Source organism: Lactuca serriola, chromosome 2 (assembly GCF_051521515.1).
Source record: "Lactuca serriola cultivar US96UC23 chromosome 2, Lser_US96UC23_V15, whole genome shotgun sequence".
NCBI lineage: Eukaryota > Viridiplantae > Streptophyta > Magnoliopsida > Asterales > Asteraceae > Lactuca > Lactuca serriola.
This window is the reverse complement of record NC_136409.1, coordinates 187,904,063-187,976,151: the sequence shown is the minus strand read 5'-3', so window position 1 is coordinate 187,976,151 and position 72,089 is coordinate 187,904,063. Positions and strand designations below refer to the sequence as shown.

General features: G+C 37.2%; 3 protein-coding genes and 2 pseudogenes across 5 annotated transcripts in view; 3 read left to right on the top strand and 2 right to left on the bottom strand.

Annotated features, from left to right (window-relative positions):
- Positions 1-6,621: 6,621 nt before the first annotated feature.
- LOC145089867 (protein FAR1-RELATED SEQUENCE 5-like) lies at positions 6,622-8,829 on the bottom strand (annotated as a pseudogene).
- A 3,782-nt stretch (positions 8,830-12,611) lies between these two features.
- On the top strand, positions 12,612-13,814 carry LOC145089866 (uncharacterized). Its single transcript, XM_079028257.1, has one exon. It carries the CDS (start codon positions 12,612-12,614, stop codon positions 13,812-13,814), a length of 1,203 nt encoding a protein of 400 aa, XP_078884383.1.
- A 20,832-nt stretch (positions 13,815-34,646) lies between these two features.
- Positions 34,647-35,549, top strand: LOC145089865 (uncharacterized). The gene has a single exon (XM_079028256.1). The coding sequence runs from the start codon at positions 34,647-34,649 to the stop codon at positions 35,547-35,549; it is 903 nt and encodes a 300-aa protein (XP_078884382.1).
- A 3,758-nt stretch (positions 35,550-39,307) lies between these two features.
- On the bottom strand, positions 39,308-41,503 carry LOC145087791 (thymidylate kinase-like). Of its 2 annotated transcripts, XM_079025857.1 has the most exons (7): positions 41,296-41,503; positions 40,609-40,660; positions 40,162-40,491; positions 39,988-40,099; positions 39,844-39,903; positions 39,661-39,765; positions 39,308-39,571 (listed from the first exon to the last, which is right to left on the bottom strand). In XM_079025857.1, exons 2-7 carry the CDS (start codon positions 40,641-40,643, stop codon positions 39,455-39,457), a joined length of 759 nt encoding a protein of 252 aa, XP_078881983.1. In that variant the 5' UTR covers positions 40,644-40,660; positions 41,296-41,503; the 3' UTR covers positions 39,308-39,454. The 2 variants fall into 2 exon arrangements, with proteins under 2 accessions (XP_078881983.1, XP_078881984.1); XM_079025858.1 differs by lacking the exon at positions 40,609-40,660 and having other exon boundaries at positions 41,296-41,500.
- Positions 41,504-70,650: 29,147 nt separating this feature from the next.
- Positions 70,651-72,089, top strand: part of LOC145087790 (transcription factor GTE9 pseudogene) — a 2,062-nt pseudogene continuing 623 nt past the window's right edge. Inside the window, exons 1-2 of the transcript XR_013700880.1 lie at positions 70,651-70,842; positions 71,356-72,089. The exon at positions 71,356-72,089 is cut by the window's right edge and continues 623 nt beyond it. The product of XR_013700880.1 is annotated as a transcription factor GTE9 pseudogene (transcript). The remainder of the gene's footprint in view (positions 70,843-71,355) is intronic.

Genomic DNA, 72,089 nt, shown 5'->3' with positions numbered 1-72,089 from the left:
TACCAAATCTTATAAGTCCCTTCCACGGCGAGACTTTAAGCAAAACCAAATCTCCAACTTCAAAAGTCATCGGTCTTCGCTTTTTGTCAGCATAGCTCTTTTGACGATCCTGAGCCGCTAACATTCTTTCCCTAATTATTTTCAACTTTTCAGCAGTTTGATGAACCAACTCCGGTCCCATAAACTGCTTTTCCCCAGCCTCAAGCCAACAAGACGGCGTACGACACTTCTGTCCATACAAAGCTTGGTAAGGTGCCATCTTAATGCTCGAGTGAAAACTATTATTATAGGAAAACTCTACCAAAGGTAAATGTTCATCCCAATTACCTAGGAATTCCAAGGTACACGCTCTCAGCATATCTTCAAGTGTTTGTATCGTTCGTTCGCTCTGACCATCAGTCTGCGGATGGTAAGCTGTACTTAAACACAACTTGGTACCCAATTCCTCTTGTAGACTTTTCCAAAACCTCGATGTGAAACGGCTATCACGATCCGACACAATCGTTAACGGAACACCGTGAAGCCTCACAATTTCCTTCACGTAAGAATTCGCAAGCTTCTCCATAGACCATTTCTCCCTGGCCGCTATGAAATGCGCACTCTTAGTGAATCGATCAACGACCACCCAAATCATGTCGTGACCATTCTTTGTTCTGGGCAGTTTAGTGACAAAATCCATAGCAATGTCTTCCCACTTACCCATAGGCACAGACAAAGGTTCTAAACTCCCGTACGGTTTCTGATGTTGTGTCTTGACTCTCGCACAAGTCACACACTCGGCCACATACTTTGCAACATCAAGCTTCATCGTCGGCCACCAGTAGTAGGGTTTCAGGTCCCTATACATTTTAGTGCTACCCGGATGAATCGAGTACATGGTCTTGTGAGCTTCTTCCATCAGAAGATCTCTGACTCCTCCTGTCTTAGGTATCCAAATCCGATCTTGGAACACCTTCAGTCCATGACTGTTTACACCGAACACCAACGTTTTGCCCAAACGTTCCTCCTTTCTGTCATTCTTCTCAGAAGCTTCGCTCTGAGCTTTCTTTATACTTTCCAAAATAGTTGAGACAACTTCAATTCTCAACGCTCTTGGCCTTTTCCTTTCGGGATTGACTTTCCGACTGAGAGCATCAGCAACAACATTAGCTTTACCGGGGTGGTAAAGTATCTCGCAGTCATAGTCTTTAAGTAATTCTAGCCAGCGTCGTTGCCTCATATTCAATTCTTTCTGATTAAAGAGGTATTGGAGACTCTTATGATCAGTGAAAAGTTTGCACTTTGTGCCATAGAGGTAATGCCTCCATATTTTCAGAGCGAAAACTACCGCTGCCAACTCCAAATCATGAGTCGGGTAGTTCTTTTCATGCTCTTTCAGCTGTCGAGACGCATATGCTATCACCTTTTCTCTTTGGGTCAAAACACAACCCAATCCAACCCCAGACACATCGCTATAGACAGCGAAGTCTTCAACTCCATCGGGTAGAGAAAGTATCGGTGCCTCGCATAGCTTCTCCTTTAGCTTCTCAAATGCTTCCTTATGCTTCTCACCCCAAGCATAAGTAGCTCCTTTGTGGGTCAAAGCTGACAATGGACTAGCGATCGAAGAAAAGCCTTGGATAAACCTTCGGTAATATCCGGCTAATCCTAAAAAGCTTCGAATCTCCGTGGGACTTTTCGGTTGTTCCCACTTCGTCACAGCTTCGATCTTTGCTGGATCAACCATTATCCCTTCTTGGTTGACCACGTGACCCAAGAATTGGACTTCACGAATCCAAAAATCACATTTGGAGAACTTAGCATACAGCTTCTCCTTCTTCAGAACTTCCAACACTTCTCGCAAGTGTCTGCCATGCTCCTCCTGGCTTTTCGAGTAAATCAGAATGTCGTCTATGAACACTATCACGGATTTATCAAGGAACGGGTTACAAACCCTATTCATCAAATCCATGAACGCTGCTGGAGCATTGGTTAGTCCAAACGACATAACCAAGAACTCGTAGTGTCCATATCTTGTTCTGAATGCAGTCTTCTCGATATCTTGCTCTCTTACTTTTAGCTGATGATATCCTGACCTAAGATCGATCTTCGAGAAATAACTCGAACCTTGCAATTGATCAAACAGGTCATCAATCCTCGGCAACGGATATCTATTCTTTATTGTTGCCTTGTTCAGCTCTCTGTAATCAATGCACATTCTCATACTTCCATCTTTCTTCTTTACAAATAACACCGGAGCTCCCCAGGGCGATGAACTAGGTCTAATGAAACCGTTGTCCAATAACTCCTGAAGTTGCATCATTAGTTCCTTCATCTCCGTCGGTGCTAATCGATAAGGTGCTTTCGCAATTGGCGTTGTTCCTGGCAACAAGTCAATACGGAATTCCACTTGTCGATCAGGCGGTAATCCAGGAAGATCTTCGGGAAATACTTCCGGATAATCACACACAACTGGAATATTCTGCATCACCTTCTTTTCCTTCTTAGCATCAATCACGAATGCTAAATACGATGTACACCCCTTAGCATCAATCACGAATGCTAAATGCTATTGTACTGTAGTGATCTGTTAGATCGGTATTCTGGTATATAGGATGATGCTATTCTTAGTGATTTGTAGATCTGTTTGAAAGGCTGTAGACTACTATATGATTATCTGTTATATGTGGACATGTTTGGTCGGTAGCTGAGGCTTCACTCCTTTGTGCATAAGCCAACGGGTCGGGGCATACCAACCCAATGGTTGAACAGGACTGAGGGTATTCCATCCCGAGGATGATTGGACCCATAGTATGTTGGCATTCCAACCTGATGGTTGAGGGTCTGGGGTATTCCAACCTAATGGTTGATCGGACCCATAGTATGTCGGCAATCCAACCCGATGGTTGAGGGGCTTAGGGTATTCCAACCTGATGATTGATTGGATCTATAGTATGTTGTTATTGTATATGTGTTATTTGTTTGTTTGTTGGTACTTTGGGGGGAACTCACTAAGCTTTGGGCTTACAGTTTTGGATTATGTTTCAGGTACCTCAGATGATCATGGGAAGGCGAAGGCGTGATCGTGCACCTCATCGTGTTTTGTTTTATGATTTTTGGAAAAACTTTGATATTAAACATGTTTTGAAAACTATTTTGTAAACAATGATGATTTGTGGATTGGTTTTAAAAGTTTAAATTTTTCATAAACTTTATGGGTGTTACATGTTGGTATCAGAGCCTTGGTTTGAGTGAATTGGAGGAACACCCGTGTGAATCCAATATCAAACAAAGGAAAAAGATTTTTAAAACAATTTTCAAATGGTTTTCAAAATAATCAAAGAGGATGCGACGTGTACGATCATCTGGAGCCATTAAGTAAACCCCAAATTACCACATATAATTGAGATTATGTTATGATATGTTATAACAACATGCTAGTAATAGGATAAGGATCTTCAGGAACTGCATGATAGAATTTCCTGATATATGATGCCTTATCTCTTGTAGAGTACTTGATTGATTTTTGTTTGACTCTTTTACATGTGAACTAGCTATTGAGTGAATATGCTAAGTTACATGCTACATGGTTTAACTGATTTTACTATAAGTGATTTGGTCCTACTGCACAACTCTTGTCTGAGTCCAACTGTTGTAGGATTGAATCTTTTAGTCTAAGATTGTTTAAACTGTGCAGAATGTGATTGTATTCATGTGATAGTTATCTGGCACCAATAGAGGGTCGTCTAACAGTCAGTGGTAGAATGAGTTGTGTGGGGTTAGCCGGTCAGTCTTGAGATGTGTAGCCTTCCTCTAGGTTGTGAGGATTTCGTGTGTGCCCATGCTACTATGTATTGTTAGGATTTATGGACTCACAAGGGGCTATAAGGGAGGCTAATGACCCTTTAAATAGGGTGCAAAACCCCAGAAATTAGGGTATTCATCCTCCAGTTCCAACTCGTCGAGTCGTGTCCTCCAACTTGCCGAGTTGGTCACTTAAGTTCGCGGTCCAAACGCGTTCCTAGTCGACGAGTCAGGGCATCCAACTCGTCGAGTAGACTTTTCAGTATGAAAGATTAAAGCTGAAAATTAATACCTGAGAGTCGGGGTGTTACATCGAGGTTAATAGAGGTTAAAGATTCATCATCAGTTCATCACAAATCAGTTGATTAACAGCTTAAATCGACGTTAATAGATAAATTCGAAATTCGACAGCTTAAATCGAGTTTGAAAAGCTAACCAGTGTAGATGATAAAGACTGCTGTCAGAAAAGAAATGAGGCTCTAACATCGACGGAGACTGAGGAGAAACAGGAGGGTATGATCAGATTTCACAGATTCGGGCTGTAAGAGGTGATGGCGAGGGCTAGGGTGAGCTTCAAGTTCTCCGATTTCAGCTTTGAGGCGAGAGAGAAAGTAAGAAACCATAGAAAACCTTTTCACAGGGGATGCTGGAATGAGTGAAGTGAGAACAAACCCTAGAAAAAGTTTTCAGTTTTGACAATTTTGCCTCTAATCTTTTTTGAAAATCCATTGACCGAAGTTGACCAATGAAACCGCCTAGATCCGATTAGCACCGAATTATCTCCGAGTTTGACTGGCGTTGACCAGCCCCGATTACCTTGAGTGATTACACATAAACATGGTTGGTTGCAGTCCACCTAGCGTCTAGGCGCCGATTAATCGGCTGTCTAAGCCGATTTTTACAACACTTATATATATATATATAAGGAAAAGTGAGTATGAGGCCGTAATACATGCAACCTTAGGTGTGGAACCTTCATAACGCTGTCGTTTTGGTTTAAATTATTAACCCATCGCATGAATTCCTTGTTTTCTACTTGAGCCCCAATTTTTCATTAATTATCAATTTTTTTTATTACTGATTATCAATGTTTATGTCTTTTCTATCTATTTCGTCCTTGCTATCATCATATGGCTCTTAATCCTCCTATTCTTCCTTAAGAACCATATGGGTTGGGGACAAAATAATTACAGGTTTAGCTTCTCCCGTTTTCTTCGTATTGCTCCCCAATTGCTATCTTATATAAGCAAATTAAATCTTATATTCGATTCCTTCATTTTCAATTTGACTTCTATTTCCGCTTAGTCGGTCCCCCCTGAAGGTGAACATTTTCATCGTATCTTTCTTCCTTCCCTTGTTCCGATTCTAGGATTTTGGATGTTGAAAGATAAGACGCAGGTCCCCAATCCATTTCTTGATTTGAACTTTGTTTTTCATGTTCCAGTGGGTAATATACTAATATATTATAGTAGATTAACTTAGTTGTGGTTTGAATATGTTGCAAAAATTTGCAATAGCATGTCAAATTTTTATTTAAATTATATAAAAGTTGTATTAGATTAAATGACTTGTACACAGGAAGAAGTCAAGTGACAATATATGTCTCATAGTTCTTGCTTATCGAAATGCTCAATAGGTGTTTGATGTAATGTCTAAATGAATTAAGCCACTAAAAATACATAATATAAAAGTTTATTATTTATGTAAGGTGCATTTAGTTGAATTTATCCATCTCTTAAAAGAAATAAGCCACAAAAACATGAAGGTTAAAAGTTTGCAATGTATATTTCAATCTGTTAGCTGTGTGTATATGCTATTTAAAACTTTTCCAATTTCTATGACAGTTAAGGATGCTTCTGGACGGAAGATTATGCAAGAATTTAGGATGTTTGACAAATGGCCAGCTACAAGAAGAATGGACAAAGATTAGACTATGAAAGACCAACAACTGAAGCTAGCAACTGATCGTCAGAGTACCAACTCATAGCAACCCAATTTTGGCTACTTTGAATTTTTTAGTTGGTGGGTTATTATTTTTTAGCGTGGATTTTTAGAACTTTAAACCATTTGCTAAATTCTATCTTTTAGTTGGTCATTTCTAAGTTGAGTTCTTTTCGTTTGGGGGATTGTATAAACCAATTTTTAAGATGTTTCTTCTCTTGTTAATTTTCTTAGGTGTTTTAATTGTAAATCTATAAACTGAAAATATTTTATTTTTTGGGACAGTTAGCTCAGAATATTGTATTTAGTTCTGATAACAAAGACCACATTATTTGTTATGTAAATTGTTATAACATTCTTACTTGTATGAATTTTGATATATATTCAAATATTCCAGTTTCATAGTTTTGTCAATTTATTAAAGTATGATATTACTGTAGCAACATATGCCTGCAAATTTATTCTTTAAATATTATTAAAATTACTAATAAATACGTTCAAATGTCATAAGGTGACTTTGAAAGTAACTTTTGTAAGCATTTATAAAGTTAAAAAAACCATCATCTAAGAAACAATCACATACATTAACTCTAATAATTTAATCTATATTTACATCAAGAGATAAAAACCATTAAACGAAATCCCAGTTGCATTCATTCATTAATATTTCATGTTTCTAAAAGCTTTCAATGGATTAATATAGATATTAAAGTTGCATAAATTAACCAAAAAATTTTGTAAGCTCTCTCTAAGGAAAAAAAATAATGGTGTATGATGTAAACTGATGCATCTATAATGAGCAAAAACCAAACACAAGATGCACAACATCCTCCCAGCATCAACAAGCAACACATGAAGTCAACAAAAAGAACCCATCCACTTGATTACACAATTTCATCACTGTTTTTCTGCTACAGATTCATCCACCTGATAATAATTAATATAAGTAGGACGCAATGAAATCATGAATAATCAAATAAATATTACAATTACCTTTCTTTTTGGACAACCAGTGGCGTAATGACCTAGTCCTTGGCAGTAAGAACATGTTCTCTTTTTCTTCACGTTCTGTAAAGAAGACTTAATTCTAGTTGCATTTTTAGGACGCCCTTTCGTATTTGTCGGAGCAATAGGATCCCGGACAGATACAGATAATTGAGGCATTATATTTACTTGAGAAATTCCCATGTAACGATCTTGAGACACATTCTCAAATGCTTTAGGCTTTTTCCGAATCTTTTGATCTTCTAAAAACTTTATCACGAAACTATTGAATTTTTCTATCTCTGTAAGGGAGTCACTTGCTTGTTCGATTGCTTTATCACAATTTGAACGAACACACCATAAAGTTAAGGCACTAACTCCATTTTCACAATTCACATCTTCGAGTCCAATGCTGTCAGTACCCACCTTATACCTAGCACTAAGTTTCCACCTTGGTAAAATATAGTGATCAGGAAGATTTTCAACATGTCTTTTCTTCATCACGTAAAGGCTATGCTTACATAATATTCCATATGTTTCATACTTAGCACATGAACACGTGACATTCACATGATCCATAAAATGAAAGATAACAATTCTCCAATGTCTTTTATCAATATCCATTTGCCCAACCCTATATTTGATTTCTTTTGTGGTTTTACTTAAAGTCTCATGAGTTAAATTACAATTAGCTTCTATCCATTCTTTTTTGAATACCTCAAAAAAAATTCTCGTATAAAACTGGCCTGCTTTTGCTTCTATCGGATGAACAGAAGAAAGGATCGGACTGGAGTTCATGGTCTTAAAGTCTTCATCTTCTTCGGCGGCCCTTCGAGAGTCAACTGCTTTATCATATTGGAGTACAAATTCATTCAACATGGTCTTGGAATTAACAAATCCATCAAAAAATGAATGAATGCTATCGCTTCTTCCACTCGTAGTCATACCAGCAAAGAAAACATCTTTCAAGAAAGCTTTGGCCCAGTGTATTCGTTGGTTATACATATCGGTTATCCAACTGTTAGTTTCGATATTATACTTACCACGTAAAACTTCCCAATTGGTTTCAAATTCTTCGGTTGTATCACTCTTTACCCACTGTCTATAAGATTCTTTAAAATCACTATAACGGGCTATAAGTGGCCGAAGATGTTCTAATTCATGCTTCTTAATGTGCCATGCACAATAGCGATGACGGGTGTTTGGAAACACTTTCTTGATTGCATTACCCATAGCTTTATCCTGGTCTGTTATCATTGCCACCGGATACTTGCGAAACATGCAGTTTAAGAAATGCTCAAATAGCCATCGAAAAGTTTCTTCTTTTTCATTTTCTAACAATGTACCACCAAACAATATAAACTGACCATGATGGTTCACACCAATAAATGGAGAAAATGGCATCTTAAATTTGTTGGTCATGTATGTGACATCAAACACAACGACGTCCCCAAATTTAGTATATGCCTCTCGTGATCTTCCATCAGCCCAAAAAAACATTTTTTGGAGACCAGTCATCAAACAAATCCATAGCAAAATACTAGTTACTGTCTATTAATGCTTTATCTTGAAAATGTTTGATCAACCCATAGAACTCTTTACCTTTATATTGTTTTCGTTGCTCTGATAAAACATCAGCACATTGCTTTGAGGTAACATCGGCATCATATGGAGTTTTCATTGTATTTACAGCCTTTTGATTTGACAAGGCCTTAACCCTGATTGACCTAGTTCCACCATAAGAGACTTGCATGCCATTGAGCGGTGTATTTTCCCATGAGAACGATGTTTCATTACTTTGGTAGGAGTTGTACTCAAATTGTGATTGTGTGTGTCGTTAAGCACATCGACAAACCATTCACCATCTTTTCCTTTTGATATCCAGAGCATTGCTTTACATCCAGTCCTCAAATTTCTACGACGTTTCTTAGCAACTCCACATAAACTATTACCCTTCAAACTTTTAAAGCCTTGTTTATTACACACATAGCTCTTCCGATAAGGCTCATTTGTGGTTTTATTTTTAAAGCTCCAATGAACACGAATACCGAATCCATGTAAAAAGGCATATTGGTTATAAAATGTATATGCATCCTTAGGTGTACTGAAAACCTTCCCCATAATACTTAGATCCTTAGCTTCATCTTCATCACATGCAAGATTCACAATATCCTCATTTATTTTTTCATATTCAAATGTTGATTCCAAAGAAACATTTGCATCTATATCTTCGATTGTATGTGTTGCAAACAACTGATTAGCTATTGGGTTTTCAAAATCCATGATCTTAACTTTTTATAGGTGTCCAATGTTATTGAATCAAATTCAACCTAAAACAGAGAACTGAGTAAGTCAATATGAAAAACAATTAATAGCTTTTTTAACAGCATGTTGGTACCTGGTAACTTTGATAACCCACAAAATTAATGAGGATGAATGATAAAACAACGCTCTATGTAGGTTAATCTAGTAAAAAAAATATTAGTGGTCATAGAATTCAAAGTTGAGAAGGAAGGGTGGGTAAAATTGATAAGGAACCACAATAACAAAGAAAATTAAATTAATTCATACCTGGTCGCTTGGATTAAACGATGCAATTGAGGATCTAATAGCTTATTTTATTTCCTTATTTTTATTAGTTTATTTTAGATTTTTAGATCTTTTTATCATTAATGCATTGTATTTTATTTATTTTTCTTTAGTATGGATCGTACCGGGTGCTTGTTATGTTGCATGAGATATTTTGTAGTTTTTTTCGGTGCTTGTTGCGGTTGCGGGTTGATTGGAGACGGGCTTAGTGGGCTCCCGAGGCATTATTGGGCTTGGTGGAATCAAAGAAGAAGAATTGGGCTTTGAAAGTTATTGGCTTAGATTATTTGGGCTTGTGAAGATGGATCATAAAATTCAAATTTTGGGCTTGGAGCATCCATTTGGTGGCTAAATGATGATTGGTGCATTTCAAATTACATGGACAAGGAGGGGGACCAAAGGAATCTTTGGTAGTGGAAGGGTGGAGTGGCTTGGTGGACCAATAGCATTACTGCAACATTTGCGCGGGTGGAATTTTCGTCGCGCGGGTACCCGCGCAACTGCCCAGTTTGGGCATTTTGGTCATTTGGCTTGCCATAACCCTTGGGGATCAGATCTAGAAGCTCATTCACGTTTTTCCACCATTAGAGACCTGTAAGAGGCGATTTTGGGAGCTAGAAATCATTTCCTTTCATCTTTCCAAATCTTAGGTGGTTTCTTTATGCAATTAGATTATTATTCTTGTTACTTTGTTGCCATGAGTGGCTAATACTCTTATTTGGTTGACTTTGGCTGAAAACCAATGAATGTTTGTGGGTTTTGAAGGATTTATGTTGATTATTAATTTATTCCATGTTTATGATTCTAGTTTGCAATTCTTATGCTTATTTGATGCTTTGATCATGAGCTTAGTATTTGATTGAGCAATGGTTGATTTATTTCATTGATTTTGCATTGGATCATTGAATTTATCTAGAACAAAGGCTTTATGATGGTAGAAATCATCTCTAGCTTATGAATCATATCTCCTTTATGGATGTGTAAGCATTTGACATCCTCTAGGAATTGGGGATTCCTTCATTCTTAAGGCTAATTGATTTCTTGGGATTAATTGCTTCAATTGAACCTTGATCTTAATTAAGAAGGTGTGTTGTGGGATTCCCCAACCTCCATACTACCTATGAGGAATCTTGGCATATCATGCTTCATGATTGCTATAACCAATTTGGGATGAAGGATAAGCTTTGTATTAAATCCTAATGATAAACACACAAATGTTCATTGTGTTGAATTGCGTTAGTTAACCAATTATTCCCAACCTTTGAGCATCTCATCAACTTGCTTAATTGCAAGGTTTTTAGTTATTCAAGTATTTTAGTTTTCAAGTAATCAAAAAAACCCTCTTTTAGTTTAATTGTAGTTAGTTGGTTTTATTTCACTAGTTCTATTGAATTGCATTAGTGATTGAATACAACCATTTCCCCGAGGATCGATACCCCTTTTTACCATTATATTACGTTTATTTAGCAATCAAAGGGTGTAATTTGCTTGTTGGGCTTGACATCCCATCAAGTTTTGGCGCCGTTGCCGGGGAAATTGGTTATTGTTATTTGATTGTTTATGCCTAGGTCTACAAGAACTGGTGAACTACTCTACAATCCGGAAATTGAAAGAGAAGCAAAAAGGTTGAAAAAGTTAGCCAAACAAGCAAAGCAACAACAACTAATTCAAGCTTCTTCCTCTTCTCCACTAATCAACATAGAAGATCAAGTTCATACTTCAAGTGATACCGACACCGAACCGAGTTCTCCAATTGTTGGTCATTCCTTTGAAGACATTCCGTTTGAAAACCACATAGCCATGAATCACACTCCACCTCATAATCCCAACCCAAACCCAATCAATCAAGATGCCAATACCCCACCCCATCAACCAAGACAACAACCACAAGAACCTCTCATTGATATGCCACCTTGGAATCAAGCCCCTCCTCAAAACCAACCTAATTATCAACCACCACAAATACAAAACCAACACTTCCACCAAAACAACCAACCTCAAAAAAATGCTTTTCAAGTTCAACAACAAGTACATTACCCAAATCAACCCAATTACCAACACCCTCCAATGTACCAAAACCCAATGTACCCACAATAACAACCTCCTTACAACCAATACCCTAACTACCAACCTTATCCACCACCAATCTACAATCCCCTACAATACTCTTACCCACCTTATCATCAACCACCCAATTACTTGCAACAATATCCCAACAACCCCAATCCACCCAATCCCCCTCAAGAGTTGACACTTAGACAAATGATGGAAACGGATGTTACTTATACACCTCTTGCTATTGTTTATCCCGCAAACCGCCGAGGGATTGAATTGAATTCAAGTTTCATCCATCAACTTACCAAGTTCCATGGTTTGGATAGAGAAGACCCTCAAAAGCATTTGAAGTCCTTTCATATGATATGTGTTAGCATGTTGCCCGACAATGTGACATTGGATGATTTCAAGTTAACCGCATTCCCGCTCACCTTGGAAAACAAAGCTAGAGAGTGGTTATTCAACTTACCACCGAGATCTATTCACACATGGGAAGAGTTACTCAAGGCCTTCAATAGCAAATTCTATCCCACCTCCCGCATTTCAAGTCAAAGAAGTGACATTTTGGGGATTCGTCAAGGGGAAAATGAAACATTTCATGATTTTTGGGAGCGCTTCAATAATTTGTGTACAAGTTGTCCTCAACACAATATACCCGAACAACTACTTCTTCAACAATTTTATGAGGGTATGAATGAAAAAGATCGGAGGATGATTGATGCTTCAAGTGGTGGTGACATCTTCAACAAAACCCCTCACGAGATCCATTACTTTTTGGTACCATTTCTCAAAATCAAAGGAATTTTGGGACTCGAAATGACATGAAGAGAAATTATACACAAGTGGTTGGTGAAGTTAGCAACACTCAACATTTGGAATCAAAGCTCTTGGATTTGACTAATGTGTTAAGTCAACTGGTGGTGGGAAGTGGTCAACAATTGATGGCATGTGGTATTTGTGCAATGACGGGCCATTATACGGATAAGTGTCCCACACTTGGAAGTGAACCGAAAGATGTGAATGCAATGGGCGGATATCAAGGTCAACCAAGACCCGCGGGATTTCAAAACAATTTCAACCCAAATTGGAGGAATACCCAAAACAACCCTTATCCACCAAAGCAAAATCCACCAAATCTTTTGATGAGACCCCAACATCCACAATACCAATCCCAAAAACCTCTATATCCACAAAATTCTTATAACCCTCCAAATTATCGACACCCTCCACAACAAGGTCAATCAAGTGGTAACCATCAAATGAACCTTCAAGAACTTGTTACTTCTCTTGCTCAAAGTCAAACCCAATTTCAACAAGAAACCAAGAATACTTTCTCCAACATTCAAACACAAATTGGAGACTTGGCAACCGCTCTCAACAAGATAGAACAAAGGGGTAAACTTCCATCAAAAACCGAGAAGAACCCCAATATGAGTGCCATCACCTTGCGAAGTGGGAAAACACTTAGAGAAAGTCAACCTAAAAGAGTTTCAAGAGAAGACAAAGATGAAGTGATCATTGTGGAATCTACAAAAGTTGTAGTTCCTCCAAAGGAACCGGTTGTGCCAAATGTTGATCAATCCGATCCTTCCAAAAAACCCATCAATCCATTGGTCATACCACCACCTTTTCCATCCCGGTTGGCGTCCTCAAAGAACCAAGAAGAAGAGAAAGAGTTTCTTGAGACTTTCCGCAAGGTTCAACTCAATATTTCACTATTGGATGCCATTAAGCAAATCCCACGTTACACCAAATTTCTTAAGGATTTGTGCACCAACAAGAGAAAATTCAAGACAAATGAGAAGATTCAAGTAAATGCAAATGTATCCGCGGTCATCCAAAAGAAGCTTCCACCCAAATGCAAAGACCCAGGAATGTTTGCTATACATTGCACCATTGGTGATTTACATGTTGAAAGTGCCATGCTAGATCTTGGAGCCTCAATCAATGTCATGCCATACTCGGTTTTTCAATCTCTCAATGTTGGACCTTTGGAAGAAACCGGAGTCATCATTCAATTAGCGGACAAGTCAAGTGTATTTCCAAGAGGAGTGTTGGAGGATGTGTTAGTACAAGTTAATCAACTTGTTTTTCCGGCGGATTTTTATGTCATTGATCTAGAAGAGAAGACTCCTTCCAAATCATCTATGATCCTCCTTGGAAGACCTTTCATGCATACCGCTCACACAATCATTGATGTCCATAAAAGAAAGATAACTATGGAGTTTGATGGAGAAACCATTCACTTCAACATCTTTGAAGGAATGAGGTACCCTAGTAACATTTCTCCATTGTATCGGGTTGATGTGATTGAGCCAGTAAACAGGATAAGCCCTAATGCATGCACAGACAAGATAATCATGGAAGATGATTGTAATCCTAAGAGGGAACCTCAAAGAAGATTGGATCCTCCAATGATGGAAGTGGTCAAGAAGAAGATAATTAAAAGGTTCAAAAGGTGAAAAGAGAAGAAAAAGGTATTTCATGACAAGCACATCACCCAAAAACACTTTATTCCGGGTCAAAAAGTTCTTCTTTATCATTCACGCTTAAAGCTATTCCCGGGAAAATTGCGATCTCGATGGCATGGACCTTTTATTGTTATAAAAGTGTTTGATCTTGGTGTGGTTGAAATCAAGAGTTTGGAAACAAACCAAATCTTCAAAGTGAATGGGCACCATTTGAAACTATTTTATGAAGGCTTTGACACGGGAGAATTCGACAACGTAACAATGGAAACACCGATTTACGAAGGTTGACGGAAGCGGGGCTATGTCTTGGCAAAGACGTTAAATAAATGCATTGTGAATAAATAATCTCCGCTTGAAGTTTTGGGTGTTTCTAAACTTGAAGTTGGCCAAAAAATAAGCATATAGAAGTCTTCTAGTGATTTTGGTGAAGTTTGAAAAATTCCAAAAATTTGACTTTTACGCGGGTGCCCGCGTAGACTTTGCGTGACCAACCCCAGCCGCGCAGGTCCCGAGATCCAAATTACACCAACATGGGGTGCTCTCTGATTGTTGCGCGCGGGTGCCCGCGCAGCCGTTGCGCGACCGACCCCCAGCCACGCAGATTCCGAGTTCCAAATTACCCCAACATGGGATGTATTCTGACATGTGCGCGCAGCTGCCCCCCACCCGCGTAAAGTTTGCGAGGGTACCCGCGCTGCCGCGCAAATATGTCATTTCATAAGAAAATTTCGAGTCATTTCATATGCATCCTTTGCGCGACCAAGCTTTCATTCATGTGTATTTAGGCGGCCAAGAACTCCATCCAAGCATCATTATGCGACCCATGGGTTGCTTCCATACCGTCCTCGCATGCCTCCTCCTCCTTGATCCCGATATGATCCTTCCTTACTCTCATCCTAAGCATTGAGGACAATGCTTAATTTTAAGCTTGGGGTGAGGTATTTCTTATTTTTTTTATTGCATTTAGGTTGTATATTGTTGCATTTAGAGTAAGTCATTTAGGTCACTCATAAAAATTGCATAAAAAATTCAAAAATATTGCATATTTTCTTTCTTTCTTTTCTAATTTTCATACTTTTTAGATGCATTCTAGTTTAAGTTCATGCATTTTTGTTCTCTCTTGTCTTCTCATCCCTACAGATACCATAGCGCCGAGTCATAATTATTGAATCATAGATTGGTCCCGGGTCTTGATATGGAATTCCTTGTATTTGATGAATGGGACACGTTTTGAGCCTCACAGACCACTTTGAGACCGCTTGTGTGGGGGTCAGATGCAGGTAGCTTGATTGGGTCTAGGTGCGGAGGGATGTGGTTGGTCATGCCAATGTGTGCGAGCAAAGACTAGCCCAGTAATGTATTTTGAAGACATTGAAGATATTGATGACTCGCATCTTGGTTTTGGAGGGAGTATCCCTTAGTACTCCCGAGTCTCTTCCGAGCCTTACTTAGTTAGATTCTCACCACCTTTTTAGGATAGGTTATCATTTTTCTAGGGGTCTAGAGTAGATAGTTAGATAGATTTTGTTTATCACACCTTGCATTGAGGTGCTTGATGAACTTTGAAGTGGGTCCCCCAATTCACATCTTTTGGGACCAAGTTTTTTCGGTAACACCCATTTTTGAGTCATATCCCACCCTTTTTAGTTGATCTTGGCACATTGTCAACGATTATTAGGTGTTCATGTTAGCCTCCATCCTATGTTACATGGTGAAATTCCTTAGACCTTCAAAGAAGAAAGACAAAAAAAATGAAGAAATTGGAAAAAGTGAAGACAAAAAGAAACAATGAAGAGGATTAAAGAAAAGCAACAAAAGCAAAGAAGAAAAAAAATGAAGAAAAAGAGCAACACAAAAAGAACAAGATTCCAAGTTCAAGACTTATGTTATATATCTAGTTTGCAAAAAAAAAAGTGTCAAGCAGCGAATGTGATTGAAGACCCAATAACAGAAGTTCAAGATTGAAGATTTAGGTTGTTAGGTTTAGATTTAGGTTAAGTAGATTTTTTATTATTTTATTTTATTTTTGATTTTTGGTGAGAAAAGGCCCCGACGATGAGACGGTAGACTGTAAAGGACAGTACAAGGGAGAAGCCTCTGAAACCGGATGTTTGCCCGGAGGCCGTGCTGCAAAACCCTATTTCGTTACTATACACTTTAGCCTGACAAATGTAGGAATCATCGTGTGTGAAGAGGCGCCTTTCCTTCGTGCACTATGGTCTACATTGGTGATTTAAAGTGCCCCCACTGGGCGCATCTCTGTTTCTTTTGTCTTGCACACCGCGACCGCATCCAACCGTGATCTATTCGCCCATCAAGTGGTTGAGAATGTGGTTTATGGTTCTAAAGCGGGGCACTTTGAAGATCCGTAGGGTCCATGAAGGACTAATTCTGACCATGTTGACTGATGTTGACCAAGTTCTATGGTATCTTTCTTTTTCCTTTTTAGATAGTTCATCCCGAGCTCATTTTTAGTCTTGTTCTAACTTGAGGACAAGTTAGGTTTAAGCTTGGGGTGATTTGATAGCTTATTTTATTTCCTTATTTTTATTAGTTTATTTTAGATTTTTAGATCTTTTTATCATTAATGCATTGTATTTTATTTATTTTTCTTTAGTATGGATCGTACCGAGTGCTTGTTATGTTGCATGAGATATTTTGTAGTTTTTTTCGGTGCTTGTTGCGGTTGCGGGTTGATTGGAGACGGGCTTAGTGGGCTCCCGAGGCATTATTGGGCTTGGTGGAATCAAAGAAGAAGAATTGGGCTTTGAAAGTTATTGGCTTAGATTATTTGGGCTTGTGAAGATGGATCATAAAATTCAAATTTTGGGCTTGGAGCATCCATTTGGTGGCTAAATGATGATTGGTGCATTTCAAATTACATGGACAAGGAGGGGGACCAAAGGAATCTTTGGTAGTGGAAGGGTGGAGTGGCTTGGTGGACCAATAGCATTACTGCAACATTTGCGCGGGTGGAATTTTCGTCGCGCGGGTACCCGCGCAACTGCCCAGTTTGGGCATTTTGGTCATTTGGCTTGCCATAACCCTTGGGGATCAGATCTAGAAGCTCATTCACGTTTTTCCACCATTAGAGACCTGCAAGAGGCGATTTTGGGAGCTAGAAATCATTTCCTTTCATTTTTCCAAATCTTAGGTGGTTTCTTTATGCAATTAGATTATTATTCTTGTTACTTTGTTGCCATGAGTGGCTAATACTCTTATTTGGTTGACTTTGGCTGAAAACCAATGAATGTTTGTGGGTTTTGAAGGATTTATGTTGATTATTAATTTATTCCATGTTTATGATTCTAGTTTGCAATTCTTATGCTTATTTGATGCTTTAATCATGAGCTTAGTATTTGATTGAGCAATGGTTGATTTATTTCATTGATTTTGCATTGGATCATTGAATTTATCTAGAACAAAGGCTTTATGATGGTAGAAATCATCTCTAGCTTATGAATCATATCTCCTTTATGGATGTGTAAGCATTTGACATCCTCTAGGAATTGGGGATTCCTTCATTCTTAAGGCTAATTGATTTCTTAGGATTAATTGCTTCAATTGACCCTTGATCTTAATTAAAAAGGTGTGTTGTGGGATTCCCCAACCTCCATACTACCTATGAGGAATCTTGGCATATCATGCTTCATGATTGCTATAACCAATTTGGGATGAAGGATAAGCTTTGTATTAGATCCTAATGATAAACACACAAATGTTCATTGTGTTGAATTGCCTTAGTTAACCAATTATTCCCAACCTTTGAGCATCTCGTCAACTTGCTTAATTGCAAGGTTTTTAGTTATTCAAGTATTTTAGTTTTCAAGTAATCAAAAAAACCCTCTTTTAGTTTAATTGTAGTTAGTTGGTTTTATTTCACTAGTTCTATTGAATTGCATTAGTGATTGAATACAACCATTTCCCCGAGGATCGATACCCCTTTTTACCATTATATTACGTTTATTTAGCAATCAAAGGGTGTAATTTGCTTGGTGGGCTTGACATCCCATCAGGATCATGAAATATAGAATAGAGAAATAGGTAGGTTACTCGTATAAAAAAATTATGGATACTAGAAATCGAAGTTAAGAAAGAATTATGGGTAAAAGTGAGATGAATTTTGTAATATTGGTAGGATTTCATGGGAGCCGAAAATCAAGAGAAAAATAATATAAAAATTTATAGATGCCTAAAATAAGTGAATGTAGGTGACTTCATTTTCATCCAATGCACGTGATAATTAATGAAACATTGGGGCTCCGGAAGAAAAATGCGGTGGGTAAAAAAGCTATTAAAGCAAAATGACAGCGTTATAAAGGTTCCACACCTAAGGTTGCATGTATTACAGCCTCATACTCACTTTTCCCATATATATATATATATATATATATATATATATATATATATATATATATATATATATATATATATATATATATATATATATATATGTTTTACTATTACATTTGGTTTGCTATTTTCATATAAAAAAATATTTAAAATTAGATCATATCGACTTTTTCATTGTATAATACAAGATTCAAAATAAACTTTTTTTTTTTAAATTTGCTTCTCATCATAACATATATTTATCTTTTTTTTCTAAAAATTTTGAACGGTTTTCATCATTTATATTTTTAAAATTAAATTATTGATATTTTATAAATTACAATTTGTATCTTGTTATCTTTCAAAGTTATGTTTTTAATATAACACCTTCAAATCTTATTTTCATCTTCTTCTTTTATAAATAATTGTTAGATCCAAATTTTATTATGATTTTTTATGTTCCATTTGATATTTACGTTTATAAATCACATTTATAAACGAATGGTAACATATTACTACTAAATTCAACTACCAATAATATTTTCTTAAAATTGATGTGACATAAATATCTTCCTTTAGGAATCAAATAGATAAATAGTACGAGTACTTGTATACGTGGTCGTTCCTTTATTTAAAAAAGTAACACATCATGGTTCATATCATCAACAATTGGTTGCCAGGTAAAGAAGGACCCACCTGCAACTAAAACTTAAAAGCTGTGCCATTCCTACAAATTAAATAACTTCAAGGACCACCAAATTTGTCATTTCTTTAATAGGGTTGGTAAAAACACATTACCACCTTTCCTACGTTTAACTTGAGACGACGTCTTTTTTATATTTCTGATGTACGATGTTTATCACCAACTATTTACGTATAATATTTTTTTTAACAAAACTTGGTTCTCGTACAAAAAGTCCATCATTCTAACACATCAATAACCCTTTATTATTTTGCCTACTTCACTGGCCGTTTTATAAGTTTCGAAAAAGAATACCCAACAAAAGAGTAATCAAGCAAAAAACTATGGAGATGCATGAGTTTTACCTCGAGTTCAAAATCCAGAATAACTCAAAAATATACATTACATATTGGTTTAATTAAGCAAGTTATATAAAGTTCAAATTGAATAAGCTTAAGTTGAGTTAGAGGCTTGAAGCTCAAGTGTTTGCATTTCATATACATATATTGTTCACAATTTCAGATTAACAAGGAGCTTGTGATCAAAATAAAGAATCACTAAAATAATTTGCTTACAAAACCAAATACAGAGAAACTTTACATAATTTTTAGAAGAACAAATCAAGGACAAAGATAAACTTGATTAAACAATAAACAATTAATGTACACATAAGTTTCCGGTAGATCATAAACCAACATACCTTTAGTCTAACGGAGTAACAATATGGTGAAGTAACAATATGGTGAAATGTCATCCTTCAAGAGATTGAGGTCCAAGTACTATTTAAGACATTAGTGGGACTAGGGTTAATTTAAAAGTAGATTAAAATATGTTCATCATGCTAAAATAAATAAATAAATAACAGTCCATAGAACTTTCTGTTCAATTTAACTACATGTGATTATGTGAATAGTGTTTAGATTAATGAAAATTAATAGTAACTTGCCGTGATGTAAACCTTATAGGAAATAATGTCCCTTCGATTTTCATCGAAATAGAGGAGGTTGATCATACCAACTATCAAACATGCTCAAATATTTCATTGCTGGGAAATAAGCTTTGGATTATGACTCGAATTGCAACGTGCCATGGTCTAGTCTTGATAACGTTAACTTTATCACTAATAATAAAGAAAAATATCCATCGAACAAATAGTGCATATTTATAAATAGAAAACAATTAAACAAAAAAAATTAAATTAAATATCTTCTTTCATCACATTTACAACTAAACAACTAGTCACAAAGACACAAACACTACTCTCTGCATTGCTAATCATTCTCTAGGTATTAACCATTCTTTCTTATAGTGATTGCAAAATGTTTTCTCTGTGGTATTTTATCAACATGATACCACGGTTCGTTGAGAGGAGGCACAACTAAAATACTCCGGTTTGATAACCTTAATGGTAGGTAGTTCGGTGATAGGTTTATTGGGCGACTACTTGTTTGAAATCGCTATATAAAGAAATAGTGATGAAGAGGCATGCAAACCCTGTGCAAAATACAAGATGCCAGAAATGATAAAAATGATGTTACTCAAAACTAGAACGTTTTATATATTGTAAATTTGAATTTACACTATGTTGATCAAGAAAAAAAAACATTAGCAAGCTTGGCCATAAGATCTTAGACACTTATTGTATATCAATAACTGTGGTAAATTCTATGCAGTAAAATCTAGAAGTACAAGCGTTTTGCTATTGAGAAAGGGGCAGTGGTAAATTCTATGCAATAAAATCTAGAAGTACAAGTGTTTTGCTATTCAGAAAGGGGCAACGCTAGTGTAAAGGAAGACAACACTAAACTAAGAAGACAAGACTGAAGTGTAAGTCAAAAACTGTAACATCCTTAAATTAGATATAGAAATTTTCGTTATAAATTTAAATTAAATAAATAAAATAATAATAATAGATAAACTGAAATCATATCTATTATGAAAAGTTTAGTATCAATTTAAGGGAAATTAAAATAAGGTTAATAATGGAGTTTCAAGTTAGAGTTTAAAGTAAAAGGATTAGTTTTGCCAACTTACAAACTTAATGACAAAATGTTGACTACTTGACTAGTTAGGGTCCATATAACCTGGAAGAAGGCAGTTTAATGCCCAATGTACCAAAAAAAAAGTTCTATAATTTTCTAGTTAAAAGGGTGTCAAAATGAGATAAATGGATGGGAAAGCCTCATTGACATTGTTGCCCACTTTCATAAATATGAGCTAGTTACGGGCTTTCCACTCTCATTTGAAGCATAAAACGATTTGAAGAGGGGAGGAAGCACTTTATTGGCGATAAGATATAAAACCAATTGCTGAAGCAATCAAAGGATTTGGAAGTTAGGGTTTCAATTAAGCACTTAAGATAACATCTTCTACTCTCATCTTCCCTAAATTCAAACCTAGGGTTTGGTTTTAATCCAAATATGATGATGGTGAGTATTTTACTAATTTGATGCTTGATTCATGGTTGAATTGTTGTGTGAACTCCCATCCTTCACTGAATCAACTTCCGTTTGATCCTAATGAAGCTTTCGTTGAGATATGGAGCTCCAAAATCCATTAAGAATTATTGAGTTTTGGATGATTGATATGGATGATTTTGGCTAAGTCCTTAAATAGAGATAGAGCAAGTTTAAATCAGATAAAGATTAACCTAAGAGTTTGAATCTTTCTAGGATTCTATTTGCATCATATAAATAGATTGTTATGGGACAAACACTAGGTGTTGGTTTCTTGGACAATTTTGTCCTCTCTCTCTCTCTCTCTCTCTCTCTCTCTCTCTCTCTCTCTCTCTCTCTCTCTCTCTCTCTCTGAAACGTCCCAAAAATAATAACATAAAATTTTCATTTTTAGATTAATAAATTGTTAATACATATCATTTCAAAAAAACCAAGGTAATCAACATCATCAAATCAGAGTGAATCACAGAATGCGGAAACATGTTGTGTGTGATCTACAATCATCTCGAGCTCTTTCATTAGAAAATCGAAGTACCTGAAACATAAACTGAAAACCGAAGTACCTTAAATATAAACTGAAAACCGTAAGCACAAAGCTTAGTGAGTTCTCCTAAATACCACATACCACACATACATAAATCACATATTGGGCCACTGCCATCCATCGGGCCTCACCCGATACACACATAATCATATAAACATATAACCTTACTAGCACATGCAATAATCACAAAGACTATAACATACCATACCGTCATCGATCCGCGCCCGACATCGGGCCTTGCCCCGTAAGCATAAAAACAGATACTAATAACTAGCATACAATCTACGCATCAGGCCCCGTCTGGCATCGGACCTTGCCTGGTAAGCATACCATCACACAACGCATGCAAGAGTCACGCATGCATCTAGCTTCTTAACATATAAACCATGGGTCAACATTGGCGTCTTCGACCAGCTAAACCTAATGAGGAAAACTCATCTCGTACTGCCAAAACGCACAGATAATCCTTGGCTGTTGGCTGACAAATCCTCGAACTATCAATATCAAACAACATTAAATTAATAATTGGATTCCCATCCAAACCATCCGACCATTACTAGGGTAAATAACCAATTTGCCCCTTACCTAGTTTGGACCAAGACCAAGGCCCAAACTCACAATCTAAAATGCCCAAAAGCCAAATAATCAAATAAGGCCCAATTATGGCCTAATTTTCCAATTTGGGCCCAAACCCCTTACATGGGCATTACCCTAAAGCCCAACCAATTTTTCTAGTCCAAAACACTTGTACTCGAATGGCCCATTAAGAACTAAAACACCCAAGCCCAAAAGAAATCCTAAACTTGAAGCCCAAGATGCAAAATCCCACCTGACTGGGTACGCAGGCGTACTCAGTTGTATACTAAGCGTACACACTATTTGGCTTGTATGTTGCACATACAGACTTGTACGTCCAGCGTACTCATCCATTAAGCCAAAATCTTCATTAAGCTCTTAATGCTTAAGTCCAGAAGTCCAAACCACATATATGAGTCCTAATAAGAGTCTAGAACCATAAAGTCACTGACTTGGTGACTTTGCATGCCCCAAAAGAACCCAACTTCAAGATATAGCATATACTTTCACCAGATGGACACAGTCTCATGCATGGGGGATTTCAAACCCTAAAGGAGACAACTTTATGAATCTATAACCTCATAAACACCAAGAGTGGCAACTCATAGCTCCTGGAGTGGTATCAAACCACCAGATCTCATTCTTGGGGCCAAAAAGGAACCGAAACTCATATATCTAAGACATTAATGAACAAGTTTATAGCTTTTTACCTTAAACAAGCTGGAAATAAAGTAGAGAATCAGGATCCATAAGTTCTTCCTTGATCCACAACCTTGCACCAAACTCCATCTTCTTGAATATGAACCAAAACACACCAAGATGCACACAATGAGCTCAAAAACACTACAATGGAGGCTAAGGGATGATTTCTAGGGTTTTGGGGACTTGGAGGCTGGTAAAGAGGCAAACCCTAAAGACTTAAAATGCTTATATAGGGTACAACACTCTAAATAAGGGTTTTCATTCACACCTCACATGCCCCACATACTCTTGTTACGCCCAGCATACGAGGCCTCACATTCCTGATCCTTCTTTCGCAATATGCTAAGAGTACATCACATTACGCCTCGCGTACTTCCCTTCGCACATGTATGCCCCGCGTACTCCATAGGTACGCCCCGCATACTAGGGTTTCCTCCTAAACCTTATTGCACTCTGAAGGCCATAACTTCTTCGTTATAAATATGATTACGACGATCCTTATATCCATGAAAAGGTAACAAGAATCTCTATGCTTTAATAAACTCATAACTGCCTTATAATTTCCCGAACAAACATCCAATTTCTATAAAAGCCCAAGCTGACATATATTTAAAATACCCTTTGGATCCAAAAACAAACCAATTACCCGGATCATCCTAGTTACATCACCCACCTCCTAATGAGTCCATATCTCAATTCTTCAAGGGTCCTAATTCTACTAATACCCAATCCTTGATCACCACCCTGAAATGGAAAACGATCCGAAACAGGGCGTTACAACTCTCCTCCACTTAAATTAGATTTTCTCCTCAAATTCATTCCTTACAATCCCCAGTATGCGAGACAACCTGAGAAACACAACCACAACCCCGAGCATACCAAAGTTTTCCCAAGGCAACCAAAACCAAACCTAGCAGGGCTCTCCAACCCGAAAATGAACGAATTCTTTCTCAACCTAAAATAATCCCTTGCAAAATAACCTTGTCTACTCAATCTGAAATCTCGAGATGGTCTGACTCCCTAACAGACCGCCCATACTGAACCATTGTTAAATCTATTCCACTTATCTCTTAACTAACTACTCAAATTCTGATGACTTGAGGTTCCCACTAGAAAGCAGAATCACATACAAGTTATTGTTGCAGAACACTTATACTTAACAGAAGGCTCGAATAATCCTTCGAGTAGAAGACTCATCCCTGCAACGGTTAGACTCAAACGAGAGTTGTGCAACAGGGTCAAATCATTTACTCTGAGATTATCTAATCCAAACTACAAGTGACCTAGCATATTCTTCGAATAACAAGCGACTCCACACATGAGTTCCAAATCAATAATATCGCCTTGACTTAGCTTGATGCCCTTCATAAATAGAACCAATCCAAGACACAGTCACAAGGGTTTGATCTATCGACAAAACTGAATCCATTCCTTACCCTTGAACCCTTCAAGTGACGCCCTCGGATTCCCAACTCGAGATCTCACCCAAAAAAACCAACTCGATACTCAACTCATAACCCAAGATCCATGGATCTACACTCGCATTTCACCCAAAACCTTTTGATTCACAACAACCCCTCACTAGGCCGGGATATAAAGGTTCCCAAACCATCATTGAGACTACCAGTCTCGCACCTAGTCCAACCACCAGGTTCCCAAGAGAAGGGTTGCAAAGGAGCCGAGCCGAGCCGAGCTCGAGCCTGACCAAGCTCGGGCTCGGCTCGTTTAAATATTTATAGGCTCGAGCTCGAGCTCGGCTTGTTTCGATCCTTGTGGTACAAAGCTCGAGATCGGCTCGTTAAGAATTGTATGGGCTCGATTTGGGCTCGGCTCGTCTACTTTATACTCTAATTTCCTAAAATGGTATTTATTAAATTATTGTTTATTTTAATATATACAAATAAAAATAAAATTTTTTATTATATATATGTATGCTAGTTTAGGCTCGCGAGTCTAATCGAGCCAAGTAACAAAGGCTCGAGCTCGAGCTCGTTTAACAAATAAGCCTAATATTAAGCTCGAGCTCGGCTCGGGCTCGTTTAAAATCGATCTTGAGTCGAGCTTTTAACGATTCGATCTTGAGTAGCTCACAAGTAGCTTGGCTCATTTGCACCCCTACCCAAGAGTCCAAATAAAAAGGCTACCCAGCCTATAAATGTCTCTGCGTCACACAGTGACCACTCACTTAATCATGTAACTCAAGATCCAGTACCTTGACCCAACGGTCTGTACCAGGTCCCACCTGTATTACCATAAACATATGGGCCTTGCCCACGGGTCCCACCCAACTATACCACGGAGCGGCCTCGCCCATGGGTCCCACACATCTAGAGCTACACAGGCCCGACTCCGCCTCGTACCCCAATGGTCCTCAACCTAAAACAGAGAAATACTCCTCGACAATCCTGATCAACGTGCCCAAGGCACGAACTGATTCCCCCTTTACGCTCATGACCACCTCGAAAAATAGTCTACCTTGAACTAGTGAATGTTACGATCCCATCGCAATCTTACAACACTTTTAACCAACCATGGTTACCACCTATGGCCTTATCACACCCTAACCATCACAACCCCACACATCCTAAGTCGAAATCTACATCAAACTGTGTTCAATCAGGTGTTCGGGTCATGCTTCGAATTTCAAAACCCTCAACCTGGACTCAACCACAAGCCTGCTATGCATAATAAATGAGACACCGACCAGTAGTTAGAAGTTTCCTGAACTCCCACCTACATAACCTCAAACTAAAAGGCCACTTGGGTCGTCTCCCCTCCTGGCCAGGATGTGAAACTTGCCCTAGTTCCACACCCTTCCTAACTTCCCAGAAATCCTGATCGATTCTCCCCCACTTGGATTCGATGAAGCTCTCTCATCTCTTAAATCAGATGGATTCCCGACCCATCAACCTCATATAACATGAATCGCCTATGACCTGCGCTAACCAATACTAGCATTCCATTGCTATCCCATCGTCTGCCATTTCCACCACCAACCGGGTCGAAGCAAAATTGTTGATTGAAGATACGCATGGAAGAAGTCCTAGTAGAGTATAGGGAAAATTATATGATTGTTCGGACACATTTGTATGTGTTAAAATTGTTTTTTTGTGATAATGACTAGGAAAACTGCGAGACAATACTTGGGACGAGTATGAGTATGTGTGAAAAGTAGTAGAGGCCTATACTACCGGAAGCACGGGACTCACGCTTGGATCAGGGAAAGTCACAAGGTTACCAAGAAGCTAGTAATTGATACTGTTTTATTCAAATATGTCGTTACCATCGTTTCGGTAATGACTAAGAAGATGATTGTTATTCCGACCCTAGTGGTCATATCGAATTGAGTCCGACTACGATGAGTATGTTACGTGGTTCAGAGAACCAAGTTTGATGTAACATCTGACTTAAGCCGGAAGATTGAAATAAAAGATAATCAAAGCGATCGGTAGAGGTATCGCGATAGTTTCTTGTAGCTACAAATGCTACCTTTTAAGATGAGATTAGAACATGAAGGAAAGTATAGTCTGTTCTGGAAGTTTTAACCAAGTTGTAGAATATGTCTCAAGGGTTTCGTACATATAAAGAACGTCGAAATCCAAGTTATAACGAAGAAGTTATGGCCCGTCGAAGTTTTTCGACAAAACCGGCACGGCACCGGGAGACGTAAATAGTGAATTTACGATATATGACTTTTTAGCCTTAGTAATCTAAACAAAATTCGTATAATATGTTAAACTGAGAGTGTCCATAAAAAGAACGCCCAAATCTGACTTCGTACGAGGAAGTTATGAATTTTCTAACATTTGGCATAGCAGTGAACGACCCGAAACTCGAATTTTAGTTCGATCGGTTTTTGGCCTACGCGACCTAAATGGGAATTAAAGATCTCATTAATAGGAACTCAACGGTAAAATGACAGATGAAAACAAAGTCCGTATGTAGAAGTTATGAACTTTATGCGGACACTTTACAGTATAATCTCCTCGTGCTGTTTACTGTTAAATTTAAGATCGGCCGAGAATTAGCCGACGGAGTCAAAATGAAAGTTGTAGATATTATTTTTACCTACGCGTGGATATAAAAAACATCAAAAACGGAGCTCGTATGTGAAAGTTACGGATTTTAGAAGTCGGAAGTGTGTTGTGCGAAAATGGGTGATGTGGCACAATCTTGGTCATTGCTTTCTCCCCAAGTCTTGCCACTAGATGGTGACATGTGGCACCAACTTCAGCCATTTTTCACCCTATAAATAGAACCTCTCTCACCCTCATTTTCTTCACACCTTTCTCATTCTTTCTTATCTTTACTCTCTCTCTAGCCCTGAAACCCCCCGAAAAGGCTAGGGAACCTCCCTAGCACGAGGCGGAAGCCCTGGAGTGCTCAACGGCTCCAAGAAGAAGAGTTTTTCGGCTCGGGAATGCTTCTCCAAGCAAAGCCCGGTTTTCTATAAAACTCGTTGTAAGTGAGCTACGCCTACGCTATTTTTAATATTGTTTTTATTTAATTATAGTAACATTATTAGGAATTTATAATAAGTACTTGGGCTATTATTATGGGTTATATAAGTATTGTTTAACGCTTATGTAATAGTAATAATAGCTAGACTATTAATTAGTCCCTGCAAATAATAAACTAAACTCTAGTGGTAATAATACTAGGTTTCGTCGAAGGAAATTATTTTTAAGAAGCGAAGCGCTGTCTGAGTTCGGAATCACCACCTTTTCAAGTGAGTGCATGGTCCCTTTCATCTTACACATAGATATGAAGTATTTTATATAACCTATATGCTAAGTGTGCATATTATCTGTATACTTTCTATCTATGCTGGATGAACGATTTTATACAAGTTTTATATGATTTAAATGATTTAAACTGTATATATATTTTATATCTACGAAAATGTTGGGGTAAAACATGGGTAGATGTAATAGATGAAATATGAGTTGGATGATGAGGTGAGAGGTTAAATAGACTATGAGGTGAGGATGAGAGGCGGACGATGTGAGAAGCCTTGTACCCAAATGTTGGCCCCGTCATCTAGCAGAGTATAGATGACACCCACGGATTATTCTAGATAGTCCAGTGGAACACTAGCAGGCTTGCAACCTGTAGGTGTTATGAACGATGTGTTCACCGGTGTACTCTAAAAACCCATTGACATGTATTGCGAGTGGATTCTCGGAAACGATATTGTCGATAAACGAGATAACCCTGGCAGCTGCGCCTAAAGGACAACACCGACAGATGCACCTCGTAGAGAATGTTACGATTTTGGCAGCTGCACCTAAGTGACAGAACTAGCAGCTGTGTTTGACAGATGTGTCATTGACAACGATGGAATTCATACCTATTCCTTAGGATAATCCTTAGAAATGAATAAACGAGAAATAGATGATTCTTATGGTAGATCCTTAAGAATAAAGAAGATAATGGGGATGGGTAATTGGGTTGATTGTTTGATTGTTTAAACATAATGATTATATTATTATAGGATGAAAACCCTATGTACTCACCAGGTTTCCCAACCTGACCCACTCAGTTTATTTGTATCACAGGTGTCGATATGAAGTTACATTACACTGAGAGATTAAGGAGATATAAATCACTAGTGTAAATGAATGTAAGTTCTATTTATGCTTATGTTTATGTATTGACGATGACATCCCGAATGTTTTAAAATGAATAAAAATACTTTTCTTCGGAAATTCCCTGATAACGTATTCATCATGTTTCACTGGGAACAAATTCCGCACATTTTTATTAAAAAGGGGTACTCTGATTTTTATAAAGCATAAACAAAATCGGTCTTTTCTGGCCGTGAAAATGGGGATGTCATACGTTGCGCGTACATACTTGTACGTTCAGCGTACTCATCCATTAAGTCAAACTCTTCATTAAGCTCTTAATGCTTAAATCTAGAAGTCTAAACCACATATCTGAGTCCTAATAAGAGTCTAGAACCATAAAGGCACTGACTTGGTGACTTTGCATGCGCCAAAAGGACCCAACTTCAAGATATAGCATTATACTTTCACTAAATGGACACAATCTCATGCATAGGGGATTCCAAACCCTAATGGAGACAACTTTATGAATCTAGAACCTCGGAAACACCAAGAGTGGCAACTCATAGCTCCTGGAGTGGTATCAAACTACTAGATCCCATTCTTGGGGCCAAAAAGGAACCAAAACTCATATATAATAGATTTAAGCCAGTAATGAACAAGTTCATAGCTTTTTACCTCAAACAAGTAGGAAATGAAGTAGAGAATCAGGATCCATAAGCTCTTCCTTGATCCACAACCTTGCACCAAACTCCATCTTCTTAAATATGAACCAAAACACACCAATATGCACACAATGAGCTCAAAAACACCACCATGGAGGCTAAGGTGCGATTTATAGGGTTTTAATTCTGCTAGTTACATCATCCACCTCCTAATGAGTCTAGATCTCAATTCTTCAAGGGTCCTAATTCTGCTAATACCCAATCCTTGATCATCACCTCGAAATGGAAAACGATTTGAAACAGGGCGTTACACACACACACACACTCTTTCCTATTTCTCTCTCTCTCTCCTCCATATGAAATTTCTAACCTCTCTCATAGGGTTAGAGAATTTCGACTAAACCCCAATCTAAGGTTCTTTATATTTTGCTTATGGAGTTTGTGGGTCTGACTACATTAGATGGTGACTACTTTGGATCCTTCATCCACTGCAATCATTGACATTTACAAGATCTCAAGCAAGAAACCAAGAGGTTAGTATGTTTTTCTTGTAGCTTTTAAAACTCGTTGCTATAACTAGTAAAACCTAAATCTTATAGTGTATGTACACTTATGTAAATCTTGTATTGTTTATGTTGCCTTAAGATAATGTATAGATGTTAGTAAAATCCAAAAGTGGTATCAAAGCCTAATAGCTTTTAGTTGTATTGCACAAACTTTTAAAAATCCAAGAAAACAAAAAAACAAAAAAATAAAAAATAAAAAACCATACTAGTTGGAGGCACGACAAGCCCCTCTGTTAGACGTGGTGCATGTAATGATTTTCCAGGTTTTGGATTTTATCAGTTTTTCAAAAAAAAAAAAAAAAAAAAAAGAGATAAGCCTCTTGATTAAATTATTATTTTAGTTGTTTAACTATAAATATTCAAACGTTGGATTAATTTGAAATATTATTTAATTGGAATTTAAATATGAATATTTAATTGGACTAAAATTTAAATATTAATCTTTGACTCTATTAAATAAAATAATTAAATTCGAAAGACAAGAATATAGAAACTTAAAAGGTTTAAATTTAGTATATGGTATAACTACTATATGTATAACAGTTATACCACATGTGTCCTCACATGTTTAATAAAAACATTATCATCAAATCAAGATTAAGAGCACCCCCTATGATATTTTAAGAAAATTTTAAGGAGGTTTCTATGATTCCTAACAATGTTGATTTTTTGTAACATCCGTTTTTCCAGGTATATTCAGTTATGGATTAAAGTTTAAAAAATTGCATTTTTGGTCCTTACACAGGGCATACCCATAGGGTACGTTGGGCGTAGTTCATTAAAGGGTATTGTGGACTCCTTTGAGTATGTAGGACGTACATAAGAAGTTGCAGGGCGTACTCACGCAGATCCCAAACCCTGATTTTTAGGTTTGGACCCTATTTAAAGGACCTTAAGCTCTTGAGATCTTCCTTCCCTTCAGCCTCCACTCCCTCGTTCTGTCATTTCAAAACCCTAACCCCTAAGAGCTTTTTTTAGACCTTTAGAGTGTTCTTGGTGCATTGTGGAATAAGAAGGAGTTTATTATTGGTGATTGGTGGGCTTGGAGCTTATAGATCCAAAGTTTTCTTTTCATTAGCCAACTTTTGGAGGTATAAAACTCACACCTTTATGGTTCTATGGTTTAGATCTAGGCTAGGGTTTAGTTTTGCATAACTTTTGGTCCCAAGGTTTGGTTCTTATGAGTAACATCTACTCCAGAGCTCAAGTTGGTCACTTTATGTCGTTTTTAAGGATCTTGTGTCATAAAATGAAGTCTTTGTTTCTATTTTTCACTCAGGCAAGAGTTTGAGGTTATTAAAGAGTTTTATGGACTTAGGGTTTGGTTTTAGGCTATTTTAAACCATGCAAAATGTAACATCCCGATGTTCAGGTACTTCTAAATGCATCCATATACTTTTATTTCATGTCAACTAGTCAAGTGGTAGCACCCTTGGGTATAATTGAGGTTTGGATACGACGTGTTGGAGGCACCAACACAGCGTGTCTAAGTATGACAAGGAGCGGGTTTTATTTAGGCAACACGACATGTTTCCTCTTAGAACACGGCGTGTTAACCACTGAAATGTAACTTGTGACAGTCTTCATGTTACGTTCATTTGCGGGTCTTCTTCATGTCTCTGGGTCCATATGATGACAAAACAGTCTTCGGGTAAGTCTTCTTTGGTTCACAAGGCATTGAGGTCTTCGGGTCCATCTTAGTTGAAGAGGGTCACTTTCTTGTTTCAACATCTACAATATTCCAAAGATCATTGCTTTTTCAAACATGCATACCCAAAACAAGTCTAGATTCCAACTTAGGTCAAAATGAAGCAATATCACTAAAAATCTCATGCATGAAACTCAAAATAGCATTAAACTTCAGATCTGAAACATATGATAGCAAGGGGACCTTAATAATCCATAAAGTTGCCAACTTTATGGACATGGACTCAATGCATTCTACTCAACCTAACATGAAGAAATAAGAACAACAACCTAGATCTATTATGCTTAAAAGAGAAAGGTTGAAGCTTGACAACTTACAAAGGTCTAGCAACAATACAAGATGATGGAAAGAATCTTGCTTGCTCCAAACAATACACCAATGGAGTCGTCTTCTTCAAGAAAGAGCTAAAAAACACCCACAAAGGCCCAAATGAGCTCAAAATCTTCAAAAGAGATTAGGGTTACAAACTCAAAGGTTTAAGAGTGATAGAGATTAAGGGTGGGCAACCCTAGCCTCCCTATTTCCTTTAAATAACCGATAAATTAGAGTTTAATGTTTCAGCCACTCGCCACGTCATGTCCAACAATGCCATGTCGTTAGGGCTCATTAAAGTCTCGCGAACATTCTAGCATAGCCACGTTGTGGTGATTGGTGAGCCTTCACCACGTTGTGGTCAACAACTCACGAATTATTTACAAAATTTTACCTTAGAGAATTCGGATGATACAAGCAACAACCCAAACAAACATTAAATTTATTTTAATTTTGATTCTTGTTGGCTACTTGAATTAGGGGTAGATGTTAACTGATTTGCAAAATCCATAATTGTTTTGTAAATTAGAACTAGTAACAAGCATTAAATTTATTTCCAATGAATGATTTTAATGTGAGCCTTACTTACATATTCGCTCTTGAGCTTATGATGAGTATTGCATGTTATTGGGAACATTCACACAAAACTTAATACAATCTTTGGATTTTTATCTAAAAGCTTATTTAGACATTAATTAGAAGATTATGTTATTTTCAAAGAGCTTGTTTTGAATTTGACAACTTGGTTAATGGAAAGTGTTAGATTTTGTTAATGTTTTCAAGTACCAACTTAGATGGAGTTGAAGTTAATGTCAATTCATAATTGAATTGCAATACCTACATAGTCAAACATAGGACTGAAAACTTTACATTTTTGAATTCTCTTTCAGCTTATTATTTCTTCAATAGTTTCTTTAATATCTTGCAAACATAAGTCACCCCTTTTGGTGACTAATTTGTACCTTGCGCAAAAAGATATAGACCTTAGTGTTGTATCTTTGAGGATCAACCTTGCTTGCATTGTACTATTTTTTACTGTATTATAGCAATGTATTTGGAGTTTATTGTACCTTTATTACTTATTGGGTTTGACATCCTAACAATATATATTTTTGATTCATTATGTTTTCCGAAAGGATTATAAGCCATCATCTAATGGCTCACATGATGAAACACAACAAGCTCTCTACCATTAGAGATATGAGTTCGAATCAAGAGGACATCATTTAGAAGTGGCTATGGGTAAATGTGTTGGCATCCACAGTGCATTGAACACTATAGAGTTCAATAGATTGTCACATCATTTTTTTAAATTTCATACAACTCTATCAATTTTTTTCTACAATGCATTGAACTCTATTAAGCTCAATAGAAAATTACAAAAACTAATTTATAGTAAATATTTAAGAATTAAAAACTTTCATTTTCCTCATTGAAGAGCTCAATGGCCATGGAACTCCAAATACATTGAATGTCAATGTGACATCTCACTATAATAGAGTTTAATTCATTGAATAACAAATATATTTGACATCTCATTCAACTCTCTCACTAAGGGGGTGTTTGGATAGGGAAAAAATAGGTTGCTTATTGTTTATTGCTTAATCCTACCGCAATAAGCAAATTTAAGTGTTTGGATAAGAGTCTTTAAAAATCAGCTTATTGCGGTAAGAATAAGCTAAATAAGCTGATTTTAATAAGCAAGAGAGAGAATGCTTATTGTTTATTGGTCATTTTACTCATATAAATTGTTTTGTTTGTCAAACACTTAACATGTTTATTGTTTATTGTTTATTCCCACCGCAATAAGCTAATCCAAACATATTTTTAAAAAATCTTTATTCTCACCGTAATAAACAAATAAGCAATAAGCTAAAAACTATTTATCCAAACACCCCTAAATTCACCATTTGTAAATGTTTTTTTCATCCTCAATGAAAATCCCCTCTCACCTATAACCTCAAAACCAGAAAAACCACTACGGCCCGTGGGCATATTTGCTTCGGAAAGATTATAGTAGAATTTGATATTGTAGTTAAACTTCTAATGTTTCTAAAAAAGATAATAATAATAAAACGATAACCTACATATATGTAACGGTCCACATTAAAAGATGTTTAAACAAAACCCATGGAAGATACTTGTCCAAAGAATATCTAATATAATATAATTTGTTTCAAAAACGATATTCATAATTTTTAGAGTAGCCGTTTGTTTTATTTACAGTTTTATACTTCATATATATTCATATAATATCAACTGTGACTTAAACAAGGCGTAAATTTTGAATAAATAAATATATCCACACGTCACACGCTCCTTATCGGGCGCGTACAACAGATAAAAAAAAGGATTTGAAATATAGTGATAGGGGACACGCGTCTCTTGTCTGACAAAGAAGCACTTACCGCTTTGTTTCATGGCAAAGCATATACGTGTCCTTATTTTATGGGGAAGTGCTCTCCGGTACGTGTTGTTCTACTGTTCGCCAGCCAATCAGCTCACTCACACGCTTCTTTTTGGTTGTGGGACCCAACAATAATCTCTAACAACCAATCACGGCCTCCTGATGCTATTTGTTGCCTTAGACACGTGTAACCGGCGACCGATTTTCATCTTAATCCATCATGATTGCCCTCCGCCCGGGATTATTTCCGGTTTCTTTTCTAGAGAGAGAGAATATAGATGAAGAGATAAAGCTCGGAAGGTAGGTATGGATGGTGGAAAGAGGCGCGTTGACTCCCGATGCGTCGCCACCGCCGGTGGCAAGGATAATCTGATTATCGACCAGATCATGTTGAAGTACCGTCCGATCGCTCCGAGGCCGGTTACTGCTGAGAGTTCCGGTCAGTCGTTACGGACGAAGGATGGGATGCTTAAGAGGAAGAGAGTGAAGAGGAAGTACGTGAGAGTGAAGAAGAGGAAGAGTAACGCGACTGGGTGTAGTTTGACGATAAACGATAACAAAAGCAGCTGGTTCGATTTGGAGAAAGCTGTTGCGATGCTCGAGGATTCCAAAGGAAATGAGCTTGTTGTTTCAGATCCGTTGCAGAACGTTTCCAACTGGATCAGTTTCGATTTACCTGGTAACAACAGAAAAGGTTTTATGAATAATTTAATTGATTCTGCTCCGTCGAAGCAATTGTCATCAGATCTGCATGGCGTAGATCTGGCGATGGCGATGCAGCAAAGGAAGGTAGTGGAGTCTTGGATCACTCTGGAATCGGTTACCGGTACGTGTGAGGATCGGAGGTTGTTAGGCTACACGGATGAAGAGATATGGAAGAATCTAGAGAGTGATAGCTGTCCAGGTTTCATATCGAACAGTATCGATGAGGTCCTGTGGGTGAATCCGGCATACCGGAGGATGCTGGATCTGAATTCAGAAGGTCGAGCACCGGCGACAGAGGTGGCGGTGTGGCTGGGGGTAAAAGTGGAAAAATCCATGGTGGTAAAATACCTGCCAGCTTTCTCATGCAGAGTCAGAATTGTATACCGATTATCTGAGAAGAAGACGCAGATGGTGGTGCCCTGCGACGTCTGCAAGATGGATTCCGGTGGCTTTGCATGGCGGCTGGATGTCAAATCTGCCTTGAGTTTGGGGCCATTGAATTAATTAACTAATTCGATCAAAATCAAAAGGTAACTTGATCAATCGAATTAAAACTTTATACCATACCTCCATAATCAAGTATATAGATCAGAGAGATGCATATACCATGAGAAAATATTGAACTCGGTTGCTATCCGTATCAAATTCTACAGATATGTTGATCCAACTTAACCCATCGTTGCTGAAAATTGCTCAATCTATGAGTTTTCAACGATTGATTGTGTTCAATATTCTCTTTATATATATCTGCATATGATAATAATTGAATCACGGATTATTGTCAGCTACAGTATAAAATCTGTAACAAGGTTAAGAACAAACTGGCTGCTTTGTTCAAGCTTCAATTAAATATAGTATTTATGATCTCAATGTCAATCTCAAAACTGGAGATTTCATATATATGTTAAGATATATTAAGTTGCATTTCTTTCTTTGCTGACCTTTATCTTGCTAATTAATGTAATATATGGCTTTATATGATAAAGAATTAATATATATGCAAGATTTGATATCATTACCTGAAGTGTATCCATATACAAGTTACAATATATACAGTACATAAAATATTTATGATGATTTGTTTTTGACACCAAGTAGTTTTGTTTTAATGTGCAATAATCATATGAAGAAATTAATTAGACTCCCTTGACACCATTATTTTGTATATATATATATATATATATATATATATATATATATATATATATATATATATATATATATATATATATATATATATATATATATATATGAAACAAATTCAGAAGTAAGGAAAAAGAAAGCATTTAAGCATGTATATATGACTTTAGATATGAGTTATATATAACCGGCTAAAACTATACAGCTAGCTAGAATGAACATACCTGAGAAACATGAGAGGACACAAGTATGAAAATTTTGGTCATGGTCGGGGGCATGAGCCATGAAGACTTTTCTCTTTGTGACATATTTACCATTTGTTATTAACAGAAGAAGCAACTACATATATATATATATGAAATCGATCGTTTAGTACATTTTATAGTTATGAGACATAAAAAGACTAGTGCTAGGTGGTAAAGAGATAGCGATAAAGCTATCATTATAAAGTTAGAAATTTAATTTGAGAAATTAAGAGAATAATACACAAAAAATTTAGAAAGGAGTGTCATTTGACCAAACTGAACACCATTGATGTCTTTAAAATCCAATGATCATTGGTTCCAGATTTTCTTAGTATTTCTTTTTTATGCTTTAATGAACACCTCTAGAGTAAGTATGCCATTTGGATTTGATTTCTTATATATTTACTTCTCCCTAGTATTCCCCTCTCATTACTATAACATCACATCGTTTTCACATGTCATCACATAGTATGATTCATCAAAAAATAACATTTAATTGTTGCTTATTTAATCGTTTTCGATAATAACTAAGGGATTGTTTTACTAAGTTCATAAATTAACACATTTCAAGATCGCCAAACACTCAACTTAAAAGTTAAAAGTCATAATGTCTTATAATAATATAACAAACTATTTTATGCATACAGACTTGATAGAAAATAGAATAGTATATGATGATGTATTTTTATGCATAAACTGATTTATCTACTATGACTGATCTTATATAAGTTACATCTAAATTATGTTTGTTGAGGAAGTTATTTTATAAATAAGTGGTTACCCTCCACGTGAATTATCACTTCAGTCTTTACACAAAGTAAGTGTACATCATTGATCATGCTTGTATGTTTTATATAGAAGTTACATAACTTGGTTAAGAGAGATAGATATGTATAAACATATATGTTTACCTAACAAATAAATAAACAAGGATCACTTATCCATAGTTTTGATTTGATAAGATCACAGAGATTGAGGTTGTCACATCTGGACACTTGTTTAGGTAACATTGATTGAAAATATCTCCCTAACTTTGTTTTAAGAACGTTTTCGATGATGAAAGCTTTTTTTTAGCTTATTAGTATTTGTCTTTTTTATTAGATACTTAAAATTATATGAACATGCGATTTATTATTATTGATCATTCAACGTATGTTAAATGGTTAATATATTTTTATACTTAGTTCATCTAATCTTTTATTCTTTAATTATATTTTATTTTATCCCTTAATTATGTTTTAGTTTTAGATATTTATTTCTTTACTAATTAATTGTTTCTACTACAAAAATAATAATAATTCATTCATGAGGCATAAGTTTTATATCGATTATATAATATTTTCAATCTTTATTTTTTATTTTTATAACTATGACCTAATAAATTTTTTTGAATGTATATAAAATAAAAATCTGACATAGTTGTATTTATATTTTTGTTTGTTGTGAAATTTTGTTGAGAAAATAACTAATTAACTAAAAAGGTTTAATAGAACATTTTAAATAGATGCCGTATGATGCGGAAGTCTCACGTACGGTTCCCCGAGAAGGGAGTGGCTACCTACTGGAGCTTCGATAATAAATTAGTTAAATATTTTTTAAGAAAAAAAAACTATTGAAAAAAAATAATTGTTAAAGAAATTAATTTATCATAAATTAGTGTTAGTGGAATGATGAGTTGGTCATTTTTAAGTCATAATATAACTTAACCATTCAATTCAATACTCCAATAATAGAGATGCATACCCTAAATCCCAGCTTGGCCCGCCAGTTTACATGTATAAATATTGGAATTCTTTTTCCAGCAACAAAAAACGCATGAGTAATATGCAACTCAAGCCTTTTTTTTTTTTTTTTTTTGATATTTTTAAGTTTCTAAATAACATTAGATATTATTTAACGGGAATGTTAAGTCTTAAAATATTAAATCTTAAACTTCTACGAACCGTGACAAACCATATTGTTTGTAAGGTATGAGATAACAATTATATATATATATATATATATATATATATATATATATATATATATATATATATATATATATATATATATTCTATTGGTATTTATTTTTATATACATAATTATTTTAAGATGACATTTTGTTAAAACAAATACAAACATTAAAGTCATAGCAAAGCTATTTAAAACCTTAGCTTTTGACCCATGTTTTGAAAACTGGACCGGACCGACCGGTTAGACCGGTTCAACCGGGAACCGGTCCCAGATCAGATTCTTAAAGACCAAAAAACCGGTATTCGTGTGAATCGGTGAAAACCAATAAAAACCAATCCGGTTGAACCGGTTAAAACCAGAAATTTTAAAAAATATTTATTTTTTTTCATTTTTTGTATTTTTTATATAATTAAATATAGTTATGACATCATCCGATTTTTCCGGTTGTTAAGACCGATCTGACCGGTTGGACCACTTGAACCATCGAACCAATAAGACAACCGATTCGGTCTTCGGTCCGATTTTCAAAGCCTTGCTTTTGACACAACCTACCTAAAACCTTAGCTTTTGACACAACCTACCTGACGTAAGTCATTATATCATAACCCATTTTATTTACTTTATGTACTTGATGTTGAACAAGTATAAAGTAAGAAATATATACCCAGTATAGATGAGGGACAGATGTAGCCATCTTGAAACATCTGAAAAAGTAAATGTGGGCCCTTACTTAATTGAAAGGGAAAGGAATAGGATCCTGTGTTGTATATTTGACAGATGTCATACGTGAATAATTAAAGATACACCACGTACCACCACTGTCACTATCAGTAGGTGTGACCATGGGATCATTCAATATACGAAGACTCTCTCTAGGTTCTCATTCCCTGGCCATAAAAACAGATCAAGTATACGATAGCTTCAAAGTGGAAACCGATAACTTTCGAATCATTTAAAATTTAAAACATGACAGCTCATAATTTGAAAGAAATTAGACAAGATAAATGATGTAGCAGCGACTAGTCATATATGATTATTCAACACACATTTCCCATGGCATAAATGAAATTACTACGACAACCAGAGGTGAGTAAGTGGTTTCCCTTTTTGGCAAGAGACTACACAATCTAAAACAATCTCCGTCATCTGTTTCTCAACATCTTCCAAAGGGAGGCATGCATCGATTATCTGTTATGAAAATCATGACCATGTACATCAGAATCAAATTCAAATGTGAAACAACAAAAGCCTTAATTTTAAAACAATTTTTTTGTTACCTTCCAAGATGGATCACTAAGCATCTCATAATACTTGCCAACATTCTTCTGAAACTCCAGCTGCTCATATCTCTCGCCTCCATAACCACCTCTTTCAGCAGCTTTCTACAAAATCCCATCATACCATAAACATATTGCCAAACAAAAACCCATCCATAAAAAAATTTAAAAAATAAAAATTACTTCCGGAGGTATGTTGAGGTACATAACCAGATCAGGTGCCAGCAGTCCTACCTCAGGAGCCTGCACCACCACAACAACAGTGTGTTTCAAAAATCACTAGCAACTTGGAAAATAGGATTAAGTATTTAAGCCTATGAATCTGACCTTACACCATTCGATATCAAGTCCTTTGGCAGATGAGAAAGCCACACCTGAATAAGAATACCGATCAACAATGAGGGAAGTCCCACTTTTAAGCTTAGCCTCCATCAATGATCTGTATAAGAACAACAATCAAATCAAGAATCGTTTCAGATGCACCATGAAAGCAAACACAACCTTTTCTCCCAACGATTTGCACTGAAGAGTAGATGAATTGTGTGGTCATCCAACTGAGATTGATTGGTAAGATAAGAAGAAATCATTTTCCCCACTGCAGTATCTCTATCTGGAAACCGCCATGATTCTACAGGATACCCAAGACTATTCAAGTGTGAAAGAAGCCTTGCAGACTGTGAGGTCTTCCCACTTCGATCCAAACCTTCTAGAACAATAAGAGCACCTCTTGCATCACTTTGCCCAGTACTTTCCATGTCAACTTTTTGGGAAGAACACTTGAGTGAAAACCGGAGGTTTAATGATCGTTGTACAGTTACAGCTCCAAAATTTCTACAGTGAAAAATTTTTGTTTAGTTGGAATCCATATATTTTTTTTATCATTTAGCGTTTTTGCACGTCTTAACCTCATGATGCATAAGTATAAACTAATAAGATATATCAACTTACAAAAACTTAGACAGAGTGAAATGGCAAGCATGCATGTTCTTCAACCTCTTAACTGAAGTTAAATATTTAAAAAATCATCTTCAGATAACAAAAAAAGGATAGAAATTATACTTTTTGAATGAACATAAAGTAAGCATAGCTTGTAAACTGAGACATACATCACGCAACAGGTTCAGTATGTTAAACTTGACTACAGATTACCTGTGACCTATTGAAGTGAATACATGTGTTTGAGTGCAAATAACTACAATTTTACCAAGTAATTCATTCTCAATTTTGTAAATCTCATAAATTTTACTTGCATCAATTAAACAAAGTATGTAATGTAGTTAGATGATAATAACAGATATGTTTCTTTGTGACATTTTGTCGAACACCTGGTGGTTGCTATTTATTTAACCAGGTGAAACACCAATTTCTTAAGCATCAATATGATAAGATCCGAGAATGGTACTATGAGAAATGATATGCAAGTGTTGTAGCCCAAATCTTATTACCAATTGAATCGAAGGAATAATCCCTCTCTCAAACTAGACTAAACTAAACTAAACGAACATATAAAGTCAGATCAACAAATTAACCGAAATAGTAGTTGACGATCAAAACAATTCGGCCACACACACTGTTGCATGTCTGAACAAGAAATAAGTACATAGAAACTAATGAAGAGATTAGTGGTGTGGTTACCTGGACAAAGGAAATTGGAGTTTGGATTAGAGAGATGAAAGAGCAGAGCAGACCATACCAATCGTAAGAATCAAGAAAGGCACGAGTTTGAAACTTAAAGCATTTTCGAGGGAGATTTGAAAATTTTAAAGACGGAGGTTGAGAAAATTGGGGATGGCGCCAACTTCTGTCTTCTTCTGTCAGTCTTGTACTTTAAGAACCAACGCGCCTAATTTTGATCATCTCATTCTCATTTCTTTAAAGCATTTCCACAATTGTTGATCGGTTACTTTTGGTTTTTGTTATTGATTAAAAAAAAAAAAAAAAAAAAAAGACAAAACTTCAAAAATAGTCCTTCTGGTTTTCGAAAATATCAAGTTTAGTCCCTAAGTTCAAAAAACATCACAGATGATCCATGTGGTTTCAAAACTTTTAACATTTGGTCCTTTCGCCTAACTCCGTCAGCTTTTAGCCGTTAAGTGAAGGGCATTTCTGTCATTTCACTAGCACAGGGACCATTTATGAGGTTTTGCCTTATTAGAGGGTCATCACCACCTCACCTCCTTTTCTCTCCCTCCTGTCAATCTACTGCACAAAAACGAAGAAAGAAACAGGGACAGCCAACGGTTGGCCACCCACCGATGACCCCCACCGTCGTGAACCACCACAAACGGCCACTCTCTCTCCCCCATTGTCGTTGCTTGCACCTTTGAATACCGGATTAAAACAGTCATACTGGAGAGCACCTCCAACCACCTCTTCCACTAAGCTTATTATCGTTTTCGGCAGTCACTCGGATGTTTCCGGCGTTATCCTTCTCGTTAGTCCTTGTGGCTATTCCATGTCTGATTCCCCCATCGTAAGTAAACCTAGTCATGGAATGGAATTCCCAAATTCCGGTAACCAAACTCATTCATAATTTCATATTCTGTTATTGTATAGGTCCAAATTTGGGCAAGCAACAAAATACACAAGGAAGAAAGATCGTGTTTCAGAAAATGGGATGTGAAATCAATGCTCACATCTTCGCCGGAGCTTTGTGGTCCGGAAGAATCCAATACTCAAACGCCTCGCCACATCAAATTCGACTTCCGAAATCCTGTGCGATGTCGTATGATTTGGATAAAACTGAGTATCCATAATGAATTTGAATCATTACAAGAATGAATTTGGACAAGATATTAACAAGGTATGAACACTGACTTATTAACGAGTTGTTAGCAATTTTAAGGGCAACAATAAAGGGATTGATGTATCCTATGAAATACTTTGAGAAAATGTTAAGGCTAGCAATTGAGAAAACGGGGACTGATGAAAGTGCACTCTCAATAATTATGGCTACACGAGCTGAATTTGACATGAAAATTTATTGACTTTTGTTGCACACACCAACTGTTCGGCAGATTGATCCAAAGAATAATCATTTTCTAAAATGTTGTTTTTTGATTGGATTGTTGTACAAATTGTAAACCCAAATGTGCATATCGACTCTCTACAACATTACACAAGAAGCCATGGAGGGGAGCTGGAGAGGTGGACAACCGGTTTTTCCGATGGGCTCTTTTCCTCGACTGTTAGCTTATCTCACCGGAGTTGTGGCTTCGGGGAAAGCAGGGGTCGAGCAAAACAATAATAGAGGATGTTTGGGGTGATGCCTCTTAACAAGAGTGAGAGAGAGAGAGAGAGAATTTATTTCATTTTTTCTTTTCTTTTTTTTAATAAAAAAGTTAAGATAATAAGAGAAAGCCTCATAAATGGTCCCCGGGTATTTAAGTGACGAAAATACCCCCCACTTAACGGTAGAAAGCTGACGGAGTTAGGCAGAAGGACTAAGCATTAAAAGTTTTGAAACCACAGGGACCATCGGTAAGGTTTTTTGAACTTAGGGACTAAACTTGATATTTTCGAAAGCCATAGGGACCATTTTTGAAGTTTCGTCAAAAGAAAATTACCAACTTATTTATGGAGTAAATTACACGAATGATCCTCATGGTTTAGAGTAACTTGCGCATTTGATCTCTAACTTATTTTTTTAATTCAGAAGGTCCTTGTTGTTTGTTTTTGTTACGTGTTTGGTCTCTGTCTTACCTAAAAATATTATTTTGCCCTTGATTTTTTAACTTATTTAAATAAACACACCTCCAACCCCACCCCTCTCACCTTACCTTAACTACCCCACCATTTTTCTTATTTAAATAATAGTCTTTTTAGATAAGACAGGAACCAAACGCGTAACAAAAACAAACAGTAAGAATCTTCGAGTTAAAAAAATAAGCTAGGATCAAACGCGTAAATTACCACAAACCAAAGGAGACCATTCATGTAATTTACTCTTATTTATGAATCTAAATTTGATTGATGTTCCTTTTTTTGTATATAATAGTTATTACAAATGGTTGCATAATTATGGGACTTATCATAATGATTGAAAACTAAAAAAATATATAAAGAGAAAAATTTTTCATTATTGTTTTTATAGATTTTTTAAACGAAGGTTAAAACAAAATTAAAAATTAAAAAAGGTTCCTATAGTTTGATTAAATTCACAGTTTCAATCGAACTTTCCAAAAGTTGATACAAAACATGATTTTGGTTTTGAATTTTGCGGTTTTGGTCCTAGTTAGTTTAAAATAAATATATTACCATTTTATAATTTATTTTACCTTATTGCTTCTTCTCGTTTAAGATTGCTACCCCCGTCTCTTCCCCTCCCCACCCTCCTCATTGTCGTCACTTCGGTAAGTATCCAAATCCCCTTCCCCCATTGTCGCTTTCCCTTCCCTCTCTTTCTCCCTAACCCGTCCATCGATTATAAATTCTAGTATGGTGTTTATTCACCAAGTCATTCAAACAAATTCATTTTGTTAGAAGGGAATAAGGTCCATCTAACCTCTTTATAGATCTAATATAAAGCAGTTCAACATCTATTGTTTTACTACTCAATTTGCCTCTACGAATGGAACTTATACTGGTCCTTGACTATCTCAAGGCATTTTATGAGGACACCCTGTTGGGTCCATTATGTGTTGCGTCTTGGGCTCGGTCCTTAGCCCAGTTTTGTATCGGATTGGGTCTGACCATCCATGATTTAATTATTAGGGTTTAGTATTTATAGATGCTTGCATGCATCTTTGTACGTAGCTGTTTAGTCGATCATTCAAAGCGATCATTGTTTTATTGATTGTAACCCTAAAAGCCTCTATAATGGAACTTCTTCATCGAGCTCTGTTGAGGCGTGAATCTATTGAATCATTCAGCTCATTATTGATTCATTCTCTTGTTTGTTATTTTGTTTGCATTATTTTGATTAATCTGTGTAAGATCTAAACGATCAAAGAGTTTTTCAACTCATCAATTGGTATCAGAGCGGGAGGCTGTGTAATTCATACACATCTCTTCTGTCAAAGAAGTGATTAGGGCTCATTCCACATTCATTGATCTTTATTGAACCGTCACTCCATAATTGACGTGTCTCATTAATTATTAATTTTGCCCTAATATTACGTATTACAAAGTCTGATCTTATAACAGGTTAAACGATCAAGCATGGACGATTCTCAATCCAACCCCATCAACATCTCTAACAGCATCGAATCAACAACCAAGATCCCAATCCTCTACACTCAAGACTATGAAGTATGGACGCACCATTTTGAAGATTACGTTATTGGATCGGAAGATAACGGATATCTGATATGGGAAGCAATCACAGTTGGCCCCTTCGCTCACTCAAGCACTTCAAGAATCATTAAAACTCAGAAGGAGTACAATGATCTATTAAAAGATGTAAAGGACGTCGCTCAGGACGAAAAGGAGAAGTTCCAGTGCAACATTAAGGCATTGAGACTAATTCGATTCTCCCTTCAATCCGACATGTTTCGGTTAGTAAGTTCATGTGGTACAACAAAGGAAATCTGGGATCGGCTACGAGAGTTGTATTCCACAGATGAAGATCTGGAGCACTCGATTCAGACCTTACTTCTCTCATAATTTGGAGAGTTCAAGCAGAAGCCAGAGGAGGTTGTTACACAAACGTTCGATCGGTTCAATCATCTTCTCAGTAAGATAATCAAACATGACATAGAAAGAAAGCTCATCGAACAAAAGGTCACTTTCTTAAATGGCCTAAGACCTGAATGGAGAGCAGTTATGTCGACGGTTAAAGCACATGAGCAGTTCAAATCATATTCTTTAGCGAAACTTGTGGGAATTCTGAAATCCCAGGAAAAGATTGTGCTGCAGAGAAGAGCGTGGTTTCAAACTTGGGGTCTTTGGCCCTTATGTCTAAAGGTAAGAGTGCAGCAGAAGAAGAAGAAGATCTGAATCTGGGAGACTACGATCTGACATCTGAAGATTATGCAATGATGGTGTCAAATCCTAGGAGGTTCATCAAGAAGAAGTTCCCTACCAACAAGAACCGTAATTGGCAGGGAAGCTACAACTCTAAAAAATCGAAAGAGGAGCCGAAGGTTGAAAAACCAAATAAAGAAGCGAAGGGTGAAGCTGATTCTGGTGTTAGCTGTTTTTACTGTGGAGAGAAAAATCACTACGCAAAATATTCCGTGTTGAAGAAAATGGCAGAGAAAGATGAGGAGAAGGATGAAGAAGCAAGTCTCCAAAAAAACTGGAGGATATTAAAAGGAAGAAAGCTGCCACTAATCCCTCTATGAATGCTCTAATTGTGCAGGGTTCGGTAGATGATGATGAGTTTGGTGGTGTACAGGTGTGGTCGACCGACTCAGAAGATGATGAAGTGAGAAAGCCTACTCATGGAAAGGCTTATGTGGCGAAGAGTGGTGATGCTAGTGGAAGATGTTTGATGGTGACAGATGTATCCCAGATGAGGGGATATAACAATGATGGTGGAAACGAAGTGGCTCAGGAGCTAGAGGATGTGTGCTTTACAACGAAGCCTCTCAGTGTGCAGATCAGTGAACTTGATGAACTGATCAAGAAGGTACAATCTATTTTTGTTTCGTTTAAAATTCCACAAACATCATATGAAAAAGAATTAAATAACTTGAATTCAAGAATTTCAAATCTAGATAGTTGTTTAACTCAAACACGAGTCACGAATTCTAATCTGACTAACCAAATGAGCAGGGTGTCATCCAAGAGTGAGGAGCGAAGAATGTGGATTGAGCAAAAGGAGTTGGAGTTGGTTAAGTCTAAGGATGAAAATATCTATTTGCAAAGAGACAATCTTAAGTTGTTAAAATAAAGAAATGTTTTTTGTTTGATTGCAAAAAGACTTTATACTAACATTACACAACTGTATTTAGACTGTGAAATAGGCTAGAAAATACATCGCATGATTTTGCCCTTCCTTGAGCTAAAGGAGGATGAAATCGATGTCGAAGCATACAACTGTGAAAGTGTTGTATCTTCAGATGATGTAAATCCCACTTATATGTTTGGTCTGGACAAAATTGAATCGTTTATAAAGTCCAAAGACCATAAGGACATGCTTAAGAACCTTTTGGATGAAAATGATAAGTTGAAACTCAGAGCCGAAACTATACAAAAATTTGAGTCATTGAGTACCAAATTAAGCTCAGAAAATAAAATTGATGTTGAAAATGCATCTGAACTTAATGAGGACGATGACATGAGTGAAATGTCTGTAGAGGATGAGGTTGACTATTCGGAGTTTATTAGGAGCGAACCTGAAAACCACAAAAACTTGATTTCTGAAAATTCTGTGGAATTCACTCGTTTGTCAAAAAATAAGTCCCCAATCCTTAAAGAAAAGACCATTGTATACCAAAAGGTAAGAACCACTCCTAATCAGGTTTATAAGGTCACAGGAGTAACCGAACATCAGACAGCCGAACTCACTGCATTGGTGAATGAAGATAATTTAGATGGTTGTGATGAGTTTTTATGGACTGCACCGATAGACAACGCAGATGAAACAGTTGGTTTGTCGGAGCGAACATCATGGAAGGTCAAAGGTAGATATGTGGCAGAACCACTTAATAGACCTACCAACTTTGACGTGCCCAGTACCAGTGGCACAAAAGAGGTTCCAGTGGAATACCTCTCCTCAACAAGCGAAATCTCTTCCATGGAAAGTGAACCTGCTGTTTAGAAGCCGAAACAGAAGGCAAATATTCACAGACAACCAAAACAGGTGAACAATCAAAAGCAGCAGAGGAATCTGAGATACAAGAAAAATCTCTCAGAGCGAAAACAATTTTGGCGCTCCCAAAATCCTCACTATACTCACTCTGATAGAAATTCCAAGCCAAAAAGAGAAGAGAATAAGGATAAAAGGAGCTTCGGTCCGTTGGATCAAAAGAACCAAAAGAAGACTTTCGGGCCACAGAAAGTACAAGACCGGAAGGATAGGTTTGGTCCTGAAAGTAACAACAACCAAAAGCCTGGTTTCGGTCCACTAAACAAAAACAGACAAAGACCAGGGTTCAGTCCATCAAGTTTTTACAACAGAAGACCCAGTTTCGGTCCAGAAACCCACAACAACCGAAAAGCTAGTTTCGGTCCATCAACAAATAGCAACCGAAGGTTCAGGTTCGGCCCCTCAAATGATCACAACCGAAAGGGTCATTTCGAACCTCAACTCAAGAAAGATTCTCATTTTAATTTCTATTCCTCTAATTCTTCTCGTTCTCATTCTTCTTCTAAGCCTAATTCTCATCCTATACCAAGCTCACAATCGGCGAAGGATTTGAAAGGAAAAAGTAAGATTTCCTCAGCAAATGAAGACCGAAAGCAAACTAAAGTCCAAACTCCTGAACCTAAATCCAAAACACTTGAATCTAATTCCAATAAAATCAAAGTGTTTACTATTAATAGGAAAGATAACACAACATTAACAAAACGAACTTATCTTGTTGATGGTTCTCTTACTATTCCTGTTTCTGTAAAAGGCTCACGAGGACCCAAGAAACTTTGGGTTCCTAAATCTGCTTAATTTTTGTTGGTTATAAGTGTCGAGTAGTTCGACGAAGAATGGTACATAGACAGTGGATGCTTACGTCACATGACAGGAAGGAAGGAAGACCTAAGGGAGTTTCCGTCCCTTCAAAACGGTGGTAACGTCAAGTTTGGTAACAACTCCTATGGAACGATAAAGGGTTATGGGATGATAACCAATGAAGACTTTACAATCAGGAAGGTGGCTTATGTAGAGGGGTTGCAGCATAACCTCATCAGTGTGTCTCAACTGGTGAGAGGTACAGGTCTTAAAGTCTCGTTCGATGACGAAGGTTCAGAGATAACAGAGAAGAAATCCAACAAGGTTATTCTCAAGTCAGAATGAAAAGGTGAAACGTTCCCTCTGAATCTCAACCCAATCAAAGGGACTCCAGCCATATGTCTATTGTCTAAAGCCCATTCAGACGAAAGTTGGTTGTGGCATCGAAGGCTCTCACACCTCAACTTCAAAGACATCAACAAGCTAGTCATCGATGATCATGTTCGAGGTCTTCCACTGTTTAAGTTGAATCGAGAACACTTATGTGCTGCTTGTGAAATGGGGAAACAAAGTCGCCAAAGTCACCCAATAACCATAAACACCAAAATTGTTGAACCACTTGAGCTGCTTCACATTGACTTATGTGGTCCATCATCAATCAAGAGAATTGGCGGTAACAAGTACATCCTTGTTATTGTTGATGACTTCTTATGGTTTACTTGGGTGTTCTTTCTAAAGCACAAATCTGAGGCGACTCCCAAGCTGAAGATCTTTATCAAGCATATCGAAGTGCAACTGAGAAAAGTCGTTCGAAACATCAGGAGCGACAATGGACTGGAATTCAAGAACAAAGAATTCGAAGATTTCTTAGCAGAAAAAGGCACCAGTCGCAATTTCTCAGCCCCCTATACACCTCAACAAAACAGAATTGTCGAAAGGCGAAACCAATCCCTGTGTGAGGCGGCTCGAACCATGCTGATTTTTGCCTCCCTTCCTCTATATTTCTGGGCAGACGCCATTGCTGCATCTTGTTTCACTCAAAACATATCTTATCTCAACAAGCGTTTCTCTCTCACCCCCTATGAGATTCTTAACAACAGGAAGCCGAATGTCAAGTTCTTTCATGTGTTCGGCTCGAGGTGCTTTATTTTCAACTCCAAAGAGCATCGCAACAAATTCGATGTCAAAGCCGATGAAGGCATCTTTCTAGGATATTCTCTTACTTCAAAGGCGTACAGGGTTCTGAATAAGCGTTCTAAATGAACTGAAGAAACCTATTATGTAACGTTCGATGCCAATTACATCAAGTAGTTGAAGTCTACCAAAGGGGCAATTGGAGAGATTTTCTCTCAAACCGGTCAGGTCACAACCTCAATCGCCAATTTGTTTGACCAGTTCATGGATCTATTTGATGAACCTGAGAAGGCTATTCACTCTGAAGCCATGGCAGCAGACAACAATGTGGATCACATTAAGAAGATTATCGAAGACGTAGCCAAACAAATGGCAGAAAAAGAACCGGTTAGAAACGAACCTCCTCAGAACAATACTTCAGTCGAGGGGGAGAATCAGTTCTCTTCAGATCGACAGGACTCACAATCACATATCCAGGGGGAGGGTCCATCATTTTCAATCGACGATAATGCTCATGGCCAGGGGGAGAATCCAATCTTTGACGGAACCAAAAGCCCAGCCAGAACCGAATGCCCGATTGCACCCGAAAGTCCTGTAGCAACCGAAAGTCCGGGACAGCCCGAAAGCCCAATAGAAGAAGGATTTTTTGGTTCACATCCAAATGTTTCATCATCTGTCGAGGGGGACAATTCCAATATGTATTATGATGACGATATTCAATCAGAGTTTGAAGAAGTGGTAAATGCTGAATTGGATCTCTCTTATGATCCAAATTATCCTCCTCTCACCAAATGGACCAGAGATCATCCTGTATCTCAAATAGTGGGTGATGCATCATAAAAGGTTCTAACTCGATCACAACTGAAGGCGAAGCAAACTGCTCTATTCTCCAAAGTAGAATTCTGCATGTTTAATTCGTTCATCTCCAAAATAGAGCCGAATACCGTCAATACTGCTCTCGATCATTCTGATTGGGTTCAGGCAATGCAAGACAAACTTAATGAGTTCGAAAGAAATAAGGTTTGAAGACTTATTCCAACACCAAAAGATGCCTCGGTTGTCGGTCTCAAATGGGTGTTCAGAAACAAAATGGACAAGGAGGGAAATGTGATCTGGAATAAGGCTCGGCTAGTGGTGAAAGGATATTGCCAGGAAGAAGAAATCGATTACGAAGAGACATTCGCTCCGGTTGCAAGGTTGGAATCCATTCGAATATTTTTTTGCCTATGTTGCACACAAGAACTTTGAGGTCTACCAAATGGATGTGAAGTGTGCCTTTCTGAATGGTGGACTTGATGAAACTGTGTACGTGGAACAACCTCCTGGTTTTGTAAATGAAAAGCATCCAAATCACTGCTACATCTTGGATAAGGCAGTTTATGGTCTGAAACAAGCTCCTAGGGCATGGTATGAAACATTAACTAAGTTTTTAAAGATGTTTAAATTCAAACAAGGTTCGGTTGACCCAACCTTCTTTCGTAAAAAAGAAGGTAACCACCTTACGATCGTTCAAATCTATGTCGACGATATCATCTTCGGCTCCACGAATCCTAGCCTAACAGCTGAATTTAGAAAGTTGATGGAGACTAAATTTGAAATGACCTCAATGGGTCCAATTAACTTTTTCCTTGGTTTAACTATTAGACAGGGACTCGAATGCATCTTTATCAACCAGGAAGCATACACAAAGACTCTCATTGCCAAATTCGGCATGATGGGAGACTCAAAGGTCAAAGTCCCTATGGCATTCGACACCAAGCTCACACCATCTTTGGAAAAACCGGCAGTCGACATAACGCTATATCGCCAAATGATTGGTTCCCTGATGTACCTCACAGCTAGCAGGACCGATATAATGTTTTCAGTATGATATTGTGCCAGGATTCAAGCAAATCCTCGTGAACCACACATGCTGGCAGTGAAGAATATATTCCGGTATTTGAAGCGAACCACCTCTCTCGGTCTCTGGTATCCCTCAAACTCAGGTTTCTTCGTTCAAGCCTACTCAGATGCAGACTTAGGAGGATGTGGTCTAGACCGAAAAAGCACCACAGGAGGCTGCCAATTCCTAGAAGGGAAGTTGGTTAGCTGGCAATCGAAGAAACAAACATGTGTTTCTCTATCTACAGCCGAAGCAGAGTACATTGCAGCCACCTCCTGCACATCACAAGCGATTTGGATCCAAAGCCAACTCCGGGATTATGGACTCAATATGAAAAAGATCCCACTATATTGCGACTCAGAAAGTGCAATTAGGATCTGTCATAACCCAGTGCAACATTCCAAGACCAAGCATATAGCACTGACATATCACTTTATTAAAGATCATGTGGAAGATGGAAACGTCGAAATTCACTTTGTTCGAACCACTGATCAACTGGTCGACATCTTCACCAAAGCCCTTCCTGAAGCAAGTTTCAAAAAAATCCCACAAGGCCTAGGTATGATGGAATCGGAGTCTGTACCAAAAACACCTTCTCAACACTAAAAGTTGGAAGCGAAATGAACCGAACGCTCGGTCTATTTCAGGATCGGTTTACACGGGAACCGAAATGAACCGAACTCTCGGTCTATTTCGGGTTCGGTCCCACTGCACTTGTTTTCGCTTATCTCAAAAAGGTGATGTCTTTGGTTGTATACTTTTGTACAATTGTTTTCCAAAAATCCAAAAATATTTTTTTAAGGAACCGAAATGAACCGAGCGTTCGGTCCATTTCTGGTTCAGTTCAATTTTTTTTGTTTGGTTTGTTTTGTTTTTCTCTTTACAAAAATATCAAAATTCCAAAAATACTTTCTTTCTTTTGTATCTACTTCTGTTTATGTTAACAGTTTCTGGAATATCGATGGGGCAGGTATCATTCTCATACTTTATACTAGCTAAGTGTCCCTAGAAGCATGCTGTTGCATGTTGTCCTAAGCCTCAACTGATTTTGAATAAAGCCTTATTGACTGGGTATATACAAACCTTGTCTTCCCAAATAGGCTGCTAAATTTATTCTAATCATGAGCTACATTACTCTTGTCTCACATGAGTTAAGAGTTTTTTGCTTGGTCATTCTTTTTATAGCAGAGGTACTTTAGTTTCTTTACAACACCTCAAACACTTTTCTCCATCATATTTCGGTTCATAAATGTAACCCTTGAGACTCTCAGAAATAACCACTGAGGTTTATGGTTACACAATCTCTGTGTTTATGATCTTAGCTTCGTGTCACTACATGCTAAGTGAAACCCAAAATTCAATACCCACTATGAATTGACGGTGAACAATTAAATTTGCTCTAGCTTTCACCCATGAATTAACGAAACCACCCAAGTGGTTGTACCATGAAATCTTTATTTTTTTTGTGTGTGATTCTTATGAAATTGTTACGCACCATAACATTTCTTCCCATAGAATCCAGTTTTAATTTTTTTTTTTTGAGATTTCACACCAAACATTTCCAACAGGTCACTAAATATAGTCCAAACCTACTTGTTCAACAGACCACATCGGTCTCACAGGTACTTCGTTCGGTTTCGGTCTTATGTCAAGATCCGGAATTCTGAACTGAAGCGAAAGCCACCCTTCTAAGCCTCATGAAAAGATGCCTTTCAACACTTCTTAACAAGTGCTTGATCATAATTCAACGGGAAACCAAACAGACACTTTAAAGTCTCTCTTGACTTTGAAGGAAGAGATTCGTGCCCGGGATCCACTGTTTCGTGTCTATATTGACATCACAAATTCCCACATAGATGTTGCTTTATTTCTTTATCTTTGAAACTCTATGCATGAAAATCTTTTTGATTTTCCAAAAGTCTGGTTCGGTTCTCTACAAGCTACTTTCCTTTATGTAGCTTCGGTTCTTAATGATATACTCAACAACGGAATGTTGTGGTTTTTCTAAGTCTTTGATTTTATTTAATGATGACAGCTCATTTAAAAGATAAGATGATGACTCAGCCGGAAGATTAAAGGTTTCCAAAATTCAAAAAGGGATTTGGTGGGAAGGCGTGCTAAACGGAAACGTTTTTCTCTCTCATGCGTAATCATCAGGGTTGCTATGTGTCACGTTTCAATCAATTCAGAAACCGTTTCGCGTTTCAAGAGGATTTGGGGGCGAATTTTTCTCTCACTTCCATACCCGGTATACAGGGTTAAACCCTAGTTGTTTTACCTCTTTACTGCAACCCAAATTTCTGAGAGCAAACAAAGGCGATTTTTCTCCCACTATTCATCTTCTTCTTCGAAGCATTCAACAATGGCGGATTCCTCCTTTGTTCATGAAACACCCAACATTCTCCCAATCAGACCTCAACAAAGCTTGGTCATCAACCTCACCCCAATCTCCTATGATGCCTTCATGTATCCCATAGTGGAGTGTCTCAAATACTCTCCACTGGTTCTCGCACTCTCCAAGGTTGAAATTGTGCCTATGGAATGTCTATCCCAAATTTTCTCCACAGCTCACTACGACAAATCCGTTGATCGCATCTTCTTCGACATCCTTGACACCAAAACCTCCATCTCAAAGCAGCGATTTTGCTGGCTTCTAGGATTTGAACCTGACGAATCGAGGGTTAACCCTGACTCGATCTCTGTGGGTCAATTATTCTCCACATTTTACAACATGGGTTACACTGAAACCCTTACTTCCGTCACGAAGTTCAAGAAGTCATGTCTTCCTCCTCAATGGAACGGCTTCTTCACGATTTTGTTCAAAGGTTTATCTGAGAGGAGTGCAGGTTCTGATGGGGCCAGTCGTTTGTTCATGACAATTCTTTATGGGTTGTACAATGGGATCAACCTCGACTATGGCTCGGTTCTCTGGCAGCAGTTGATTCAAAGCCTCGGCTCTACTTTTCGACACACTGAAATCTCCTATGCCAGGTTCTGGACGCTCGTCACCAAATGGGCAATGGACAAGTATCATGTCCCCACTATGGCCACTTCTCCACTCTCCTCGATTGGCGTGTTCCACACTACAAAGATCATCGTCACTGATCCCTCCAAGTTCATCTTTGTTGGCTCAATTCCTGAGTCCATGTATGCTTGTGTATCAGAGGAGAGTCACATCATCAAGACCTACAAGGAGTTTCTTCCTTCAGGTCCAAGAGAGCTAACTGTAAAGATGCTTCAGTCCATCAACGACACAGACAAACCTGTTACCACGGGCAAGAAACCAGAGAAATGGAAAGGAAAGAAAGTGGTCAAAGGGGAGAAAGGCCATACTCCTAAGAAGAGAAAATCAAAAAAGGCAGCCCAATCACCTCCACCGAAGAAGAAGAAGAAGAAAACACATCCTAAAAGAAAACTTGTTCTTGCTTCTTCCTCAAGCGAATCAGAGGATGAAAGTTTAGACTCAGAGGGGTCGATTCGAGGCGACTCTCATCCCCGTTCGACTTCACATGAGGTACCAGTCACAACCGAACATGTCTCTTCTCCGCCTATCACTATCTCTATTTTGAAACAACCCAAAAATACGACCCAAAAATTTTATTTTTCAATATAACCAAAAACCATAAATCTGAGTATCATATCATAAAACCACACACTATGTATCACAACCATAGTAAAAATACTGTGAGGAAAACTGTATCATAACTGTAACATATCAAAATCAAGAAACTGAATCAACTCCCAGGATCAAAAACTGAAGTTGTGGTGTGTACGATGCCATCATCCCGAGCTCTTCCCTTTGCTTGCGGAAGTACCTGAAACCAAAACTGAAACTGTAAGCACGAAGCTTAGTGAGCTCCCCCAAACTACCACATACCATACAGTACATATAAAACACATACTGGGCCTTGCCCACTGCATCGGACCGTAGTCCGGAACTAGCTGCGTAGGACCAAAGTCCGGAACTGACTGCATCGGACCGAAGTCCGGAACTGACTGCATCGGACCGAAGTCCGGAACTACTCATCATAGCATGGTATAACACATATCAACTAACATAACACACATGTTGCATTTTGCATCGGACCATAGTCCGGAACATATAACACACAACGTGCTTGAATCACGGAGACATCAAGCATACTGAACTACTGCTTCGGACTGAAGTCCGGAACTGCTACTAACTAAATGGGCCGGCATTGTGGCCGTGGACCCGTTCCTACTGGAAGGAAACTCACCTCGTGAACTGGCTGCTGTGTGTATGGCTCTGGAAGCTATATGCTGCTGCTCCGGTATCTCCCCGACTACAAGTCCATAAACACACTTAATCAATGCTAATCACTACACTAGGGTAAAATGACTCTTTTACCCTTGGTCAAAGTCAACTCTCCTGATCAAAGTCAACTCTCCTGGTCAAAGTCAACCCACAGTTGACCTGACTCGCCGAGTTGGGCCGCCAACTCGCCGAGTCCCTATTCTCACTTCTCAACCCTACTCGCTGCTACTCGTCGAGTATGGCACCAACTCGACGAGTTCCCTTTCGCATCAAAAACTTAGGCAATCTGCATCCGACTCGCCGAGTCATATGAACAACTCGACGAGTTGTTCTTCGAGCTAAGAAGATTGCCTTGGACTCGCCGAGTTGTATGAACAACTCGCCGAGTCCCTCCATTACTGAGTCTGACCTCAAACTCGCTGAGTCCACTCACCCACTCCCTGGTCCTACTCGGCATCACTCGAAAAGGGAAAATCGGGGACTCTCGACGCTACTCGCCGAGTCGCTTGCATGCAACAACTCAAAACTCGATTATGCTTGAATCCAGTGTATAGAACTTATAGATCTGGACTCCCTTAACTCGATTAGCACGTAAAGATTCTATCTTTACGTGCCCATATGCATCCATGAAGCTAAAATGGCTCAAAAAGCATAATAAAGGCTAGATCTAGGGTTTTCATGCAAAGTATCATCAAAAAGGCAATAGATCCGGGCTCTACAACTCCTAAATGAACAGATCTAAGGATATCTCGACCTATTAGGGCATCCATACAATCATAAGGCTTGAGAAAAGCATCAAACTATTACTAGAAGAGTTCTAATGGAGGTTTAAAGCATAAAAGGGGAGGAAATCCGAAGAATACCTCAAAGAACTCTGCTTTGCCCTTGGATCTTTTCTCTACTCCTCTTCTCCTTGCTCCTTTCTTCTTCTTCTTCTTCAAGCCTTCACAATTTCACACAAGAACACTTAGATCACTCAAGGATGGATTAGGGTTTTCTCACAGCTCTCTGAGGGTGAAGGAGGCGAGATTGGGGCTGAAAGGTCGCTTAAATAGTGAGCAACCCGGGGATTTAGGGTTTCTTCCAAACAGGCAGACTCACCGAGTCCCGAATATGGACTCGCCGAGTCGCCGACTAACACGTGCTCGAAATCTCGTCCCTACTCGGCGAGTCAGGCTATGAACTCGCCGAGTCCCCCTTGAAAACTTCAAAATAAATACCATGGAATCATCATACCGGAGACGGGTCGTTACATATTTCCATTCCCCCCATAACTTCCTCTACTTCTATTCCACCCACTTTTATTCCTATACCACCTCCCATTTTCTCTGAAGCCACAAAACCAACAACCACTGGAGTTCGAACCAACGTATCTGATACAGGGGATCGTACTTCAGCACCCGAACAAACACCTACAACCAAACCCACTTCCACACCCGAACCTACCCCCACAACCGAACGTCCAACATCGCCTCTATCTCCCAATCACTCAGCCGAAACCGAGACATTTCTAGGAGGGGAAGATATGACCTTTGATTCAGTTTACTACAGTCCCTACCAGGTTCAGATCGATGATGATGATGATGCTCCTGTCACCAAAAGCACATCGGGGAACTTCACGAGAAGATTGATAATCTCATCGCTTCTTCCTCTTCCTCTCGGTCCCATATCTCGGAAGCAACCATTCAGGGGATGGTCGATACTTTCACCAAGGCACACGAAGCCTCCATCAACTCTGCTACTGTTGCTATAGATGCATCAACAAAGGCTTGTGCTACTACGACTGAAAAAGTCGAAAAACTATTTCGAGATGCTACCCTCGTTTTGGAGTCTTTGCAGGGGGCAGCCGAATCTAATGCAACGAAGGTTAATTCGGTTGTTGAGAAGTTGGCTACTTCCTTTGAAACAAAACAACACCACTTTGCCAGTCTTCGTCAGACCCTAGAAGCAGACAACAAATCTTTCCAGACAACCGTTGATGATCGCCTGACCAAGCTCCAAGAAGACCTTGCCACGGAAAATTCTGTGATGGATGCGCTTGCACGCAAAACAACTGCGCTAAAAACCAAGAGTCTTCAACTTTCCCAAACTGAGAAGGAGGTTCATTATCTTCGGTCCGAGCGTGCTGTGATTAAGAGTTGTGTTCGGATGTCCACGGAGCCCTCTCGAACATCATTGAAGCGCATGACCCGATTCTCAACTACTCAGTGAGGCGAACTCTTGCTGAGAAACTTGCTTCTGCCCTTGCCATGCTTAGCAGAATTGAGGGGCTTCCTGAGCCAGTGGTCCATCCAAAACAAGGGGGAGAAGGAGCTTCAAAGGACAGTAATCAATCTCAACCTCCTCCTGTTTCCACAGCTCAATCCCAACCGCCTCCAATTTCTTCATCAGTTCCAACTAAAGCAACCGAACCACCAACAACTGGTCATGCATCAGGTTCGGGTACTCAAGACAAAGGCAAAAAGGTTCTCGATGACAGTGATGGAGACAAAGACAAAGAAACCATTGCAAATATTTTGAAGAAACAGGCCAGGGACAAGGATCTGTACATGAATGCTCGGGTTGCTAAGGTGGCCGAAGCAAATGAAAGGAGGATGAAGGAGGCTCATGATCTCCTTGCAAGTCGAAAAACCCTATTCCCTCCATGGACTCTTGAGAAGCTTCTCAAAGAAGCTATCGAGTCCCCCAACATCCTCTGGCTTGAACCTGTGATCTCTTTGGACAGGGCTAATTCTGTTGATTCTCAATTCGACATGCCCTTGACCCGAAAGGCATTTATCTTTCATGCATTTCCTCACATAGCTGAAGTTCCTCATCCTCACCCGAAGGTTGATAGGGAACTTATTGATTTCTATCTGAGGTTTGCTCAGCCTCAGTATCAGACGTGGAGTGCACATAAGATTGTCAATGTTCGGGTCCTCAAACCCTTTCGGGAGGGTAACTTCATGAACGTCAGATTCAAATTCTTGAGGGGGTCAGATAAAGTCAAACATGTCATTTCTCTCGCTGATCTTCCTAACCTAAATCCTCACGATTGGATCATCCTGCACAACATCCTCCTCACCAATAAAACTGAATATGGGCCAATCATAGATCACTTCAAGAGGATGTTGGTTTGTTATATCTGGGAGGTTGCCAAGTTGGATCAGGAAATTGCTAATGTGTTTAGAAAGAAGCCCACCATCTCCCCAGTCGGTTCTGCAAGTGATCTGAATAAAATGCAGATAAGGAGGATTGATCCAAAGCGAAACTCGGTTATGTTCACCAGGAAAGAAGGCCAAAAATGTCTATTCGCTTTGGCTGACAAACATCTTTACACCACTTCGTGTCTGGAGCATGTTCTGGGGATCATCAATCGGTGTAAGCTAAATTCTGAAGATGATAAGAAATTCAATGAAATGGTCCACTGGTATATTCATTTCTGACGAACTCTTCTTGCCCTCATTCCTTACCTGTTCCCAACCACGAAGAAGGTTGATGCAGCAGGATCTAGTAAGCAAAAGTAGAGTCTCGCCCCAATTGACGCAAAGGGGGAGATTGTTGGGTCCATTATGTGTTGCGTCTTGGGCTCGGTCCTTAGCCCAGTTTTGTATCCGGATTGGGCCTGTCCATCCGTGATTTAATTATTAAGGTTTAGTATTTATATATGCTTGCATGCATCTTTGTACGTAGCTGTTTAGTCGATCATTCAAAGCGATCATTGTTTTATCGATTGTAACCCTAAAAGCCTCTGCAGTGGAAGTTCTTCATCGAGCTCTGCTGAGGCGTGAATCTATTGAATCATTCAACTCATTATTGATTCATTCTCTTGTTTGTTATTTTGTTTGCATTATTCTGACTAATCTGTGTAAGATCTAAACGATCAAAGAGTTTTTCATCTCATCAATTGGACCAACACAAAAAAATGCCTCCAAAATCTCTTAGAGAGTTAGAGGTAACACCTTACTTCGCACCATCTCTTTGCATTCGTTTTGCATATAAAAAAGCGCAGCTAGGCGATGGATAAAATGTTTGATGATACTTTTCAATTTAACGAAGTTCAATGCAACGTGGAATATGAACCGGAGTAGGAAAAACATATTAGATGGATTTAATGTCAGAAACCATGTATGTTCCTCCAAAATATTCTCATCCATTACTTGGCTAAAAGATACACTTTGGGTGCTAAAGAACAAATCTAGGCCACATATTTTGAATATGTTGCTTAAGTTCCAACATAGCAGGACAACGAAACATATAATGTTCATATATGAATAATCATGTTCGTACACAAGTGATTATTTATAGATGAATATGGCAGTAGGTGGGGGAGGTGGTGGCGATGGTAGGGGTAGCGGAGGCAGTGGCAGTGATGGTATTAGTGGTGGTTGCGGTGGCAGGGGTAGTGGTGGCAGTAATTGTGAAAATGGTGGTGGTGGTGATGGTGGCAATGGCGGTAGATGGCAGAGGTGTTGATGCTTATTCATATAAATAAGTGTATTCATATATGAATATGGTGGTTGGTGGCGTAGGTAGTGATGGTGGCATGGGTAGCAGTAGTGGTGGTAAACGTGAGAATATGTTTTCATTATATTCACATATGAATATTACATTTACCCGTCACGCCGGTACGCTGGAGCGTTATGCGGCAAAAAGAAATGCGACCCTAGTTTTAAAAAAATCGTCGAGTAGGCGCGCTTAATGCACTAGGTGCCCAGGCGATGACCTAAAGAGCTTCAAGTAATGAGATGTGACGCAATTCCCTTAGTAGGTCGTGTTTTCCGCTTTTTATGGCTTTACGCTTCAGCGCTTAGGGTAATTAATAGAAAATTGGCTTTTTGTTAAGTTAGGTGGGCCACTAGGTTTAAATAAATAAATAAATAAAGATGGAAATGAAGAATCGAGGGTATTTGGCAATAAGCACAATTACACAAAACATAGCAAATCGTATCATCGCTCCAACTCTTCTTCTCCTAGTAATCGGAAATAAACTTTGCTCCCATTAAGGTATGTTTTCTACTTTCATTCCATTCTACTAATCTATTGATTCTATTCATATTCCTATTCCAATTCCAATTCTATTATCTTCTCAAGTTTGAAACTCCAAACTGTGATAGTATGAAGTCTGAACTTGGATCATTATATTTATATGTTTTCAGTTAAGTTGTTAAACATTAACTTGTTTTACTTAACTGTTAAGTCATACTCATGATTCATAAGTTATTTTTTATCATGCATGACACAACTTTTTCAGAATATACTTATATATGTTAGTATGTTACATTGTTTGATTGTTATGTTTTGACTTCTGAGTATATAATTATTCTCTTAAGTGTTTAAGTGTTTTCTGTTTTGACACCATTGTTCTTTGTTTTAACTTTTGAGTATATAATTGATTCTTATGTTTTGAGTGTAGGTATATAATTTGATATTTCCTTTCATTGTTTTGCTTGTCTTCTTCTAGATAGATAGGTTATAGGTTTGATAACAATTATTATGTTTATAAGTTAGTCAATTGTATTGTTTTGTTTTCTGACGACTTTTGTTGTTTTTTGTTATGTCAAGCTCAATTAAGCTGTAATTCTGTTTTTTGTATGCATTAATAAATCATTTAATCTGTTTTATGTTTTGTTACTTTTACATAATAGGTTCAGATGAGTGAGGAAGAGATGGTGTCGTCCAAGTTAACGATAAAGAGGATGGTAGTTTAGACGATTTCTAGTTATAACTTAGTGAGTAAATTACTGAAACCGTCCCTATGGTTTGGTCAAAATTTCACGTTTTGTCCCTAACTTTTTGTTTACACTCAGATCGTCATGTGGTTTGATTTTGTTGTGTTTTTGTCCCTTACATACATAAAATTAGGGACCAAACGTGCAATTTTGACCAAACCATAGGGACGAAAAATGCAACGAAATCAATCCATAGGGACGATCCGAGTGCAAAAAATAGTTAGGGACCAAACATTAAATTTTGACCAAACCATAGGGACGATTTCAGTAATTTACTCTAACTTAGTATTACTTAGGATGTAATATGATACTATTGACTTTAGGGGATTTTAAATTATTTATAAGTATTTCCATATATATATATATATATATATATATATATATATATATATATATATATATATATATATATATATATATATATATTAATTTGGGGCGCATCGTGTGCTCTAAGCGAGCGCTTTCGCTTAGCGCTTCGCCCCAAAGGCTCTCATCTGAATCTATGTGGCCTAGATTTGTTCTCGTGTTTTCAATTACATAATTGCTCTCATCTGAACCTATGTCTTATGGTCATTTTGTTTCTTGTTTATGCCTAACATTAGTGCTTATGTTGGATCATAGTTACCTAATTCGCGGTTCACTCCGATACGAGAACGAGGATCGTGAACACAGTTCGCCATATTAACCATATCCGATATGGAGGGGGTAGGTTCATTTTGGAACGATCTGGTACGATGTACCATTTAGTCTGGTACGGTGTAGCAAATTCCAAAACCAAAACATGAACTTTGAGTTAATTCGGTGCAATAAAAATAAAACAGAAATTGAAGAAGAATAAGAAGAATGAAGGAGAAGAGTATAAGTGTAGAACAAATTTAGTTGATGGAATTCAGTATGTACTTGTAGGTATATATACATGTTAGTTCTAGTCAGCTACATACACATGCTACATACACGGACTTTCTAGAAATCGAAAATTGGAACAGTGATATAGACTACAGAATCATTGTAGAAAATGATTTCAAATTGAGTATTATATACACAATTATAGTACTCGAAATAAGAAACTGAACATTAGTGTGGAAGATGGTTCAGTGAATCAGAAGAATTAAGAGTCTTAAGAGTCGGTGAAGAAAAAGTAGACAGTTTCCCGCCATTCCAAATATCGGTGTAAAAAAATCAGAAATCGACGTACTAATTTTCAGAAATTGAACCCAAAGTTGTGTTTTGGAACTATTGGATTACCAAAGCAAACTCGTTCCAGATTCCGATTGGGAACTATCTCGACACCGTACCGGTTTGCAATGTGGGTCACGTTCGGAACACTTTCGTACCCGATTGGGTACGAAACGATTTGGTAGGCAGTTTGTGGCCTTCTCAGCGAATTAGGTAACTATGGGTTGGATCATCCATGTGTAAATTTCATGATACTCAAGGCATATATGGTTGAACCTAAATAGAGGCGTTCTTGATGCCTTTGCCTTAATGAGACTTAATAACTATAACTACTCCAACTTAAGCCACAAAGTAATCCTTAAAATCAAAGTACCAAAAACAATAATGAGAAAGACGAAGGTCGTTTTAGCAAATGGGTATATATAGTCATGTTCCTCTTTTAAACATAATGAGAAAGTTCACCAACCAAAGAAATTTGCATAGGCCGGTGATAACAAGATTTGCCACGTCCTTCATCACTCATGCCCAAATCCACTGTTAGGCATGTCAGACCCAACAAATAAAGGGGTACAATATACTCCTTAATAACACTACTATATTGCACTAAAAGGTAGTACAAGGTAAGTAGGGTCGATCCACATAGACACGAGACAATTGGTTTATACCTCTTTGCACAAGGTACTATGGTCACCAATAGTAAAGAGAGGGGGGTTTAGAATGCAATGATTAAACAAACAATTAAAAACATAAGCAATAAACAAAATGCGTGAATTAAATTCAAAATTTGTAAGGACTCCAACTCTATGTATGACAACTTAGCAATGCGATTCCAAGATAACATGATATTTGCTCGATTCTATCTAAATTGGTACTTGAAAGTGTTAACAAGCTCTAACACTTCCCATTCACCATATTAATTAAGCAAAACAATCTCTTTGATTAACCCTAACCTTACTAACATAATCTAAACACGCTCTTAGAATTAAATGGAAAGATTGCATTAAACTTTATGTGAATGTTCCTAATAACACCCAATAGTCCTCATAAGCTCGGGAGCGTAAGAGTGTGTGAATAAGATTTACACTAAATTCATTCAATGGAAATCAGTTTAGTGCTTGTTACTTGTTCAATTTCACAAAACAATTACGGATTTTGTAAAAGAGATAACTTGAATGACCTAACCCTAATTCAAATGGACAATAAGAATCACAATTAGAATCAAACATTCGATTAAAGCAAAATCAAATTCACTAGGTAGAAATTAAAAGCAAACATCAAGTCATATGATTGAAATCACAACTAAGAAGTCAATACATGAAGTTGGAGAAACTGGGGTTCTAGCCACACATGGCTAGAACAAGATCACAAGAATAAAAGATTGAAATAATGTGCAATTACAACTTACAAATACTAGAAATAATGTTTCCAAATGATTACTGATCAATCCCTTGCAATAACCTTCAAAATCCCCTATCAAAATGTGCTCTGATATGTTGTGTGTGTAAAAATGGCCCTCAACCCGTAATATGAAAGATAGGAAAAACTGCCAAAAGTTGGTTTTTGTTTCGAACACGGCCCGTGTTGATTTGCACTAAACTGACACGGACCGTGTTCAACATGGTCAATAGCTCCCATTTTGGTCAACACGACCCGTGTTAAAATAGGCTATACTGACACGGCCCGTGTTCAGCATGGTCAACAGCTCCCATTTTGGTCAACACGACCCATGTTGATTTTGCAGTATAAATCCAACACGACCCGTGTACCCCTCTGACTACAATTCCAAACTTGATTTTTTTCAACTTTTCCGTTCTTCGCCCGATCATCCCGAAATCTTCACCAATGCTTCCCGACACTTCCCAAAGCGCGTTCCAACCTCCGGTTTACCTGAAAAATACATAAAAGTATGCAAATAAGGTTGTTCTAGAGACTAACATGAATATGATGAAATGCAAGACAAATGAAGAACAATTATGTTAAATAGATGTATGAAGTGGGACTAAAAGGTGCACAAAATACACCTAACATCCACAAACAAAGAAACAATTTGAATAGGAAAAATCTAAGTGGTCTATAGACTATGAATGCAATGTGAAAAAAGAAAAATACTTTATGCAATAAACATTTTGGATGAATGTCCTTTATTCTCTCGTGTTAACGGGTACCCTAGTGAAAGTTCTTAGAATGGTTGATGGAGAATAACATTTGGCTATGGTTTACATTTACTCGACCATGGATAGGTCTAGGGAGGTAATTTGCGATAGTTTTTCGAACTCGGATAACTACGAGAGAACTTTTGAAATCATAGATCGTAGGTGGGAATGCCAACTTATAAATCTTTACACGCAGTGGGACACTTCTTAAACCCGGGGATCTTTTATAATGACGTTGTTGGGGTAGCCTGTGAGGCAACTGAAAAAGGTTTGTATGATTGCATTATGAGGCTTGTTCCTTACCAATAAATTTAAGATGAGATTTCGAAAGAGTTAGACAAATGTCGGAACACACAAGGACTCTTCATTCTTCCCATGGATATTAGGCATAGGACGACATAATCACCGGGTAAAAAAACGCTACTCTAACATGAATTTTTTTAGTAATTTATATTCTATATATTCATGTTTATTTTTTGTTTTTTAATACTGCTGATTGGTGGGCATCGTATGGATCTTCGGCTCCTAATCTAAAAAGTTTGTCATACGGGCCCTTAGTCTAATTTGTATAACTTGTAGGGCTACAAGTTACGAGAGAAACTGGAGTGTCTTTCAACTTGTTATTTACTAAAAAAATGTTTTTTATTGTTACAAATTTGGTTTTCATACTAAAAATATAGCTTTTAAGCTGAAAAACTATTCTTTTAATATTATTGCAAAAAAATCCGTTTTACAATTCTTGTTTTCACTTATTCTCTTTCTTGTAACTTCACACAAATAAATGGAATGGATTAGCACAAACTAGATCAAATGACATGGTGTTTGCCAAATTCAATCGTGTCTTGGAGCGTCGAGCTAAAGATAAGGAGAACGATCCTATTCTTTTAGAAGATATTGATTAAATCAATGAGTGGTTAATGATAAAAATGGAAGATGATAATGATGATGAGGTAATGTTTGTGGGAGAAGATTTAACTTGGAGGGGTGTGGCTAAAGTTTCCGGTGGTTATGAGCTTATTTATCTAACTAGAGCATCAAAAGTACAAAATTATGGAAGGCATGTTCAACAAAACTAGTTGGTAGCATTTTATTAAACACTATGTGAGATTGCTTTTAGATTTGGAGCATTTTGTTTAAACTAAACGCTAAAAGCTTGTAACGCAAAATGAGGTTTTTTGTTCAAAACGAAACGTTATGTCAAATGCTAGAAGCTAGAAACTCCTAAACGCTCTGTGACAAACTCGTCGAGAGTCGGATCATCGGGAAGTGATAAAGGAAAAGCTCTTGTATCTAGTCAACCATCTCACAAACGTTTGGTGGATTAAGATGAGATTGAAGAAGATATTGGAGTCTATAGTCATGAGGGAGGAGATGATGTTGTCCAAGTTAACAATGATGATAGTTTAGTGGATTTTTATTTACTAGGAATTTAGGATTTATGGCTAAAGATTTAAGAAGATACGTTAGTTTTCACATTAGTTTCACTAAAATTATTATCCATTAAGCATTATACATTTTAGGGATTTTTATTTTAAGTATTTATAAGCATTTTCATTTTTTTTTTTAAATTACGAGCGCCTGATATGCTTTAAGTGGGTGCGCTTTGGCTCATAAAGCCTATAGCGCTTAGGGGCGTCTCACGTTATTTAAAACCAAGGTGGTGCCAAAGGTTCGTGAGAATGAAAATAGCATAATGGGTATAATGTTGCAAATTTATTGTATTCTATGTCATTATCATATTGAAATTTTTTAATGGGCTAATTGAAACAACTTTGAATGGATTTTTGGAAGGTAAACAAGAATTAAGGACACTATGTGTTGTATGTTGTCTATTAGACGCTATGTGTTGTATGTTGTCTATTGAACACTATATGTTGCACATTGTCTGGATTTGATGTTGGAAGATATTGACAAACAAGTTCCTAAGGTGAAAAATATATTAAAGAAATCCGTTTTCGCAAATAGGTATACATATAGTCACGTTCCTCTTGTGAACATAATAAGAAAGTTCACCGACCAAAGAAATTTGCATAGGTTTGACGGTAACAAGATTTTGTCATATCCTTCATCACTCTTGCCCAGATCCACAAACAAATAACTAATTTGATGAAGATGGTGCTTTTTCAAGAGTTGGAAAAATCCAAGTGGTCTACAAATAAGATAGAACAAAATTTAAAATTTACTTTATGCAAGAAACTTTTTGGAAGAATATCCTTTATTCTTTTAAGTTGAAGGGTCCCCGGTGAAAGTTCTTCGGATGGTTGATGAAGAAATACATCAGGCTACAAGTTACATTTACGAGGCCATGGATAAAGCTAAGGAGACAATTCGTGATAGCTTTTCCAACTCAGATGACTACAAGACAGCTTTTGAAATCACAGATGGGAATGTTAACTTCATAAACTTTTACATGTAGCAAGACACTTCTTGAATCCAAGGATCTTTTACAACGGTGTGGTTAGGTATCGTGTAAAGAAGTTGAAAAAGGGTTGTATGATTGTATTATGAGATTTGTTCCCGATCAAGACATTCAAGACAATATCTCAAAAGAGTTGGACAAATAATGGATTGCACAAGGAAAGAGTTTATGAAATGTTATTACAAATGAATATTTTTTGTTAACTTATATTATGAGTTTAAGTCTATCTTTTGTTATTCTAATAGCTGACTAGTGGGCATTGTATGGATATTTTGCTCCTAATCTAAAAAAGTTTGTCATACGTGTCCTTAGTTTAACTTGTAGTGCTACAAGTTGCGATAGAAACTGGAGCATCTTTCAACACGTAAGCTTTTTTTCTCTGTTTTTTACTTTTTTTTGTTATTGCTAAAAATATGTTTTTACTGAAAATCTGTTTAATACTTCAATTTAATAAAAATTTGTTGCTTTCACTAAAAATGTGTTTTTATTTGTTGTTGGAAATATGGTTTGTATATTGAAAATATGTTTTTTAAGATGAAAAACTGCTTTTATATTATTTAAAAAATATATTTACAATTCTTTTTTTAATTTTCTTTCTTGTAGCTTCACACGAAAAAAAAAAAAAGAATAGATTGGGACAATCTAGATTGAATGGCATCGTGTTTGTCAAAATCAATCATGCCTTGGTGCATCGAGCTAAAGATAAGGAGAAAAATCTCATTAACCCGTAATTCTAAAAGATATTGATGAAAGCAACAAACGGTTGATGGGAAGAATGGAAGATAAGAATAAGGATGAGACAGTCTTTGTGGGTGAATATTTAACTTGGAGAGATGTGGCTAACAACTTTGGTGCTTATGAGCCTAGTTATCTAACCAGAGCATCAAAAGTATAAAATGATGGAGAAGAGATAAGGAAAAGCTCTTATATCTAGTCAAGTATCTCATAGACGTTTGATGGATGAAGATGAGATGAAAGAAGATATTGGAGTCTATAGTGATGAGGGAGGAGATGATGTTGTCAAAGTTGACGAGGATGATAGTTCGGCGGATTTTAAAATATTAGGATTTAAGGCTTAGGAATTAGAATTTAAGATAGTTTTGGTTTCACATGAGTTCCACTTTTGAATTTAGTATGCATTATGCATTTTATAAGTATCTATAAATATTTTCATATTTTTTTTTTATTCATGGAAGCTTTGTGTGCTTTAAACGAGCGTTATCACTTAGCGATTCGACTCCTAAAGCATTTAGCGCTTAATGGCGCTTTACGCTATTTAAAACCAAGGTGGTTTGTATAGTTACTTAGATCGAGCGGTTTGGTTTTTTCGTTTTTTTATGTTGTGCAGTTAGGGATGTAAACGAATTAAACGAAGATGAACAATGTCTTATTCATGTTCGTTCGTTTAAGTTAGCCGAACAATAAACGAACACGAACGGATAAAACAAACGATATTTTTTTGTTCATGTTCGTTCGTTTAACAAATTACTTTGTTTATGTTTGTTCGTTTATGTTCGTGAACATGCTAAACGAACATAAACGTACAAACATAAACGAACAAAGATAAAACACAACTAAACATATATGAACATAAACGAACATATAATATATCAATATAATAAAAAAAATTGAATATAAATAAACTTAAACGAACGTAAACGAACATCATAAACGGACTTTCACGAACATAAATGAAAGAAAGAGACCATTGTTCATGTTCGTTCATTTAACTAAATGAACGATAATTTTTGTTCATGTTCATTCATTTATTAATTAAACGAACATAAACGAACTTTCCGCCGAAGAGTTCATGAACGGTTTGCCGAACGTTCAGTTCGTTTACAGCCCTAGTCATAGGTGCAGTTTTTGGTTTCAATCCATGTAACTTGGTGCAGCTTTAAACTGCATAACTTTGGTGCATTTTTTTGGTGTGTTTTAAATACCTTTAATTTTTAAAACACCATAGTTTGCTAATTACTATTGTCAAAAAAAGAAAAGAAAAAAGAAGGAAGTCCATTGAAATTGAGGTTAAGCCTGGTATTGGAAATTGCTGATGAAAAATTAAGTTAGGCTACTGCAAATTGCAGCTGAATAAACATAAATAAACTTTCTACAACACAAGAGAATTCAGGAAATTGCCACAAAAATCTCTAACTGATTTGAAATGGTAAATGACGAGAGTTTCAAGAAGTATAAACAAACAAACACAAAGAAAAATTACATACCTCCTGCAGGTGCCGTTGCTGCCTGCTTGATTCTCGCCGGAGATGGTGGGATCGTCGGCGATGGTTTGGTGGTGTTGTGGCGTGGCTAGTTAGGTACCGGTGCTTGTCGGTTCTTGGATGCCTACCAGCTGGATAACAATGCTGAACTGATAAAGTAAAGAGACAAGAGACAAGAGACAAGAGCTAAGGGACAAAAGAGACAGAAAAAAGCCAAAGACAGAGTTAGGGCACACTTTCAGTGAAAATTGAAATCCTCTCTTTCTCTAAAATCTCCCGCTTCTAATGTCTTTTTTAATAATTAATATATTAACATTTAAAAAATGAACAGAATAACATACAGTTTTGGTCCCATGGTTTGTACAAATAATTATAATTAATATATTAATTATTAGTGGTCTTTATTAGGAAACAAAACAGTTTATAGCCTCGTTGGTAACACATTCATAAAAAGGTTAAATCCGTTGAAGTCAATGGACTATAGCTTAGTCTATTTGGAACGAGTTAAAAACTCATGTGTAACGTAACTAGGCATCCTCAAGTCCAAACACCACCCCAACATCCTACATTATGATGGTCCATGAGTGCAACTACGGAAGGTTACAATCTTCCTCCTTCCCCCTTCTCTCTATCTCATTCTTCTTCTCCCTTCTGTCTCTCGCTTCCCATCGGTGAGTATGAATGAACATCATTTCTTAATCTTGGTGAGAAGTATATGGAAACGTGTTTGGCTGATACAACCTTAAACCCGTAATAGTTGCAAGAATAAGTAATACATAATGTTTTGAAAATCAAAGCAGACATCAAACCGATCTTGTTAGTGGTTCAATGGTTTAACGGGTTTAACCATCTCATAAAAACCAGATGACACCATATATATTTTGTTTATGTATATAATATGCAACATCTCATATCTATACTAATAAAAGAGTAGCTCTTTTGCCATGTGTCACCATATTAGACATTTTAATTAATGTGTTGTCATTGTCAATCTATTAGTTTTTCATTTTAAATTTATTAAACCTCCTCATTAATGTGATTATATTTTAAATTTTAAATTTTAAATTATTGTTTTCATTAATTCACAAATAAAAAATATCTAATATATATTAAAAATAAATTTTATATATTTATTTGAATCAATGATTATAATTTCACATAACTAATAAAAATATCTCTTAAATTAATAATTTATTTAAAATAACTTATTAATAATTTTGAGTTTTTACTATAAAAGTTTGATTAATTTTATAACTGTGGTTCTCACGGGTTATAAACTAGTTTATAATAAAAATAATTTAACTAAAAGTTTAAATATAATAAGAGGTTTGAGCAAATGAGTAATTGTGAAATATTTTTCATTAGTAACTTATCCCACATCGCTCGCCATAAGAAAAATAAGAGGAGTTGGTGGTTTATAAAAGGAAGGTGAGCAGATACAGAACATAAGTCCAAAATCGCGCCAGGGTTAAGAATTGGAGCTTGGGTCTTTATATAAGGGGTTCACAGGCTAATACATCATTGGCCCGGTCTAAAATACACGGCTACCTAAGAGGCGTGGTTTATACCGTCGATTCAAAAGTTCTCGCAAATCAACGTTCTGGATTTAGAGCAATTACGTGAGACGTTACCCTTCTCAGTATAAAACCCTAAGTAAGGTATTAATCTAACAAACGCTTAAAACTTAAATAAAAGGGTAAATTACACAAATGGTCCCTATGGTTTAGGGTAATTTACGCGTTTGGTCCCTAACTTATTTTTTTAACTCGGAAGGTCCCTAATGTTTGTTTCTGTTACGCGTTTGGTCCCTGTCTTACCTAAAAAAACTATTTTGCCCTTGATTTTTTTAATTTATATAAATAAACACACCCCAACTCCACCTCTATCACCTTACCTTACCTACCGCATCATTTTTTCCTATTTAAACATTAGTCTTTTTAAGTAAGATAGGGACCAAACGCGTAACAAAAACAAACAATATGGACCAAACGCGTAACAAAAACAAACAGTAGGGACTTTCTGAGTTAAAAAAATAAATTAGGGACCAAGTGCGCAAATTACTCCAAACCATAGGGACCATTTGTGTAATTTACTCTAAATAAAATATTTTGCAATTCAAAACCCCAAAGAAGGTATTAATCTAACAGACGCTTAAAATTTCAAACATTTAGCAATTCAAATAGGAGACGAAGGCTCCAAGTGTTGAGGGAATTGGTATTCAAATAAATACGTACTTTCTTTTCTTTGTGTTTATGTTTAGAGTTAAACGAACAGTGTTATCGGTTTTGATTACAGAATCTTTACACTGATTGTGAATTGGGTGTAAAGTTTTAGTTGGATTATGACAAAGAAGGGCAGAGTTCCTTGTGCTTATTCTGGTGGATTTTTTTTCCACCATTGAATCAACCGGAGCAGGTAGTTCTGGGTTGACAGAGCAGGGTAGCATGAAATGGATGAAGCTGCGCTCTGCATTACCGGTGCAAGTTGTCCCTTTATACAAGATTTCATTTGCTGAGAAGAAGAAATGGTTACTTCAGTTGACAATGGAGCTTGACAAGGTTAGGGCGCTTCATAAGAGACTTGACCTTCATAGTGCTCAAGCTGTTACAATTTCATCTTCAAGAATGCAACCTCGAGGTGCAAAGAAGAAGGGGACTTTCAGTCCGGTTCTTAGGAAACAGTGTGAGAACTTGTTGAAGAAGCTGATGTTGCATCGGTATGGTTGGGTGTTCAATAAGCCTGTTGATATTATTGAATTCAACGTTCCAGATTACTACGATGTGATCAAGAATCCCATGGATTTTGGAACTATAAAAGAAAAACTTGGATCAGACAAATATTCAAGCCCAATGGACTTCCTTGCTGATGTAAGTCTTACTTTCACCAATGCCATGACATATAACCC

What these genes read in the sequence shown, in the direction of transcription:
- LOC145089866 (XM_079028257.1), top strand. Translation starts at nt 12,612, where the DNA reads ATGAACCTTCAAGAACTTGTTACTTCTCTTGCTCAAAGTCAAACCCAA.
- LOC145089865 (XM_079028256.1), top strand. Translation starts at nt 34,647, where the DNA reads ATGGATGGTGGAAAGAGGCGCGTTGACTCCCGATGCGTCGCCACCGCC.
- LOC145087791 (XM_079025857.1), bottom strand. Translation starts at nt 40,643, where the DNA reads ATGCATGCTTGCCATTTCACTCTGTCTAAGTTTTT. An exon ending in TTCACTCTGTCTAAGTTTTT is followed by an intron (nt 40,492 to 40,608) that starts GTAAGTTGATAT and finishes TTTTCACTGTAG; the next exon opens with AAATTTTGGAGCTGTAACTG. An exon ending in TTGATATCGAATGGTGTAAG is followed by an intron (nt 39,904 to 39,987) that starts GTCAGATTCATA and finishes GTGGTGGTGCAG; the next exon opens with GCTCCTGAGGTAGGACTGCT.